Consider the following 71,912-nt stretch of genomic DNA (forward strand, 5'->3'; position numbering starts at 1 on the left):
CTGAGGCAGGAGAATCGCTTGAACCCTGGAGGCGGAGGTTGCAGTGAGCTGAGATCGCGCCACTGCACTCCAGCCTGGGTGACGGAGCGAGACTCCGTCTCAAAAAAAAAAAAAAAAAAAAAAAAAAAAAAAAAAAAAAAAAAATAAATAAATAAATAAAATAAAATAAAAATAAAAAATAAGGATAAGAATCTGTCCAAACTCATGTAACTATGAAATGGTTGAGCTGAGCTTTGACCCCAGCAGTCTATCTACAGAGCTCTTACTCTTAACTACTAAACTACGCTGCCTTCCTGTGAAGGAAAGTTTTAGAGTCTTGTCCCTTTTAAATCTAGGACAGGTTCTTGTCATTTGGGATGGTTTAGAGCGGTCACAAGAAGTAAGGGGCTAGTTGTAAAAGAATCTCCAGAGGGTAAGGACATGAAGTGTGAAAATGTTCCCCAGGTATCTTAATTATGGCCCCTCGAGTGACAACCTCTGGCTTAGGGGATGTCCTACGGAGAGCTGAGCATGATGCCTTCAGATAAGTAGGGACCCGCTAACTGAGGGTTAGATGGTTCCCTGCAATCCAAGGCAGGCTGATATTTCTAAAACAAGCATCCATAACGGCAAACAATTCTTTATCACCTATGTGTGGCTTATACATGCCATGAATTATCTGCGGTCAAGGTTTTATCACAGTTGGTTTTCCCTTCACACTTTTCATTTTGATTGCCTTCTACAAGGAATGTAATACCATTTATATATTTACCTGACTCAGATTTATAAAGGTTGCTTGGCTACAAAGTATGTATCTCAAAGTCAAACAGATAGGAATTTTGGATTATCTGCTCTTTCAGGTTTTCTCTTCTCTGTTTGTACATTTGTTCAACAAATATTTATTAGCTCCTAACTCAGAGTCTAGTGGAGGAGACAGGCAGCTGAACTGGAATCTTGATAATTTGTGCCAAATGGGGTAAGCATAGATGCTATGAGAGTATATAGGAAGGACACCTAATCCAGAGAAAAAGCCAGGAGAGGCTTCCTGGGGAAGCGATTTCTAAACTGGGAATTGAAAAATAAGTAGGAATCAGCTGAGTGAAGGGGCCGAGGGGGGATTAGAGGCAGGGGAGCAGGGTGAGTGGAACTGCATGGCAGGAGCATGACCTGGGAAGAGGATGGTGCTAGAGGAATAAGCAGAATGAAATTATGAAGAAATTGGGAAGGGCTAGGCTAAGGACTTTAGTCTTTATCCTGACGGCAGAAGGGAACCATGGAAGGGTTTTCAGTGGGGGAACAACTCAATCAGATTTATAGTTTAGAAAAAGTCCATGAGTTAAAAATTGACAGTGTATCTATCCCACTTACTTGCAAGGAAATCATAGTATTGGGACTGGTAATATTATGGCAAATAAAGGAGTCTGGATGGGTTTGTAGAGGGATGATTTGATCCGATAACCCAAGGGTCCCTTTGGATAATTTGTAGAGAAGAGTTTTCAATTTTGACTTGATCTTTCTGTTTTTAAAAACCTGGAAACGTCTCCTGAAATTCCTGAAGTTCTTTCAAAACCAAAGCCTGAGTAGGGAGGAAAGTGTGGGCCTTGTGTCTTGGTTTTCTCTGTTCCCCACTACTCATTTCCGGGGCATTGCTGTGAATAGTTCATCCAAGCCCTGTGCCCCGTGAGGAAGGGACCATTTGAATAGCAGCAGGAGAGGAGGGGAAGGAGAAACCACACGCCGGGCTCGTTCATTAAGAAAATATATTTGGCATATTCAGACAATGGTTTGAGCGAGTTAAAAATAACTCCTCGTGAAAAATTAATAGGGAGTTATAAGTGAGTGTTTTAATACAAGCTCCCAGAGCAGGGCAGATTCTCCAGGCGGCTGGCGACTGACATCACAGATGGTGCAGGGTGTTTATAGAGCACGGTGTGGCCAGTGAGCAGAGTCATCTGCAGAAGTGAGCTCACCTTCTCTCCCAGAACCCTGGGGAGAGAGGAGACAGAAGGAATTGTTTTTAGTTGTGAGTTACTGAGCCAGGTGACTTATTTTTTCTCTCCCTACCCGTAACACTCTCCTAACTATGGACATAAACATTGCAGTGAATTTTGCCTGGTTGTTTTGGGTAAAGTTTATTGAATGTAAGAATTCATAAAAGTCTTTTCTGGCCCTTCTCCTTTCTTAGTAATAGACCCTTAGTTGGCTACAGGATCCATTTCTCCAGTGTTTCCTTACCCAAGGACCAGCTCCTCTCTCTCTGTTGCAGATAGTTATAAAGTCTCTGCCCCATTCTCCCTCTTCCTCTCTTTTCACAGTGCCCCTCTGATTCTAGGGGAGTAAAATGAAGGATTGGACTGTACATTCTTTGCCATCAGAACAGCTAAGTGGGTAATGCAGAATGAGGAGAACGGAGGCTAGCTGTATTTTGGGGCTAAGAGTTTTAAGACTGGGGAGACCAATATTTGTATTTTAAACCCAGATGATATTTAAAAAATGGTTCTGTAATTGCAATGAGGCCCTCTAGGCCGTGAATTAATGTGTCATAACTCACGCCCAAGCACTGCGCAAACATCCCGCGTGTGAATTATTGCACAATAAATTCATGCCCTGTTGTGTCTTACAGCTTAATTAGTACATGAAGCTACATGAGTTAGACGAACCCAAATGGGATTATGTCATGTGGTGCGTAAAAAAGCAAAATGTTGGGAGGTATTTGGAGCTTTTTCTGGGGGAAGAGCAGGGTTGATTTTTCTATGATGTCCTTCAGTGTCAGTTTCTGTGATGTTTAGGCTGCAACAGGTGACATGTTCCCTGACAAATGACTTCTGAGCTTTGGTTGGTTGGTTAAATAATGGATTTAGTAAATATTTATTGTGTACCATGTTCTAGGCATTATGAAAGGATAGCACATGTAATGAAGTATGGCCCCTGCCCTTAAGGAGCTTATATTCTAATACAAAAAGTAAGGTTTAGCTGCAACACAAAGTAGAAAGTGATAAGTGCCATAAGTAACATATGAATAAATAAAAGGTCTTGGGAATTCAGAGTGGAGGATGATCATTTTGGGTTGGCACAGTGGTGAGGGTTGATTGATGAAATCAGGGACGTTTTTGTGGAGGAATGGCATTTGAGTTGGCTCTCTTAAAGGACAGATAGGATTTCACCACCTGGGCAGGGTTGGTGGGGGGTGCTGGGCTGGGCAGTGGATTCTAGGCAGAGGGAGTAACGCTAGGGAAAGCACAGGAAAGTGAAGCAGTGTTCTGAGCACACCGAGCAGGCTCTGTTGCTTGAGGCTTGGCTGTGTGAAGGGGCAACATGGACAGGCAGATTGAAGCCAGAGCTTTCCTGTGAGTACAAAGCACTTGGGCTTGAAGCCCACTAACCCCTGGGGTTGGTTCTTCTACTTGGTGATATCTGTATTCTTGCACTTGAATGTTTCTCTACTATTGTCTTCTTTGGTCTACCTGCTCAGAGAGTACACAGCTGACAGCCAGGTGTCCTGGGTTCTAGTCTTGTCTCTGCTGCTAAACAGTAACGTGACCTTCAACAAGCCACCCAAATCCTTCAGTGCTTTGCTTCTTTATCTTACATGAGAAGTAAGAATGGATAATTTCTAAGGTTCCATGTAGTTAAAACGTTCTAGGATTTCCTCTGGCTTTTCTGCTCTCTTACCCCCTCAACTAGGTCTCTCCGCTACAAATAGTCTGAACCTGCACCCTGCCAGCTCTTCACTTAAACCCACTTTTGGAGTTGGTGAGAGCCAACAGGCCGGCTTTGAAAACAAAATCAACAATGAAAACTCAATTTCCCCCCTCCTATGTTCGGTACCAATTGATAATCAAGACCTAGGAGACATACGGACATTTAAACCATTAGCTTTAAGTCTGCAGCTGTGTTGGCTTGCTAATACCACACCACCAAATTAGACAGACTTACTCTGCTGAATGCCCACCTTCCTCCTATTACAGGACTAGAGGCTGCTTTTGTTAGATTTTTGCTGTGTATGAACAGGTTGGAATGCATGTGTACTGTGGACAGGCTGGCTCTGAAAACAAAAGCAACAACAGCAACAAGAACAAAAACAAAACATCAAACTGCGCGTGGTGGCTTACACCTGTAATCCCAACACTTTGGGAGAATGAGGCAGGTGGATCACTTGAGGTCAGGGAGTTTGAGAAGAGCCTGGCCAGCATGGTGAAACCCCATCTTTACTAAAAATGCAAAAATTGGCCAGGCCTGGTGGCTCATGCCTGTAATCCCAGCACTTTAGGAGGCTGAGGCGGGCGGATCGCGAGGTCAGGAGATCAAGACCATCTTGGCTAACATGATGAAAACCCATCTCTACTAAAAATACACAAAAAATTAGCCGGGTGTGGTGGCAGTTGCCTGTAGTCCCAGCTTCTCGGGAGGCTGAGGCAGGAGAATGGCCTGAATCCGGGAAGCAGAGCTTGCAGTGAGCCGAGATCATGCCACAGCACTCCAGCCTGGGCGACAGAGCAAGACTGTCTCAAAAAAAAAGAAAAAAAAATTAACTGGGCATAGTGGTGGGCGCCTGTAATCCCAGAGACTTGGGAGGCTGAGGCGGGAGAATTGCTTGAACCCTGGACGCAGAGATTGCAGTGAGCCGAGATTGCACCACTGCACTCCAACCTGGGAGACAGAGACAGACCCCATCTCAAAAAAAAAAAAAAAAAAAAAAAAAAAAATTGGAAGGGGATTGGGCTGGGTACACTCAGTGCCATCTCTTCAACTCAATCAAAGAAGTCACAGAAAGTAAGACAGTAGAAACAGGCTAGGGGTATCACTCTGTTCAGTGGTTCTCAAACTTTAGCATGTATCAACATTACCTGGAGGGCTAGTTAAAATACAGATAGCTGAGCTCCACCACCAGTGTTTCAAATTCAGTAGGCCTGGGTGGTGGTGGCGGGGGGAGGGATGCGTCCAGAATTTGCATTTCTTTCTCCTTCTCCTTCTTCTTCTTCTTTCTTCATTTTTTGAGATGGAGTTTTGCTCTTTTTGCCCAGGCTGGAGTGCAATGGCGTGATCTTGGCTCACTGCAACCTCTGCCTCCTGGGTTCAAGCTATTCTCCTGCCTCAGCCTCCTGAGTCGCTGAGATTAAATGTACCTGCCACCATGTCAAGCTAATTTTTGTTATTTTTAGTAGAGATGGGATTTCGCCATGTTGGCCAGGCTGGTCTTGAACTCCTGACCTCAGGTGATCCACCTGCCTCGGCCTCCCAAAGTGCTGGGATTACAGACTTGAAACACTGTGCCTGGCCTAGAATTTGCATTTCTAACAAGTTCCCAAGTGATGCTAATGCTGTTGGTCCAGGGACCACACTTTGAAAACCAAAGCTCCAGCTGAAGCCTCTCCATATATAAAGATGAAGTGAGGGAAACGAAGGCTCCCTTCTAACAGTCGCCTTCATTTAATAGTACACCTAGATTAAAATAGCACAGTTTTCTGTGTGTCTTTATTTTCTTTCTTTTTGCCCTAGATTGTAGCTCATAGGTAAGGAGCATCTCTTGTTCACTCCTGCACAGCACCCACTAGATGCCAGGCATGTAATGTGCATTTAATAGATAACTGTTTAATTGAACTGAGCCTTATACATTTCCTTGCTACAAAAGATTCTCCTTTTCAGACTAGTACTATCTCCTTTAAAACTATCTTCTAGGAGACTTCTTTGTCAAACAGCCTTTCTCCCCATTCTTCTAGTATCTAGAACTGTACCCAGCTCCTGCTTCTAATTTTGCCTTTGTTTGGCTCTGCCCGAGTCCTGGTCGCTATCCTGTCTATTCCATCGTACTGGAATCTTATTCACGGCAAGCACTAGGTTCTCTGCTTCCTTTAGACCTCCTCCCCCAACAGTAAGAGCAGTGTTGTTCATTCAAAGAGCAACAAGGGATCACACAAACCTGGGGCAGGAGAATGCCTGTAACAACCTCCCTTGGTCCCTCTCCATCTATTCCCATGGAATTCAGGGAGGAGCAGGAAGTGGTGAAATTGATAGAAGGCCCAGCCCACTCTACCTGGAATTCCATGGAATCCCTGAAGACTAGACTGGCTCCAGCGTGGGCACAACAGGCATCTTTCCTGAAGCAGTCAGAGATTTATGCTTTGGCATGGAAGAAGGCTCAATGTTTTCCTTCTGTATTTATACACAGGGCCTGTCCTGGGAAGGAGGACTGGAAAGCTACTCTCTTACTTGTAGGATTTCTGAAATAGTCCTTACAGAGAGTGGGTGACACCAGGGAAATCTTCTAGAGGCAGGGTTCCCCATATACTTGCCAACTCATTTAGGTGCTTTCTTTTTTTTCTTTTCTTTTTTTTTTTTAGCTGGGTGCAAAACCTTTGTGAGAGCATCTAAGATTCTTTGAGGTAGGAATTCACACCCAAAATGGTGAGAAAAGCTGGGGCTAAAATAAGAGAATAGTAAGGAGACAGGGATTGAAACCTCATTACTTTGGAAAGGGAAGGTATGAGTAGAAACTGAGAAAGAGATATTTGTGAAGAGATGCTTCCTGAAAGAGGATGTCTATGGAGCAATTTTGGAAATAAAAGAGGGATAGGCAGATTTGAAAAGAAATGTGACAGTAATCCTAGGCTACATGGATCTTTGGAGTCATGAATGAGACTCTTGTGAAGATTGTATTTTTTTTTCACATTTGAATTGAAATTTATAAACCAGGTTTGTATTGTGTATTGTGCCATGGAGGGAGATTTCTGAATCAGAAAGGCCTGAGATATGGTTCTCATTATTATCTGGAGGATAAGTGGACAGATGGAATTGGATAGATGGACGCTTCTTGGGAGACACTTGTAGAAATTGCTATAGTCATTGAGATCTCTGCTTTTTGAAGTACGGTCCATGGCCAAGTACCATGGGCATCACTTGGGAGCTTGTTAGAAAAACAGAATTGTAGGCCCTAACCCAGACCTAATGAATTGGAATCTGCATTTTTAACACACTCCCCCAGTGATCTGCATGCTCTTGAAAGTTTGAGAAGCACAGTCTAGATGATTGGTGAGAAGCATCTGGCCTAGGGTGGGCACTATGGAAGGGAATAGATGGGGGCTGAGAAACTTTGGAATTGGGAGCATTAGCAGAGAGGCTCAGGCTGGAGAGACTGAATCTGGGGAGGAGGGAAGAGTGTGGGCCCTGGCTCACCTCCCTGTCTCCAGGCCTCCCACACCAGTTACCATGCCAGGCTTTGGCACTCGGCCCACTCTGGGAAAATGCCTGCTGTGCCCACGCTGGAGTCTGCCTGGTGCTCAGGGGCTCCCCTTGGGCAAGTGTTGCGTGGGTTAGGACTCCTGCCAATTTTGCTTCCCCTACTTCATATGGATGGACGGACTGAAAGGGACTGGGAGGTCAGATCAGTCATGCCCCTGCCTCAGGGTTGTACTGTCCCTTAATCAAATGAGTGACAATTTGATGATACTAATGATACTAATTGAGGAGACTATGGGGGTGGAGGGATTGAAGTAGCAGTTCTTAACTACCTGTAATGGAAATTAGGATATTTGGTTTTCTTCCAAAGGCTTAAAGGAGAGACCAGATGAATGGGTAAGGGGTTATACCCTTGGAGGGGCCAAATTAATGGTTTTTAAAGGATCTTGTGATGATATTTAATGGGCTAATGACAAAATATACAAGACATAGAGTTCCAGAGACCTGAAGTCATAGTCAATGCAAAAAAGTTATCAAGTGGCATCTCAGAACTTTTCTTAAGCTTTTGAAGAGTTTGTGTACTTTACCTCCAATAAGAATAAATAACAAGGAAAGATCAATATTGAAGGGCTATGGATTGAAACTGAACATAAAGAATTTTCTGGAGTTAAAGGGAGGATTGAAGGGGATGGCCAGATTTTTCTGGCCATGCATGTGGGTGCCTCAGTTTGGTTTGGAATGCCTAGGAGGGCTCCTGCTCTGAAACAGGGAAATGCACAAAATAAACTCTCAAAATCTTTTCTATCTCAAGGATTCTCCATTCGATTCTTTAAACGAAAGGCTACGTGGATGTGTGGTGAATTTAAGGTGATGGGCATGGGGATGATGAATGATAGAAGAAAACAATAATTTCATCAGAGCTTTAAAACCCTTGCTAAAAATTTCAAAATAGGGCTAAGATTTAGAAAAATAAGTTGCATTTTAGGGCTCAAATAACAGTTTTAAGTTTCTATGTCCTTTGTCTCTCCATGTATCTATCTTGTCTTACCAATGAGATTTCTTAAACTCTCAAGGAAAAAGAACATTTCTTTTACTTACCTATGTTCTTTTTTTTTTTTTTTTTTTTTTTGACAGGATCTTGCTTTGTCACTCAGGCTGGAGTGCAGTGGTGCAATCATGGCTCACTGCAGCCTCCATTTCCTGGGTGCAAGTGATCCTCCTGCCTCAGCCTCCCAAGTAGCTGGGACTACAGGTATGTGCCATCACCTGGCCAATTAACTTTTTTGTTTTTTTTTTTTTTAGAGACAGGGTTTTGCCATATTGCCTAGGCTGGTCTCAAACTCAAGGTGGGCTCAAGGTGGGCTGGTCTCAGACTTGAGGTGGGCTCAAGGAATCCGTCTGCTGGGCCTCCCAAAGTGTTGGGATTATAGGCATGAGTCACCATACCCAGCTTACTCATATATATATATATATTCTTTTCTTTTTTTTTTTTTGAGATGGAGTCTCGCTCTGTTGCCCAGGCTGGAGTGCAGTGGCACGACCTCGGCTCACTGCAACCTCCGCCTCCCAAGTTCCAGTGATTCTCCTGCCTCAGCTTCCTGAATAGCTGGGATTACAGGCTCCTGCCACCCATGCTCAGCTATTTTTTTTTTTTTTTTTTTTAACCACAGATGGGGTTTCACCATGTTGGTCTTGAACTCTTGACCTCAAGCAATCCACCCACCTCAGCCTCCCAAAGTGCTGGGATTACAGGCGTGAGCCACTGTGCCGGGCCCTATGTATATTCTTTATATGTCTTCAATGTTTAATACAATGATGGTGATAATAGCTACTATTTGTTGAGTATTGTGCCCTATACATTGTTCTAAGTGCTTTGCATAATTATCTAATGTAATACAACAGTTCTATGAAGTAAGTATTGTTATCCCCATTTTATAGAAGTTGAAACTAAGGCTCAGAGAGGTTAAGTCATTTGTGCAAGGTAAGTAGTGAAGCTAGCATTTGCATCAAGTTTGAGCAAAACTTGTGCTGCTAACCCCTGAGCTATATTCTGCACAGAGTAGTGGCTCAGTGAGGGATAGATGATCACTGAAACTTAATGGTGTATTTAGAGGTAATCAAAAACAGTAGATAATCCAAACAGTGAATAATAAAGGAACAATTTCTATTTGCTTTTTGGAATATAGTCAGAGACACACTTAGTGACACATGCAAGCTTATATTCAGACATTCCCTCATTCACCTTCACTGTGCCCCACCCTGCAGTCAGTAGCTTGGAAAGGGGGAGAGGCTGGGTATAAAACAACTCTTTGAAAGTCATGTGTGTATACATGCTATGTGGACACATGTTTGCATTGGGCTGGAAATAGGCATTAAAGAGTAAGGTACGCTTATCTCCGTAGGTCCATAAACATGAGTCTATGTGTTAGACTTTTTGTGTATGTTGTGTGTATGTATGTACAAATCCTGAATGAGTTAAACCAGCTATAGGGAACTGGCTGTCTTCCACCCGTGGTCTTGGCTGATGTGTTTGTACCAAACCCTGATATTTATTTTTCATCACCTCTCAAGGGAACCTCAATGAGTTTTCTTTCTGGGAAGTTTATGGCTAAGATGCTGGGCTGCTTTGGGGCCCCTATAAATCTGCTATAATCAGAGGAGGTTTGCAGAGAAAGAGAAACAGCAGCCACAAGGCAATCCTCTCCTGTCCTTTACTTTCTAGCCTAACACACAGTCACCCTTGTATGAGTACCACCCACATTTACTGTCCCTTTTCTAGAACCCCTTGATATAAGGTGCTCAGAGAACTCTATTTATTTCTTTGCTTCTAAGTGGGACTCTATACTTTTGTCAGAGAGAGGAGAATTAAAAAATATACTAATACATCTACAGTTGAGATTGTGAGAAACTGATTATTTAAACAGTGGTTCTGTTTTCTTTAAAAAAAAAAAAAAACAGAATGAGAATAAACTTTTGCAGAAGCAAGGGTGGTAAGAGGAGTTGAATGCCTCTGCCTGCTTTTGTAGAAAACTTTAAGAAAAGATTGTCTGTGATGCTCCTGGAAGCAAGAAGCTGGATGACCTGAACATTATTAGGAGGCAAACACAACATAGGAATTCCCCTCCTCCATCTTTCAATGTTGGTAGTTGGGAGATTTTTTTATGAGGGATTTTTATGACAAACTTTACTTTACATTTGACATTTAACAGCATCTCCTGTCCAGGGCATGAGGAAATATAGGTATTTATTGACATATGGTGTCAGAAGAGCAAGGAAAATTGACTCTGGAGAAGGAAGGGGGAGGGGTTTCTCCCTTTCCCTAGGTATGCAAATTACCCAACTTAATTTGTGTAGCATATGCTTTTCTGTGCTTTGTGCTTTTCTCAGTAATGAGATTAAGAAATCATTTCATTGTTAATAAAGAACTCAGTGGGGGGAGAGGGAAGATGAGAGACATATAGAAGGAAGCACAATGGGCACCCTGTCCTGTGTGAACCTTGTATGCATCCCTTAAATAACACTGGATACAATAGAAGTGGGCACAAATGGAACCTGAACTGGGACCCAGGTCCTGGTTCTTGTCATCCTTTTTTAAAACCTCAAGCTTCTGCAGTTTTATAATGAATTTCACCGTTCTTTGCATTTCTAATAATAAAGAGCAGTTCCATATCAAATGATCCCCAAAGTCAAGAATTCCTTCCCGTTAGCTATGTCTTTTCCCTGGAATTCCTTCCTCCCAATTTCTGACTACTGAAATCCTACACAATCATTGCTTAACTTAGATGTTACCCCCTGTCCGAACCTTCCTGGATAGCCCTACTTGAAAGCAATTTCTTTACTTTCAACTCCTATCCTCCTTTGACTGATCGTCAGCTATAGTTGTGCATCTTCTGTTTCTCCCTTACTCAACTATAAGCTTTTGGAGCAGAGGGACTGTGTCCTGTATATTTTTATATTCTCTACACAATGCTTAACATAGAGCAAACAATTGTTAAATAAATTTAATGATTACAGTTGTAAGGAAGAAGCCATGGGTAGACATGTGGAAGTAAGAGCATTATGGATATTTTAAAGATATTATTGTTGGCCAGGCATGATGGCTCATGCCTGTAATGCCAGCACTTTGGGAGGCCGAAGCGGGAGGATCACGAGGTCAGGAGATCGAGACCATCCTGGCCAACATGGTGAAACCCCGTCTCTAATAAAAATACAAAAATTAGCTGGGCGTGGTGGCACGTGCCTGTAATCCCAGCTACTTGGGAAGCTGAGGTAGGAGAATTGCTTGAACCAGAGAGTCGGAGGTTGCAGTGAGCCGAGATTGTGCCACTGCACTCCAGCCTGGAGGCAGAGCGAGACTCTGTCTCAAAAATAAATAAGTAAATAAATAAAATATTATTGTGAATACCTGATGATCTCACTCCAACTTGAACTCTAATATGTTGTCATAAAAAGGCTATTTATGTGAGTTTATAATAGCATAAAATGTATATGATGGTGTTTTCTTTTTAAGTGTATATTATTTTTATTTTTAAGTGTATATTATTTAAGCAACGTAAAAAATTGTTCATGGAAAAATCTGGAAATAAACATCAAAATGCTAAGAAAAAAGATACTATTGTTAATAAGATCTGGACATGATATATATCGTATTATAGGGAAGTTTTTATCCCTCTGGTAGGTTTATTCCCTTATAACTTATTTATTCATCATTAATTCTTTTTTTCATTCAAATATAGAGCTTTTTGTAGTGGGGAACAGTCAATAAGCAAGAAAACAAGCAATTAAATGATTACAGATGATGATAAATACCTGAAGGATGTAAACAGGTTCTTGCTATAGAGACTAACAGGGAATCTTCCTTCTTTAGATAAGGAGATTATGAAAGGCCTTTCTTGTCACTGTAATATATTTACCCTACTATAATTATGAGTTAATTCGATGTATAACTTGAGTAACAGTAATAATAAAATCAATAATTGACTAAGAATGATGGCCTTCCCACCAGGGGGCGTTGTTCCAACTCAGCCTTGGGTTTGGCTGCTACCTTGGGGCAGCCTCGCACCCTCCCCTCTGCCTTGGGAAGAGGCGAAGTCAGGGCCCTCCCCTTGCCTCAGGATGGACCCTGCCCCCTCTTCTCTAGCCTAGGAGTCAGCAAGCAAAACAGGTGTTAAGAGCTTTGATCTTGCAGGAGACTTGGAGACAGATCAAGGTAGAGGCCTCTGAAATAATGCCTGGGGATGTGAGAAGCTGGGGGAAGAGATGGAGATCAGAGGTAGACAAAAGGAGACACAAATTGCTGTCACAGAGACTCCCTTTTAGCCTCCCATCTCAGTCTCGGTAGGTTCTGGGCTCTGTACTTCTTGGGGGAGTGGGTCAGGGCCTTTAGGGTTTTGGGGAGGGGAAGGATGTCCCCTGTGTGACTTTAGAGACCCTCTTGGTCATTTCTGGGTCCTGATACAAGGCTGAAGGCAGCCAGGGCTCTGTGAAGCATGTGGTCTGCCAATTCCCCAGCAGCCTCGGTTAGTCCTTTCATTGCCAGGGCCTTGCTTTGACCACATTCCTGCCCTTCTCCTGGTACAAGTTGGTGGCGTGAGTCCATGTCCAGCCTTCTCCCACCCCACTGGGACCAGCCTCTCTGCAAGCAACATCCTGAACAAGGATAGAGATTGTACTTTTGCTTCAAGATAAACCCTACCTCTTTGCTCCACACATGCACTTAGGGGACTCATATTGCTGGCTTTGAAGAGGTACGTAGAAGAGAAAGAACTGCAATTCCTACTAGCTGCTAAGGTTGTGCATAAGAGACTTCTGATCATCAGAGATGGACAGGGACTTTAGAATAGTGGTACCTCCATAGCCTTTGAAGTCAAACAGCCAAATTCTTGTCTTAGCTGGACCACTTACATCACCTAAAGTAGGAGGCATGCAAGAGTAGTTGCACAGCTTCTTCCATCTGCACTTGGAACAGAACCTGAGATTATACACTGAAGTTGGCTTTAGGTCTGGTCAGGAATTTTATGCTGTGGGTGCAAGGTAAATGAGGTGGAAGAGAAAGTAACATTGCTTGAAAGAGGAAAGGAAGAGTGAAACAAGAACATATATGGAGGCAGTGGAATAGTTAGGCTGACTCCTGAACCCAGGGATCCTAGATTTAGATAGGGCACAGAGTTAATAATCTCTTAGATTATTATTGTCTTACTTAGTTCTCAGCTGGAAGTCCTGTGGAGTCTATCCCTCAGTGGGTGGCACTGTTATTGGTTCCCTTATTAGGCAGATGGAACAGGGCTCAGTGCAGGCCAGTGTGGATTCTGGTGCCAGGGTGACATTAGTGCAGACAAATATGACAGATTTTCCCAAGGAACTATGTTCAAAAGACAGTAGGAGAGGAGAAAAGATGGGAGTTAGAGGAAGAAAGAGGGTTCGATTATCCTCTCTGGGTTCCTTGAATGAGGGGATGAGATAGAGGATGAGACTTTAGTTAAAATCATGGTCTCTATCAACTACTTTGCTCTCACGCTTTGTCCTTTTTCAGCCACTTTCCAAAAAACCAAATTGCTAATAATTTCCCTGATCCTTTGCTCCACATCATGTGAGTTTATCTTGTCAAATTACCCCTGGGCAGACACTCCTATGGCCCACGTCAGTCAGGGGAACATCTTGAAGTCCTAAGTTTCTTCCACAACAGGCTCTGCAACACCAAGGCAGCATCTGTATTGGGAATTTCTCTGTTAGACCTAAACTCATTTCCCTTTCCTGTGAAAAGCTGTCTGCCTATCTCCCCATTAGTCTCTCCTCTTCTTTTTTCCCCCTTCTCACCAGGCCTATTTCTTTCTATAACCACTGAGCAGAGTCAGGGAGACTGTTCTGTACATTTCATTCACTCTCCTCCCTTCTTCCCCTGCAACCCCGCTCATCCCTGTCTCCAATCCTCTTAACTCCTTCCATCCACCACCTGACCAGTCCTTCTTGCTTACTTTCTTTCTCATTTTTATTCCCTTTCTTCTCTCCCAATTTTCTTCATCTATGATTCTAACCTTGAGGAGGTGGGAAGATAAGTTATAGGGGCAGCATACACGAGGGAGTGGGCTTTGGGCACAGCAGAAGTCACTGTGGTTAGGCATCAGGAAGGACTAGCAGCAAGAACCTGTTAGACATTGACATGGGTGGCCTAAGGGGCAGTTGCGTCCCCTCCCATCTTTCCTGATAGATGGAGCGGGGTGAAGGTGATAGGGACTTAAATAAAATGTGGTTAGAATAAAGGGTCAGAGAATGGGAACTCCTTAGTCCTATATAGCAGCATTTTCTTACCCATTCTTTCTTCTCAATTTCTTAATTCAGAATTTGCTTCATGGGCTTATCATGTAAATGGTGATCCTTAAGGAGGTGGTGGGGTCATGATTATATCCTGGACTTTTGCTCTATCCCAGCCTCAGTGTAGGTTACCTTCTCTGGCCACGTTATTGCTTAGACATAACTTCAGCCTTTGCCTTCATTTAGTCGATAATAGCTCAATTTTGGAAGTTGGGTGGCTACAGAAACATGGTGACTACAGGTTTTTTGGTGAATGGGAGTCCTATTTTTATTTGTTTGTTTACCCTATTATGAGTAAGCCAGAGGTAATAATGATGTTGATAATAACAGCAGCAACTATTTATCGAGCACTTATAATACATTAATACTGGGTACATACTCCATCTTGTTTAATTCTACAAGGAGTCTGTGAAATAGGCAGCATTATTCCTGTTTTACAGTTGAAGGTCTGATGTTCCTTGCTCATGAAATTATGCCCATTTGACTCTAAAATCTTGCTCCTCACTACCACTGTGCTATATTGTACAGCTACCTTTTGGAGATCTTTAGGTAAAAAGAATTCTTCTTATGTTTAGTGCCCCTGTTTGTTTGAAGCAGCATCTGGAACATCTAAGAGGTATTGACTGTCAGCCATGGAAAACTGGTAGATTTTGAAGGAGATGGTGGAACCATTTTTCTCAGTAATGGTAGGAAGATGGCTGTGAGACCCTTTGGACCACAGACAGAAATACCTAGAAAAATGTGTGGCATATGATAGGAACTGTGGGTTTAGTGAAGAGAATGCCCTTAGTCAATTTGGAAATAGGGAACCTTGTAAGAATCCAGAGTAATCCGTGATCATTACCTAATCTCTATACTCGCCTCAGAGGGATGGTGATTCCAGCGTTATCTGGGGTTGTTGGCAGAAGAATGATCATCTGTTTTCTGGATTATTTGTGGCAGAGTTTGAATCCTAGACTAGTTTAACTCAATGACAGTCTCCTCACCCAAACCAGTTCTCCCTGCTCTGTGCTAGCCCTACCATAGAACTGCTAATATTTATTTGAGTTAAATGGAATTAATAAGGCAAGTTTTAAATAAAATATGTAGCACTTTCTGGAGTCTCTGCATCAGTTGAGGGGACAGTATGGATAAACCTAATTAATAATCACATTTTTAAGTAATCAAAATGCCATTTTAGTTTAGAATTGATCCTGAAACAGAACATATATTGTGTTCTTAGAATTCACAAAATTTCAGATGGAATGGTGGGGCTTCCCTGAGGAGGTTCAAATTGTCTCAGGGAGACAGACACTTGCCCCCTGTGTCCACCCTCTGAACAGGCTACCACAAGTAACCTGCCTATGCAGATAGGATCTTCCTTTTTGTTAATCAAATTAAATATTGTCATCATTTATTTTTGATGGTGCCATCTGAAAGACAGAAGGGTGCCCATGATGACCAACTCAGGTCTAGGAATGTGAGATTCTCAGGCACTGGATTCTGCAGCCCTGCATCTCAAGGGCTGAGGAAAAAGCTTTGCAGCTGGTGAAGGTGACAGAATCAAGCTGCTTTATAGACCTGAGAGAACTTAAGTGAGGGAGAATGTGGAAGGGAGGTAGGTTGGAATAAGCAGGCAGCCTGGGATGCTCCTTGGTACTGGCTCCTTGGCAACGGTTACTTAGCAACCCTCATTCACCTCTCTTGGCTGCCTTCTCCCCCCACCGCCCCCCCGCCCCCATCTCCCTCCCTTAGCTGCTGCAAGGAGCTAGAGAGCTTGGAGTGAATGACAATTTGGAGAAACAGCCGCAGCCTGAAGATCTAAGAGGCTCTAAAGAAGATGGATAAGAAAATCGATGCATAATAAAAACTGCAGGCAAAGCCACCTTGACGGAGGGTGGGTGGCTCTCTCCTCCCACCCTCGTTAGTCTCTCCAGGCTCAAGGCCTCTACCTTATCACCATGTCCTCTCTTTCTTTGCATCTACCTTTTTGTGATTTAGGGAGGGCTATTTGCCTTTGGTGTGGAAAGGGAGGCAAGGAACATAGGGCAGAAGAAAACAGCATATATGTGGGATGTATGTAGGGGTGCTGGGGTAAGGCAGGAAAGCTTGCTAAGGCAGGGATTATAAGAGAGATGCTTTGAATGGAAAGGGGTTTAAACTGCACCATAAAGTAATGCCTTTATTCAAAAGGAAAGCCTTAGTAATGGAGGTGGGAAGGCACATGTGAAATGTGTGAAGTTACCCTCTTGCTTACCCTCTGTAAGATATTAAAGAAAAAGGTATAAGCAACCTTTCCGGAAGGGCTGGGCTGGAGTATGGCCTGGATAAATGAGTTACTGTATGTGTAAGTACCTACGACAGGCACCTAGTAGAGGTATTATAAGTATCACTTTCTTTTCTTTCTCAGAAGCTAAGGAAAGGACATTTTGGAGGTACCAACATGTTGGCCTGGGAAGTTGTGGACCAATTCTGTGACTGTCACTGGTTCTGGCTCTTCATAGATTTCCATTCACAAAGTCAGGAAGTCCTTTATGATGTTAAATTTCATCCCATTTTGTAGAAGTTAGACGTTTGATCTATTCATCAACCCTTTGTTCCTTGGTGTTTCATGAGCACCAGCTAGCTACCAGACACTGTGAAACAGGTGCTAGGAGCCCCGTGTCTATTTGTGATACAGAGTTTCAGTACTATGCATGGCGAGTGGAATAGAGCTTCAGTAGGGAGTGGGAGCCTCACATGAGATTGTACATATGAGTGTGCTTTGAGAATTGTAAAGGATGATATCGTTGTAAGTGGTATTGATGAGGGGATTTATTTCAGGGTTTGAAGTTCTGCCCTCTAGCAAGCAGTAGAAGGGATTTGGGGCTGGGGGTGGGGTAAAACTCATTCCAACCAGTCCAGTCCTGTTGGGAACATGCTCTGTTCCAGGGAACGCTAGGGCCTAGGATCACAATGCTGAGTGGTGAAGGACTGGGACTGAAGCAAAATCCTGCTGCTGCCTGGCTCAGGCATATCTGCCATGCTTTCCTTCTGCTTGTTCACTTTCCACTTTCTTTCAAAGAGGGTGAGGCTCTTAGTAAGTCATCTATTTCCTGTCATTCAAGGCATTCAGAAAGTTCCTTCTTTTCAAGGATGCTTTCCTGGACTAGAGGAGAGCTGGTGACTTCCTTGGTCTCACTGTGCCTGGACCTGGAACATCCCCCAATTCCCTACCCTTCTCCCACCCCAGTTTTAAAACTCTGTCCTCTTCTCTCATTTTGTACACATCTTGGTCCTTATTCTCAATTACCTTGACTTCTGTGGAGTATTATAATTTCATATTTCAGCCTATTATCTTTTGATTTTTTATTTTTTTGGGTTTATTTGTCCTTTATTATCTCATTGTGACTATTTTATGAGGCCTTAAAGTGCAAAAGACTATCTATGTAATTTCTGTGTATAACATCCAGCCCAGAAGTATGTGCAGATGAACAAGGAAGAAAAATTTAATGATGGTATCCTTGTGTCCTGGTGCCTCCTATATCAAATATACCTCCCACATTCCCACCTTTGTGATCTTCTGCCCATCACTGCCCACCTTGTCCCTCCCCAGGTTTCCCACTCCGTTTTTTATAACTCTGTAACTTGGACTCTTTTTACGCTTGATTCTGAACATAAAACACTTAAAATATTATTGAGGGGGAGGAGGAGCTCTTAGTCTAAGAAGGAGTCAGGCTATACAAGTCAGAGCCAGAGAAATGCAGACAAATAAAATTGTACATTGGATACCAGATACTAAGAGTACATAGTATAAAAGTGGGGTTGGAATTAGAAATTTGGATTACACAGGGAAGGCTTCCTGGAGGAGAATACTGAGCAGGCTTTGAAAGAAAGAAAGAGATAGACCTTTTGAAAGAAAGGAATGGATAGATAAAAAGACAAAAGAATGTGTCAGAGGTCTATGTCTTTGGAGGCATAAAGAAGAGAAGCAGATTTTCTTTGCTGAAAGCAAAGAGTGAGCATCGTGGAATCATAGCATAAAGTTAAGCTCTGAAACTTAAGCTGAGGAATAGCGATATGAAATTAGGGATAATTGTGAGCCATTGCTGGCCTCCCACAAGGGGATAAGTCAGGATGATGGTGAAAGTTAAGGTTGTTGAGTAGAGAATGGATAGATGGAAACCAGAAGCTCTTAGGAGGCTGCTTCTATTGTCTTAATTCTGACCAAAGACTTGGTCAATGATCTGACTGGAGTGTGGGGAGAACAGAGAGGTGAAGGCCTGATGGGTGGGGAGGGGGTGAAGAAACAAGGAACACATTGTTTCCCTAGAGCTTGCATCACAGACTTCTCTTTGAACAAAACCCTCTGTTTTCAGCCTGTGCTGACTCACCCCTCGCCTTTCCCCCTTCTCTACCAGAGGAGCTCTTGCAGCCCTAGTAGACACCTGTTGCCACTGCTGGTGGTCACAGTGATGGGACAGGATGACTCCACTGGTCAGAACTCCTGGATTTTAACCCTTTGTGTTTCTGTTTTGTCTGATTTTTTAGATCTTTACCTGGGTCCAAATAAAAATGGAAAGAAACTTTAACACTCACTCTCCTTCTGGGTTGGGTGACCCTTGAGTTACTTCAGACTTCATGTGGAGGTGCTAGACTTTCCTGGGCTTTCATTGGCCACTGTGTTGCTCAGGTCACTGTCCCCAAGCTTTTTCACAATATCTGTGAGGGGCTGGGAGAGGTGGTGGTTAAGGTTGAGGAAGAGAATGGGATCCTTGCTAGGGTGTTGAGATCCTTAGACCTAATACCCTAGAAAGTTTATTCAGAAAAGGTAAATAAGATGATGTCAGGCCTAGGAATGGAGGATGGAGAAAATAATTTCTCCAGACTTGGAGTTTAGGACTACTGGGAGAAACTAGAGTGGGAAGCTTCCTAGAGAAGGGGAGTTGTGATATAACAAAAGTGATAAAGTAGGCTAAATGCTGAGGGTTTCAAGAATAAAGATGGAGAGAAAGTCAGCAGTGATTGAGTAGGTTAGTGTTTCTCTCTCAGTTGTGTTCCTGTGGGCCTACACAAGCTGAAGTAGGAAGGCCCCTGTGTTAGTCCATTTATGTTGTTATAAAGGAACTTTAGAAAGAAAAGGAGTTTATTTGGCTCATGCCCTGCAGGCTGTATAAGTAGCTTGATGTCAACATCTGCTCCTGGTGAGGGCTTCAGCCTGCTACCACTCATGGTAGAAAGTGAAGTGGAGCCAGTTTGTGCAGAGATCACATGGCAAGAAAGGAAGCAAGAGAGAGGGGAGGGAAGTGCCAGGCTCTTTTTAACAACCAGCTCTTGTCAGAGCTAATAAGAATGAGAACTCACTTATCACCCCTACTCAGAAGGACATGAATCCATTCCTGAGGGATCCACCCCTATGACCCAAATACCTCCCATTAGGTGCCACCTCCAACATTGGGGATCAAATTTCAACGTGAGGTTTGGGGGGAATAAACATTCGAACTGTAGCAGGTTATCATACCCAACCTGCCTTACTAGAACCAAACTGAAAGGAAGGAGGTGAGTATTTATAGAGCAGTTACTAGGTTCTAGGCACTAGTCTACTCTTTCCACGTGTTTTCTCATTAAGTTAAATTCTCATAAAAAAACCCATACACGGCCAGGCATGGTGTTTCACACCTGTAATCCCAGCACTTTGGGAGGCTGAGGCAGGTGGATCACCTGAGGTCAGGAGTTCAAGACCAGCCTGGCCAACATGGTGAAACCCATCTCCACTAAAAATACAAAAATAGCTGGGCATAGTGGTGGGCACCTATAGTCCCAGCTACTTGGGAGGTTGAGGCAGGAGAATCGCTTGAACCCGGGAGGCAGAGGTTGCAGTGAGCTGAGATCATGCCACTGTACTCCAGCCTGGGTGACAGAGAGAGACTCTGTCCCAAAACAAACAAACAAACAAAAATAAAAAAACAAAACAAAAAAAAACCCTATACACTAGGCGCAGAATTTAAGGTCTCAGCTAACAACTGGTGGAGCAGGAAGGCAAACTCACTTTTTCTGACTTCCGAATCATTGCTTTTTCCATGACACTATACTGCATTTCTATTTCAGAAATTCCCTTCTTCAGTTGGCCACTATGGTGTCTTCAATCACATTACATGCATAATCATGTATGTAAGGCACTACATTAAATGCCATGAGTAACAGAGAAAGGCAGTCCCTACTCTCCAGATGCTTGAAATCATTTGGGTGCACACACACACACACACACACACACACACACACACACACAGAGTATATTTAAGTATGGCATTGGAAAACTGCAAGTCAGGCAGTAAGACAATGCCCTATGAGTGGTAACCACAATTAAGTGCTATTGGAATTCTGGGAAGGGAGGGAGAATTGTGATGGACTGGCTAGAGAAAGCTTCATAGAAGTGATAGGATTTTAAGGAAAATTTTGAGAATAGACAGAACATTCTACATTAACGAAATGGAACCAAGAGAGCAAAAGGTATTCTACACACACTAAACAGAGCTTTCTCTAAACTTTTTGAGGTCCAGGATGATATATTTTCACATTTGATTTCTTAGCATACCAAATATATAGTAGCTAGATGTTCAATGTGTATTTGTTCAATGAATGAAACAATGAATGACCCATTTATCTGGCACAGAGGGTTCATGTAAAGTTATTTTGAAAGAGATGAATAGAACTGCAGGCTCTAGAAGAGGGGATGAAAAGACATGTAAAAACTGCTTAAATGAGATCTTTCTTGAGTTAGTGGGCAGATAACTTAGAAAAGAGATGAGAGGCAGGGAGAACTATTAGGATGCTTATGTAGAAGCTTAGATAATGAATGCTAAAAGACTAAACTAGGACCATGGCATGCAAATAGAAATGCATGGATGGAAGTACCGACATTGTGAAAACGTGATGAACAAAACTTGGTTACTAATGGACTTTGGTGGAGTAGTGGTGGGGAGGGTGGGTAAGATGGGAGAAAAGGGAAAATAAAGAGGAGTCAAAGATGAGGGTAGAGGTTCTCAGCTTTGATTATTAGTAGAATAGTGGTACCGCTAACAGAAAAAGAGGATGCTAGAAGGAGAGCCTGGTTTCAAAGGGAGTGTAAATTACATTTTAAATTAAGTTGGTTTAAGGTGCTGTGGAGCCCCCATTCATCATACACTGGAAGTGGGAGACTATAGGGAATGTGCCCAGCTCTGGAAGAACAGATTCAGAACTCACCCACATAGAAGTAAAAATTGAAGCCATGAAATGGATGAGATAATTGAGAGAAAACAGTGTCGAGAGGGAAAACTGGAAGTTGAAGATAACTTTGGGAAGGAGATAGTATACAATAGGGCCACTTTAACATCTTCTGGTGTTGTTACCAGCTCTTTATTGTCTTGTTCTTGAGAGACAAGGTTAAATAACCCTCTAGAAACATAACAGATCTTACTCTTAGTCCTCTGTAAGTCTTCCTTTCTCTACGGAAGTCCAGATCTTGACCAGAACAGTAATAGGCTGGACTTACACGAACACATTTTAGATCATCTGGCTGAAATAGATGGAGGCTATCTTACGCGCATGTTTGTCTTCTCAATTTTCAGCTCCCTACAGAAGAAGCAAAGGCTTGGGCAGTTCTGTACAGGCTAGCTTAAAGTGCTCATGCTTCAGTGCAAATCTGTTTTACACACTTACGAAAGACTAAGAACCTCAGTCTGGGAAGTGGGTGGGTGGGGTGGACAGTGATTTGCTTCTGAGCCCCAGACGCTTCACCTGATTTTTTCACAACTCCCCACCCTTTTTACTTTTCATCCACAGATCTCAAAGCTGTAAACAAACCTTGATCCTCCCTGACCCCCTGAGTCATCCTCTATTTCCATTTTCCCAGATAGGGGAGGTGGGGCAGTGGAATACCATGTTTTGGGATGGGTGCTTGTTGGGTGGGTAGGGGAGATTGAAGGGGCAACCATAGGGATCCAGGGGCCCCTTTTCAATCACGGGGTGGGGTGAGGGGCAGGCATCAAGGTGGTTCTAGGTAGTTAGGTTTCAGTTTGTCCTTTTGAGGTTGTTTTATGACTGAAGAGACTTGGATAAAGAGTCCGAGCTGGAGAAATTGAAGAACAAACAAAGCCGTAAAAGACGCCGATAAAATTTCTCCCAGCACAGAATAGTCTTTGGAGCCTCCCTCAAGAAACTTAGAGTAATCTGGAAAGGCTAATTAAGTCTCACAGCCCCCACTGGGCACTGGAGCAGGACGAGGGAAAGGAGAAGAGAGCACTGAGAGAGATTTCCCTTCTCCCTCTCTTCTCTCAAGGGGGCACAGGTGTTCAAACATTCAATATGCAGATTGAATAAAGACTTGGTGGGGGGATGGGTGAGAATGGGGAATGAATGATGGGAAATATCAGTATTTTTAAAGACTCCTTTTAATAAGGAAGTGCTTGAGGATATGCAGAATGATAGGGGATGAGGACCCTGAATTGGAGAACATTAAGAATGGAGAGTACCTGGGTGGGAATGAGAGGCTCTGAGACTGTGAACATGGTAGGTCTGCATGCAAGTGGCATGAAGAATGGGTTTAGATGGGGATGAAGGCAGCTGTATTCAGAGCATGGCAGTCTGAGGCTGCGGGGGTTCTGAACTGAAGCCTTTTGAAGCTAAAGGACCCACATTTGGGGACCAATAGGACAAGAGTTCTGTCTGGGGGAACTATATGAGCATAGGAAGAAGGCACCAGAGGGATGATGAGATGGGGATGGGGCTCTGTGTGAGAGAAGAAGAGGACATGATGATCTGGGAGGGAACCTCAGCTCTAGGGGAGTGGTTAGAAAGCCAGGGGTCAGGCTGTTTTCTCCAAACTAGCTATTTTTCTGTTCTTTGTTCCAAATGAATTGGTGGGTTGGCCACAAAGAGAAATCTTATGAGCTTATGTGATGTAGAGGTGGGAGGGAAAGAGTTGATGGGGAGTGTGCATGAGGGGAAGCCATAGAGACTGCCAGTTTCCATGGTGATAGCTGAAATCTTTATTTCTATTTTCCTGATTTCTGCAGCATGTCAGAAGATGCTGTAAGGGAGAAATGCTACCTTTTCATCTCCTCTAATCCCAGCAGTTTGGGAAGCTGAGGTAGGTGGATCACCTGAGGTCAGGAGTTAGAGACCAGACTGGCTAACATGATGAAACCCCATCTCTACTAAAAAAACAAAAATTAGCTAGGTGTAGAGGCAGGCACCTGTAATCCCAGTTACTTGGGAGGGGAGGTAGGAGAATTGCTTGAACCCAGGAGGTGGAGGTTGTAGCGAGATTGTACCATTGCACTGCAGCCTGGGAACAAGAGCGAAACTCCGTCTCAAAAAAAAAAAAAAAACAAAAAACCAAAAAAACAAAAAAACAAGATCTGAGGTGGGATGAGGAGGTTGGTGAGGGTATGGGTCTTTAGCAGGGCAGTGTCTCTAGCTTCCAAGATTAATTGAGCGACCTCCTCTGGTATCTCTAGGTACATGCAAGAAGTTTGTGGATACAGAGCAGCAGCAGGAACCAGACACTTCTTATCAGTGGAGTGGGTTGGAACTTCGGGAAGCACCTTCACAGCAGTGCCATCCTAATTACAGTATAGACGGATGGGCCTCTCTGAAACCAGAGACTAAGTTTGGGTCTCTATGGTCCAGTAACCTTCCTTGAAATCCCCCCTGGAACACTAGGAACCTATTTCCTACATGCTAAATCTCTCCAACTCTTCAAGGAGCCTCAACATAGTGTGCTTGCTATTGGGCACTGGGGACTGAATCAGGAAGAAGAGGTTGATGATGGTGGGTGGGTAGGAAAGGCCAGTGAAAAACATGTTGTCAAATGTGCAGGTGTCAAACCTGTAAGACTTGGATATTGTAAAAATCTTAGCTGTCCAACTCTATCCACTTTCCCTGTGAGGGCCAGAAAGTTTGAGTGACTCACCAAAAAATACATAGCACATCCAGGATTCAAACTTGCTTCCTGTCCAAGAGTACCCTGACTTTTGCCCCAGTCATACCCGTTTTGGAATTGGCTCTTAGTTGAGGTGGGTACCCAGATGCCCAGCATAGTGAGATCATGTCTTAGGCACAGTAGCTCCTATGTGCTCCCTGAATTCCTTCCACCTGCCCAACTTGTCTAGTGACTTCAGAGTAAAGCAGCTGCCAAAGCTGGCTCCTCCATCCTTGGAGAATAGGCTCCAAGATGTTTGCTGAGTAAATACCCGTCTCCTGCTTGTTTGTCCTGTGCATAGTTCTTCTCGGCCATCATGTCCTTAGCTCCTGACATAGCCCCTGGCTTACAGGATCCTGGAGAAGGAACTACCACCAATAGGAGGCACCAACTGCTGGGGCCATAAGGGAATGTTTCTTGCCCAGACATTCCCCTACACCCTTCTTTTTTCTCTGTGACCTCCTTCCATTCTGTTTTCACTGGTGTCCTGGCAATCCCTAATTCTCTTGCTCCTGTGTCCCCCCAGTGCCTGCCTTTTTTATCCCTCATGTTTACTGTAGCTTCTGTGCCATTCCTGGGCCCCTTAGCTCTCTTCTCCTTCCTTTAGTTTCTTCTCAGCCTCTGCTCACACCCTCTTCAGCCTTTCCTGCCTTCCTTTTTTCCTTTCCCCCTTCCCCCTTCCTTCATCACATATTTATTGAGTAATTGTTTAACATCAGGCCCTCTAGTTAGCTCTGAGGCGGTAACAGTGAACTGCCACAGACTCTGAGCTCTCTGCGGAAGCTTAGGGTCTAGCAGGGGAGACACACAAGTACTAGAGCAATTTTGATATGATGTGACAAGTGAAGCCCCATGGCCTTGTTTTTCCAAAGCCCTCTTTCAGCTATGACGAGTTGGATTGACTCACATTCCCTGAGTAGTGAATTCCAGTGTTTCACAATTCCTGCAGAGGGCAAGTTCTTCTCGATGCCTAGCCTTAGTTACTCCTGAAGTTAAGATTATTCCCTGGGCTTTAATTTACTCCCCTATACTTTTTATTTTTAAAATGAGTATCATAATAATGCCCACTTTCCTCATATCCCAGGATGTTTTTGAAGATGGGTTGAAATGACAGGTGTCAAAGTCCTCTGAAAGCTTTGTGAATCTTAGACAGGATTCTCTCTAAACTTCTTGTTAGGAGTAGAGGAGAGCTTTTTTTCTCCTACAACTAGAACAGCTCAAAAGATAATTTTAAATAACTCTGAATTGCCTCAACCTTTAGTCTCTTTTCTATTTACTTATTATTTATAGAAAACAATTCTTTGATCTTTATAGCCAACGAGATCCATGTCCCTTTTAAACAATTTTCTTGAAGAAAACAAATGCCTCTTATTGCAGTAATTGAGATTGAGGGAGGACTTCAGAAAGGAGGCCTTAAGCACGTAGGTATGAAAACATAAGTCAGAGGACAAATCCCCCCATCACAATGCGGCTCCTTTGCATTATTATTGGAGTCAAGGGATTTGGCATGATGATCCGGGAGGAGCCTGAGGATTACATGGGAGAGCGATAGTGATGCTTGATCCTAGATGATGGATTTCCAAGAGGGATGAAGAGTCTGACTAGGTTGCCTGAGTCAGAAAATATCATCAAGCTCTGCTCCTGTTAATGACTTAAAAGCAGCTGACTCGATTCACTCCATTACCTTCTGAGGGAGGAGGCAGAAAGCAGGAACAGAAGCTGCTCAGGGGCAGAGAACTCTCTGGATCCCAGGATAGGAAGTTCAGTCTCTTCCCAGTCTCTGGAGTCCTTGTTCTGGGCTAACTTTGATGGATGGGTGGCAATGGGGTATCAGTCTGTTCCTTCTCCATTCGGTGGATCCACATAACAGGTTTCCAGACAACAGCCTGATTTTCCAGGGTTTCCTTTCTCTTCTACCTGCCTCCAGACTGACCCAAGCAAATGTGTTTGGTTTCCTGATCTCCCTTCTCAGCGCCCCGTAATACTGTCAGGGATTTCTTCTAGTTGTCTAGCTTGAGATTCCCTCCTTTACTTTAGGGCAATCCTGTGTCTTCACAGCCTGGGCCTGGTAGAAACTTTTATATATTGTGCTGGTATCCTATTGTTTTTAGCTCCTTCTCTTTAAAGAGAAAGCATACACTTTCTCTTTTTTTCCTGCTCTTTCTTTTTTCCTTCTTTTTCTGTGTCTCCCATGCCTGCCTCTTTAGGCAGAGCTGTTGCGTTGCTGCCTTGGCCTCTAGGGCAGCCACTCTTTTCTTCTTGGGAATGTTTCCAACTTTGATGGCTGGTAGGTTGTTTTTACAGTTTGTTGTCATTTTCTACCAGTTCAGCTCATCCCTCTTCTCCCTAATGTCCTTGTGGAGCCAGAAAACAGCAACATGTTCCCAAGGACTCTGAGCCTGGGCCTTTTAAGAGCCTACCTTCCCCCATCATTTCAGTTCTTTCATCTGCAGGCTGCAGAGTGAGCAGACGCATGTATGGCACCGGCAGAGCGGCTCTTAATGACTCAAGATGAACAGGTCGAGCTCAAAGGCACAACAGAAACCCATTTGTAATGGGGTTGTTTTTTTTTCAAACCCTTAAGAACATAAGCAACCTGTCTTATGATAGAAGAGTTAAGGGGGAAGGGAGGGATTGAGTCAGAGTTTGTTTTCATTTCAGGAGGCCCGTCTTTTGGCATGTTCTCAGCCTAGGGTGGGCTTGGATTTTAGTCACGTTTAGATAGCAGTGCTTATGCCTTCACTACGATTTTAAATTGTAAAATATACATAACATAAGATATACCATTTTAACTATTTTTAGGTATGCAGTTTGGTGACATTAAATATGTTCACACTGTTATGCAACCATCAACACCATCCATCTCCAGAGTTTTCTTTTCTTCCCAAACAGAAACTCCATAGCCATTAAACATGAGCTTCCCATACCCCCTTCCTCCTAGCCCATGACATCCTTCCACTATGATTTGACTTGGCTTCTTAAGCACCATTCTGACCACAGAACCTCTATTTCTTCTTCTTTTAAATCTCAGCTCCTCTGACTGAATTTCAAGATCTTCTCCATTGGCACCTGCAGACTCACTCCAGTGAGCTTCTGTCACTTCCTGGCTCAGAGTCCCTCTCTGAGAGGCAATTCTGGGTCCTAGCCCTCATGCAAGTGACCTCTTCCCCTCCTGATCCTGCATGGATCGCCCCTCCCCATTCTTCCCTTCAGCCCAGTTTGGCCCTTACTTTAGACTCCTGCTTTAGGACATCCTGATGTTCTAATATGCCCCATCCTCTGTTATATGACCCACCCACTTCCCAACCTCTATCTAGTATTCTGCCTGGTTGCTCTTATCCTGTTCTTGCTTCTTTATCTGTGTCTTACTTCCCTCTCAGACTGGAGGCAACCTCAGTTCATGAGCTTCTCGCTGAAATCTATGCTAGGATTAGTGTACTCAATTCTATGTCCTCGCTACTCAGAATGCGGTCTGGGGTCTAGTGGCATTGGTGTCACTCAGGAACTTGTTAGAAATGCATCTCAGGCTCCACCCCTGACCTACTGAATAGGAATCTGCATTATAACAAGATCTCTAGATTATTGGCATGCACATTAAAGTTTGAGAAGCACTGCTGAAGGATGGGTGATAAATAATTTATATTGCAGGTGTGCATAACTAAAAATTATCTAAGTAACAACTCTAGAATACATTCAAACTGTATGGATATTTTTGAGGAGGGGAAGAAAGATATTTTGTGTCCTTCAAACTTATGAGTCTCTAACAGAATTGCCTAGAAAGCTGGGAACTGATGCTCTGAAGCTGAGAGGGTACTGGAGTCAGTGTTCTCAATGGGGAGGCATGAGGCTTAGCTTACATAATGAGAAACTCCCTGGCTGGCTGTTTCATAGTTAGGCAGACAGGGGCAAAGTTCCCTGAAGTTCACTTTGAGGTTGGCTGATAGTGTTTCCCCAGAATTAAACACTTGTCACCAAGCAGACATTTGTCACCCAAGTCCTAGGGGGAAGCAGGGCACCAGGTCTCAAAATAACCTTCTGGTTTCTGTCCCCATGGCTGGAGCTGATTCATATTTTGTAGGAGGTTTGACTGTAGCTGGGAATGGCTGAGGAGCTGGTGTAATTCTCTCCTCCTTCCTCATCCCAATAAGAGGCAGTGAGGAGGGGCATGAAGAACAGAGACAGGGTGTGGGAGTCAAACCTGTTCTTCACATAGCAATCATCTCATCTCACTCTTTGCTCTCACTCTGAGAAGTTGAGTCCACAGCTGGGAAAACTTGGAGCCAGTCTCTGAGTCTGCTTGGCTCATATCCAGCCTCCCTCTTTTTTTGTTCCTTTTCCCCTTGGGAACATCTTTCCCTATTATCCCACTTTCAGGTACAAGAGAGCCGTGATGTACTGGAGCAAAGGCTGTGAGGTGGGAGGGGCTTGGAATTCTTTAGGTTAGAGCCTCCTTCTTCCTGGTCATCTCCAGAAGAACGTGCCAGGCTCCACTGCTTCATTACTTTTTAGGGCTTGAAGGGATTAGAAAGCAACTGGAGGGCAAAATAGTTTGGGGTAAGCTAGGGAGGAGGTAGCCTGTCGAGTGGAAAAATAATGTAAATAAGAGATGTTTCCCAGAATCATGGGAAAAAAGTACTTTGAGTCTTTCTCACATTTTTCTGAGCCCCTGGGTTCTGGGTTTTGCTCTGTTGGTGGAGTGATGTGTTTCTTGTTCTTCTTGTAGTGTTGGTTTCTAGAGCAGAGGCCTTCAGATATTACAGCTTGAGCAGAAGACCTCGTGTGTGTCTTTTGTCATCTCCAAAAGTGTTTACCTTTCGAAGCCATACCCTTTGAATTTTACCACATGCTATTATCTAATCTTTGAGTGTCATTGCATGACCAGAAGTGGCAGGGTGAGGCACTGTGGCCTGGTAGTGAGGACGAGGAGAGGGGGCGCAGCCCAGGCCTTTCAGAATGCAGTGTCCAGCATGTCAGTCGTTCTGAGTAAACACTAATACCCTTCACTGCTCTTTTTTCTTGGGGTGTCATTTGAACACTTCATCTATCACCATGTTATTTCACTCTTCTATTTTATACCAGCTCTGAGACTTGACTCTTAGAACCATTGCTGTAGCATTTGGCTCGGTATTTCCATGTTCTAAACAGTCCATTTTCCCCATGAGGCTGAGGGCTCCCTGAGGGCAAGGACAGCACTCCCTTTCTCCATATCTCACTTCGTACTGATGTCAGTACAGACTGGCTGATGAGGAGAGAATGTAAGGAAATCCCACCTTTCTGGTTCAAAAAGTATCTAAGATATAGACTCATTTGCACATAGTTCCTCTATGAGGGAAGGAATTGGCATTTTAAAAACCTGCTCAATTTCTAGGTCAGTTTGTGTTGGTTCAGCTGAGCAAAACTTCTGACAAGGCTGTAGCTTTGATCTGTAGTCTCTCTCGGGATTCTTCTAAGGAAGACTCAATGTTTTGGTCACTTGGAGGTAGAAGGATATTGGTAATGACTGGGATATGGAGAAAACATGAAATCTTAGCCAGGAGAAGCTATCTCAGGAATCTGTAATGAGTGAGTGTTATTTCTTTTCCAACAGGCTGCATAATTTTTATGACCAATTATTCCATTTGTAATGACACTGAGATAACAGAGATCTCATCTCATGCTCCATGGCACATGCCAGGCACTCATGGGAACTAGATGAAACCATTCCTTATACAAGAATTGGATAGGCAGAGTGTTCCCAAAAAGATTTAGTTCTAGCAGGAGAGATAGACATAAGTACTAAGAAAAAACTTTGTGAACAGCAAAGGTTATAAGGAACTGGAAGAGGGGAATGGAGAGGACTGAAGCTTTAAAATGAAGGAGGGATTTATTGGGGTTACATAAAAGAGTTGTCCTCTAGCCTTAGAATTTTGTGGTCCAGTGTTGCTTTTGATGATGTTATTTACATGTAACAAATGAACAGTGTCTTTGGCTGTGAGATAGTATCATCCCAAGCCACAAGGAACCAGCCTTTTCCCACAAAGATTTTAAGAGCTCAGTTGGAAAGGGTTGGCTTTGGGAGGTTAGGAAAAGACTGGGTCCAGATTGTGGGGCATGATCCTCTTTCTGGGGCTAGTGGTCCTCTTTTCCCTTATACCCAACTTTTGAGTCAAGAGGGTGCTGATGATCTCCTAAACAGATCTGGTAGTTAGTTCATCAAGTCTGAATAGAAGCAACCTAAGGGTTCACATCTAGTTGCTCCCACTGATTGGTTTCAAACATTTACCTGCTCCTGCCTCCGCAGTTTTCTCCAGGATCTTCCCCATCTATTGCCCTTTTACCATTTTTCTCTCTGGTATTTCTTATCCATTAATTGATAAGGGTGGGGTATTTGAAGCCAGGCAGAATCCTAGTTCTGTCACTACTGTGTCACTTAGGCTCTTTGATCTTGGGTTCCCATCTGTAAAATGGGAATAAGACCCACTGCTCAGATTAGTTGTAAAGGTTAAAAAAGAGAGTGTTTAAGTCAGGGCTTGGGACTTAGCATGTGCTTATAATAAAAGGTAGTTGACCATTTTCTTCAGAATTCCCTCTCTCTGCTGCTTGGCTAATTTTCATTAGAGACAATTAGGGGAGAGAAAGAGTGATGCCCAAATAGATGGACATAATAGAGTGATTGTAAGCAAAATGGAAGGATAACAAGAGGGATGGATATTATGGAGACAGATACACAAACATAGTTATAGTTAGAGGAACAGGTAGTGAAAACCAGGCAGAAGCAAGATTAAGTGAGATACAAAGATGGACAAAGGAGAGAGGAGCAGTGAAAGGTAAGTGAAAGAATGAAGAGGTAGAAAGTCAGATGGAAAGGCAGAGACATGAGTTGAGAGCCAAACAAAGACTGCCAGAGGACAGACGTGGAGAGTTAATTTGTAGAAGTTGGTGTAAAACCCTTGGAATAAGAGCTCTCCTGGCTTCTTGCCCCTTGTTATTGTGTGACTTGAATTCTAAGTCTCTGGTCCCCTCAACCCTGTTCCTCCCTGTTTATCACACTCCCAACCCACTTATACAGATCTGCCTCTACCCTGAAACTTGAGCCCCCTGCCCCCTTCTCTTCTACACTCTTCATTCCATACTATCTTAGTTACCTAAGTCCATAGGGATTTTTCATTTCACAAAAACTGTTTGGAGTACAAAAGCATCATGGTGTCAGCCAGTCAGTGCAATAACCAGGTGTAGTTTTACAGTCGCTCCCCCCGACTGTAACTGCAATTTCATATATCTCTGGCTGCGACAGGCAATTTTCTTTCAAAGATTGTTTTTTCTGGAGCCTGTGATTTCTACTCTCGCCTCCAACCTCTGGGATATTAAAACGGGGTCAGTGGCTCTTGGCAGGCTGACCGATTTGTGGTCACTCCCCGGCTCCTCTGTTCACCCTCCCTGTTGCCATCTCCAATCTTGTCATCCCTCTGCCTCTGCACCCCATCTAGTCACACTGGAGGAAAATGGCTCTGGTGGTTAAAGCTCTTCAGAGAGATACCTCAGCTTTCTGGGAGGTTACTGTCCTTCACACTGAGACGTTTTGTCATGTGTCTAACCTTAAGAGTTGAGGTTAAGTGGGGTGGGGAAGGGGATCCAGGAGCAGATTCACCTTCTAAACCTTTCCCCTATCCTTCTCCTCAACCCTGCCCTGCCCCATTGTGTTCTGGTATGGAGCTGTCAGCTCCTTTCCATGAGAATATTGTAGCTTTTCTTTCTTTTCTTTCTTTTCCTCTTTCTTTCTTTCTTTCTTTCTTTCTTTCTTTCTTTCTTTCTTTCTTTCTTGCTTGCTTGCTTGCTTGCTTGCTTGCTTGCTTGCTTGCTTGCTTGCTTTGTTCAGAGTCTGGCTGTGTCACCCAGCCTGGAGTGCATGGCAGGATCACAGCTCAGTGCAGCCTCAAACTCCTGGGCTCATGCCATCCTCCTGCCTCAACCTCCCAAGTAGCTGGGACTGCAAGCAGGTACCATTGTGCTGGGCTTATTATTATTATTATTGTTATTATTATTATTGTTGTTATTGTTTTTAGGGATGGGGTCTTGCTATGTTGCTGCAGCTGGTCTTGAATTCGTAGCCTCCAGCAATCCTCCTGCCTCAGAGTCCCAAAGTGTTGGGATTACAGGCATGAGACACTGAACCTGCCTCAGTAGCTTATTTTCTAAGGGGAACATTTTGAAGAACTGGGGGAATAGAATTAGGGTTTAACATTAGGGAGCTTTTCTTTGCTAGAAACTGAGAATTGGGTAAGGTGGGAAAGCTAGTACAATCTCTTTTTCGGGAAATTTGGAGAATAGGAGGAATTCCCTTATAGGTGAAGGGCTGGGTTAGTGGACATCTAGCACATGGGGAAGGGGTACGGCAATGTTTGGATCCCCACCTCCCTGACGAGAGATTGATTCTGCTCTTGCTGATAAAAGCAATCTCTTCCTACCAAAAGCAGTCTCTTCCATTGTTTGCTGGTATGGTATTTGCTGGCCAGCAAAATGCCTTCTTTCTTTCACCCAGATAAGGTTTTTTTTTTTTTTTTTTTTTTTCTTGGAAGAAAGACCTGTATCTGCCTTTGGGGTTGTTCATTTGGGGATTTTTCTATTTCCTTCCTTGGCCCATGGCCTGATGCAAAATACTTCCTGTGGTCTAACCCTTGTTCCTCTTGCTTTACTAACAGATTGAATCCTCTTGAAAAACAACATGATACAGCACACTCCCCCTCCTCACTCATATCATCCCTTGTTTTTATTAAATAAAAGTAAGTGGAGCTATAAGATGTGACTGGCCTGGATCCCAGCTTCATAAAACAAAACTAACACCCTCTTTATCAAGGGGCTGAGGCATCCAGAGAAGATTTCTTAGGCCATTCTGCTGTCACGTAAATGGGAATCAATATTCAATAAGCCCTTGATGCACTACGCTAGCAGTTCACTTAATACTGGCTTCCAGTACAGTAAGTGGCGTTGATATAGGGAGGGCTTGTTTGTAAAATAACACTGCAGCCCTTGCCTCCTGGATATTGGATCTGGCTTCTCCTAAGCAAGAAGATTCAAAACTCTGAGGAAGCAGGAGAGTCATTTTGCCAACCCCATTGCCTCAGGACAGACTCACCTAAAATCTAGCTTGCGAAAGAGAGCAGATTCTGTGCTTGTATTAAAACCAATCAGTCTAAGAGATCCTGGAGGTTAATAGGCCCCATTCCTATCAGGAAGATTCCACTGTGCCTGCCCTGATTGCCTCCTTCTTCAATAAATTAGTCAAATTGAAAACAGATTTAAGGATAGAATTGATTCTATTGCTACTAATGTTATGAGGATAGACCCTCCTATGTCCTGAAAGCCTGCAGTACTGGAAATAATACCTCATTTCTCCCAGCCCCTATGTTTGCTATCGGGAAGGACTGCTGGCTGCCTGGCCCCCTGGTGGATGGTGGCAGGTCCAGGTTTCTCCGTGCATAGTCACTGTGAGAATCTGGTAGAAAATGGGCTGTTTGAACATAGGTCAATTATTTCTTTTCCATTCTGTGACATCTTTGCTGGGGATTTGTAACCTTAGGCTTGCTTCTCCTCCACAGCTCTAAGCAAGCATATGTTAAGGAAAAGCAATCTGATGTCTGCCTAAATATAACAGGTGAATATTGTACCAAAGCTTCATATAATAAGTGTCAGAACCAAGTAGATTTTAGTCATTCTTTTTCAGTGCCAGTGTTCACAGGGTTTAGGAATTAACAATTTGGGGTGGAAGTGGGAACATGTAGAGAGATTTCTCCTGCATTATGGTTGTGATGATTTCTTATCCCATTTTAGGGGGTTCGACGGTTGGGAGGAAGCTGAGGGTAGAGGACTTTTCAGCACTACTGTTTGGGGATATGCTGGAGGAGGTCAGTCCCGCTCTTTCTAGAGACCCTGTAACTGTCCCTCCAGGAGAAGTGTCCTTACTTAAGTCTCCTAGAGCCATTTTATTTTTATTTTATTTAATGAATTAATTAATTTTTGAGACGGAGTCTTGCTCTGTCACCCAGGCTGGAGTGCAGTGGCATGATCTTGGCTCACTGCAACCTTCACTTCCAGGGTTCAAGTGATCCTCCTGCCTCAGCCTCATGAGTAGGTGGGATTACAGGTGCATGCCACCACGGCTGGCTAAGTTTTTATATTTTTAGTAGAGTTGGGGTTTCACCATGTTGGCCAGACTGGTCTTCAACTCCTGACCTCCGGCCATCCACCTGCTTTGGCCTCCCAAAGTGCTGGGATTACAGGTGTGAGCCACCACGCCTGGCCTCCGAGAGCCACTTTAGATCAAAGCTTTCAGTCCATCCCATCGCAGATAGGTTTAGTGAACCTGAAGCAAGAGGCTGGTATTTGGCCTCTCTGCTTGGGCATGGATTACAGGGAGATCAGCCTGCAGTATTTGCCCATGTTAAGTTGTTTTTGTAGGATGAACTTTCCAAAGATATTGAGTAATGGGTACATGTTTTTTGTTCTGTTTTGTTAGAGACAGGATCTTGCTCTGTTGCCCAGGCTTGGGTTCAGTGGCATGATCTCTGCTCACTGTAGCCTCTGCTTCCTGGGCTCAAGTGACCATCCCACTTCAGCCTCCTGAATAGCTGGGGACTACAGGCATGCGCGACCATGCCCAACTAATTTTTGTATGTTTTGTAGAGAGTGTTTCACCATGTTGGCCAGGCTTGCTAATTTTTTTGTATTTTTAGTAGAGATGGGGGTTTTGTCATGTTGCTGAAGCTGGTCTCAAACTCCTGGCCTCGAGCAAGCCTCCTGCTTAGCCTTCTGAAGTGCTGGGATTACAGGCATGAGCCATCACACCCAGCCTTAAGACGTTTCTTGCCTTCAAAATTCCTCATGTGGCCCAGCCTGGTAGCTTTGAGAAGAGTGCAGCAAGGATACTGGAGAGGGCTGAGTTCAGAGGGGGCTGAGGGGCTTGATAAGCTAGCTTAGAATTCCTGGGTTCCCAAATGAAGGAGAATATTAGTTGCTAGTTTCATCTTCCAAATAAGAGAAAAAGAGATAAGTTAAAGCTGGAGGTACTGAAGTTAAGCTTAGCAAAGGACTTTTTCTTCTTCTATTTATTTATTTATTTGAGACAGGGTCTTGCTCTGTCACCCAGGCTGGGGTGCAGTGGTATGATCATGGCTTACTGCAGCCTCTACCTCCCAGGCTCAAGCAGTTCTCCTACCTTAGCCTCTCAAGTAGCTGGGACTACAGGTGCATGCCACCACACTTGGCTAAATTTTTAATTTTTTTGTAGAGACAGGGTCTCACTATATTGCCCAGGCTGGTCTCAAACTCCTGGGCTCAAGCAATCCTCCTGCCTTGGCCTCCCAAAGTGCTTGGATTACAGATATGAGTCATTGCGCATGCCTAGCAAAGGACTTCTTGACAGTTGGCACACAACTGACTCATTTAGTTTGGAGTCTACTCTGTCTTCCTCCTGGGCCTTGTTTTCTGCTGTTCCATGTTGGATCGAGGTCTAAGTGTGGTTCTGATATGTCTTACTTCATCCATTTCCAGGTTGACCTGACTGACTAGATGGGAGTCCCTACCTCCCTCTCCCTTTCATGTATGTCCTTCTTGAAGCTATGTATTAAAAAAAACAAAACAAACAAAAACAACAACAACAACAACAACAAAAACGAGAAGCACTTTTCTTTGGTTAGATACAAGGATCTGTCCTTCTTGCTAAACTGTCAAACAAGCTCCCTGTGTTAGTGAGGCCTGCACATAGGTTGAGGCCAGACTAAGAAGTTGGATGACAGAGCAGATTCCAGGGGCTAGAACTCGTAGGGTATAGTGAGCCCTCAAATTACTTTCCTAGGGAAAGAGGTCATGAGTGAGACTTAAAGTTCTCACCACTCTCTCAGATGGTTGGGCTTCTCCCATACATGGCCAAATGTTGTCTTGAAGAGTCCCGCCATGCCGTACTCTAACCTTTTTCTTTTGTAGTCTGCTTTACACTGGGAATGAACCAGTTATAATGGAGCAGTAGCATCTCAACATAGGGTATTACTGATGACCAAGCCCCTCTCCCCCTCTGGCTAAACTCCCATTCAATCATTCGCTACCTCTGGCAGTTCATTTCTTGCCACAGCTTGCGTTCTGGCATCATTGTTCCCCCCACGCAACAGCTGATGACATCTCTTGGCCTCCCCCATCCATTCAGCAATACCTCTCCCCCCAACCCGCCTCCTCTGCCTGCTGTCCCAGCCTGTAACCCTGATCTCATTTCCTCCTACCTCTCACACCATTTTGAGACCTCTTGCCTCAGCCTGTGCCTGGGCTCCTTTCTTTGGTGCTCTTCTCATTCCTTTGCAGAGACCACTATGCTCTGATCTAGGATTGCACCTGTACATTTGTACCTTCCCCAAGACTCCAGGAACCAGAGGATTCCCCAGAGAAAAGGGTGGCTCCTATCCCCAGGTTGCCCCCAGCTCCTCAGTGGGATTGATTTCAGGCCTGGGTTGTGTGTTGTTTGTCTGTCTCAGACTTTGCAGCCCCTGAGGCAATGGCTCTGTCTTTGCAGGCTCAGAAAAGCCTTGGCAGCCAACAAATAATAAATAACACCCTGGTAACACCACCTGCAACTTGCTAATGAATGTCTTTTCTCCTGCCTTCCCCACCTCTTGGAGGTTGGAGGTGGGGACCCCCAATTTCTTGGCAAATGGATGCCTTCCTCTTGTTCATGTCTAGAAGAGTTGATGTTGGAGGTTGGTGGGTGAAGAGAGGCAGAGGGATACAGAGGTGACTTTTAGGAGTACACTAGTCATTCTTCCGGTTTTAGAGTTTTGGAGAGACAGTAATCTTCAAGAGTAGGGTTGTCCTGCTGGGGGGTCTTTGGATTTCTTGAGGGCTCCTGGGCTTTGGTTTCCAAAGGCAAGCCAGGGAGCTATCACCCAATCCCATCTCTTCCCACAAAGAATGTTTCCCTACATTGTTGGTTGGTTTTCTAAATTTGACACTCAGGGTATCATCTTCTTCTAAATCCACAGGTTAGGTCATTAAGGGACTCTACTGTCTTCTTCTTGGTTTGAGGTATTAGTTAAAGTTAGTGTCTAAGATTAAGAAGAGAGATGGGTGCTTGGTGCAGTTTTCCTGAAGGTACCTGTGCTTGAAATTCCCGCAATTGCCAACAGGTGAATCTGTGTCTTGTCTTTGGATCATCCAAAGAGAGCAGAAGAAGTATGCAATCTTGTTCACTTATACATTTTCATATTGTTACCAAAATGCCATTATTTTAAAGTATATCTTCTGATGTAGGCTTGACTCTATTCTAAAACACATATGCCGTCTGGCAAAAGCCTTTTAGACCTTCATTTCATTGTAGCAGCAAAAGGGAGTGAGTGGAGTATATGCTTGTCTGAGACAGTCTCTCTAGTGCCCCACCTGAATGGTCCATGGAGTTAGCCTGTGGTCCATTTTTTCAGAGGCAGGAAAATGAAGCCCAACTCCTCCATGCCTTGCCAAGAAGCGTCACTCTTAAGGATTGAATTTCCCAGAATCATCATTCTCCGATCCCCCTCTTGATTCAGGAAGTGTTTCCTCAGCTACTGTCCATCTCCTTTAAGAGGAGATGCTTCCCTAATTTCTGCTTCTGTCTTCCAAAATTACCCCCCTAAAATTGCCCATTCCCTCACACTTCATGCCAGTTCTTGGGGTGTAAACAGTCCTGTCTGGTATTTGGGGTAAATGAGCTCTGTGTTTGATTAATTCTACATGATCCTGCTTGTAGACGCTGGGGGAGGAGCTAGCCTCCTTTCCATCCCGCTGGAGTTGGAACCCAGACATGGGCCAAGGAAGTTCATTTTCCCACGTGTAGGAAGCTGATGGGCCCCCATTCCCTGCAACATTTGGCTCCTTAAGTTCTCTGAGTCACCCCCTGACCCTAATCGTCTGCAGCAAGGGCTCAGATCCGTCGGGCCAACCTTACCCAAGAGGGCTTAATGAGCACCTGGCAGCTAAGTGCTTTGAGATCTTTCAGATGAAAAGGGCTGTCAGTTGTTCTGGGGTTATTATTGCCAGGGTAGTGGCGGCAGCAATTACTCTAGATGATCAGGACATCCAGCTTCCTTTGTCCTTGAAGTGAGTGCCTGATTCTTGGGGGAATGGCTGACTGCCTTGCTTTTTCTGCCTTGGATGCTGATGGGATGCTAGCAAAGTTCTTTTTACTATTTGCCATCCTCCCTTCGCAGTTGGACAGGCAGCACTGCAGAAGCTCAGTAAATTCTGAAATACTCACTCTCTAGGGGGTGAAGTGGCTCTGAAAAGTGTAGAATGACAGAAGCGATAAGCCAGGGCTAGAGGATAGCCACCTCATTTATGTCTTCTGTGTCTAGAATTGAAAGGAGAGAGGAGTGCTTGGTGCAGGCGACGTTGAGAAAACCAATTTTATAGGTAGACATGAGAAGAAAAGGAAAGGAGTTCTAACCACAGCAGCTCAGAAACAATATTAACTTTGTAGAAGAGATAGGAAGCATGACAAACCAAGGAAGTGGTAGAGGCACCTTCTCTGCAGAGTTTTAAATGAAGAGAGAGGAGAAGCGTTGTAGGGGCAAAAGAATCACCCAGGATAACCTTAAGGACTATGAGGTCCGCGTGAACGAATCCACAGCGCACAACCACATTCTACTTTTCTACCTGAAAGGGGTGAGGTTTATGTTCTGGGCTTTAGTTCCTAATAACTGTGGATGGTAGCAGTGTATTTTGAGGGATAACAATGGACTTACTGCTCCATTGCTCCTGCAAGCACTGGGGTGGGGCTGGTGGGCAGGAGGATCACAGGCAGAAAGAATGGGGCCTCGAGTGCCTATTCCCCATCTTGTCCTTGTCCTAAGCACTTTTACTCTGGAAACAAACACCATTTCTTTACTATCTCCACAAATACAATCATCTTCCTTGGGAAGGAAAAAAAGTCACAGATTTTTGTTGAAGAGTCATTTTGTCTTGTTCTCCTGGGAAGTTATGTTTACTTCCTGAAAAATCTTCTAACCCAGACAGGAGAGATGCTCTTTTGTGTTTAAAAGCCTGAAATGAAGATGTTACATACTCTAGCATTAACATTCTTACCTTAAACACAGAGATTGTCCTCTTTTCCCTTGCTTTTAAAACCACAAATTTGGACAGTGCCATCTTCACTCACATGTGTACTGAATCAGTTATTACTGTCCCAGTCTACAGGTCCCTGGGGTTTGGTCTATATCTCTGCATTGTTTGCTGCCAAAAGTGCCTGTTATGGCACAACCCTGTCTTTACTAAAATACAAAAAATTAGCCGGGCATGGTGGCATGTACCTGTAGTCCCAGCTACTCAGGAGGCTGAGGCAGGGGAATCACATGAACCAGGGAGGTGGAGGTTGCAGTGAGCCGAGATGGCGCCATTGCACTCCAGCCTGTCAACAGAGCAAGACTCCATCTCAAAAAAAAAAAAAAAAAGAAAGAAAGAAAAAAAAAAAGTGCCTGTTGTGTAGATAATATATTTTACACACTCTGAATTCTGTGCTATTTACTACAATTACTAGAGGTCTAGAAAAGTGTTTTTTAAAAGTCACATGGCTTTGAAAAAAGGGTATCAGTAAGAAAGTTGTGATTTATATGGAGAAGAGAGAGAAAGGTCAGGAATGGAGGAGGGAGAGAGAGGAAACAGGGAGAAAAGATACTGCTGATCAATGAATTGAAAGTATTGCAAGCTCAAGAACAGAATAGTGACCTTTCCTGAGGTCAGAACAGAAACAACTGGGATTGTAAACATGAAGGGTTAGAATTAGACTAAAGGAAGCAATGCCTTACTGGGGAGTCAAATGAGGCTACTCTTGAGAAAGATTGGAATCTACTGTTCTTGAAAATTCTATGCAAAGGAACCATGAAAGTGTAGGGGGAGCCAGGGTAGAGAGGACTGACTGCAATAATCCCTTGCCACTCTCCTCCCTGGCTGTTTCCTGCCCTCCCTTATCGGGCAAGACTGTCCAATCCTGCTCTCTGAATCAGATTTGATGACTCAACACTGACCAATTAGGCGTTAACACATCTATCTCTTGGGCTATCTAGCCATCTTTATGGAGAACAGGATCTTAAATCTCTGCTCATCGGGACAGCCAGAGGCTTTGCCTAAATGGTGGAAAGAGCTGTAGACATTTTTTATAATTATAATGACTTTTTACAGGGAGAGCCATAACTCCTGCTCCGTAACTCCAGGGTGAGAGAAGAGCCCATTGCAGATTCTGTGATGCGGAGAATGGAGCCATCTGATGGCTGTCTTCTCCAGGCAGTCTGTGCTTTCCTAATATGAACGACTTCTGGGAGCAAAATTCACAAAGCGGGATAAGACAGTTTCTATTCTAGGAGCCCTTCCACTGAGATGAGACAGGCTGTAGTCTCCAGAGGCATACAGTGAGTGACAAAAGGTCAAGAAATCAGTAAGTAGTACATACCTGGCTAAGCTCTAAATATCTGTGTGTGGGAAGGGCATTTTAGTTATGGAAGGTTTCCTGGAGGAGGCAAATAAGGAGCTGAAAAGGAGAAAGTCATTCTTAGATAGAGGAAATGACTTTTTTTTTTTTTTTTTTTTTTCCTTTTTAGAGACAGGGTCTCACTCTGCCACTCAGGCTGAAATGCAGTGACGTGATCATAGCTTACTGCAGCCTCGAGCTCCTGGGCTCAAGCAATGGAAATGGCCTTTGGGTAGAGGTAGGTGATTTTGAGATGTTGACCACCTTAGGAGCATAGATCTCATTATGGGTCATCTAGAGTCTTGCCATTTTAGTTTTCCAGTTGATTAATTAGCTCATATTCCTGTCACTCTCTCCTAATGACCCCCTACAGTACACCTCCAGCTTTATAAGAACTTTATGACACCCTACAAATCAGGCCTGAGATCTCCTATTTTACTACTACTCTGCTTGGTCCACCATTGGACCACCATTGTTCAATAACTTTTTGGTCTATTTCCTCTTCCCCTATAATGCTGAACATTGTTCCAAATTGCACTTCAGGCCATGATTTCAATCACTAGATCCTCAAATTACTAGATCCTCAAACTACTAGATTGTCTTTTTCTCATCCTTCCAGCAATGTGCTGTTTCTTTATTATACCTAAGCAACTCTCATGGGCCAATAAGTGTATCAAAATGTGAATGATCAGCAAACTCTGTTCTTTCCCAAGCCAAGTACCTCTGAGCCTTACCTTGTCTGATGCCTTTCTTTGGCTAATGGTATAGCATTAATGGTCTTCAACTTTCTTATGTTAATCTTACTGATGTGTGTTTCAGTCCAGGAGTTCCTGGCAGCAGGGCCTGTGTTTGCACTTTTTCCTTCCTTCCACACCTGTCATAGCACACTTTAGATCCTGAATTCATATTTTCCAAGGTGCTAGAGATTAACAATTAGCTAATTTGACCTGTGTAGATAACTTTTGTTTTTCTGAAGCATGTTTGAAGAGTTAAAATATACATATTATTGCTTCTATAACCTCCTCCTCCTCCTCCTTCTTCTTCTTCTTCCTCCTCCTCCTCCTCCTCTTCTTCTCTTCTTCTCTTTCTCCTTCTCCTCCTTGTCCTTTTTTGAGACAGATCTCATTCTGTCACCCAGACTGGAGCACAGTGGTGTGATCATAGCTCACTGCAGCCTCGACTCCTGGGTTCAAGTGATCCTCCTACCTCAGCCTCCCAAGTAGCTGGGACTATAGGTGCACACCAAAATGCCTGGATAAGTCTTTTTTTTTTTTTTTTTTGGTACTGAGCCTCACTCTGTTGCCCAGGCTGGAGTGCAATGGCGGGATCTCAGCTCACTGCAACCTCCGCCTCCCAGGTTCAAGCGATTCTCTTGCCTTAGCCTCCCAAGTAGCTGGGATTACAGGTGCACACCACCATGCCCGGCTAATTTTTGTATTTTTAGTGGAGATGGGGTTTTGCTGTGTTGGCCAGGCTGGTCTCGAACTCCTGACCTCAGGTGAGCCGCCTGAGGATGGGATGACATATGCGAGCCACCGTACCTAGCCTCCTGGCTAATTAAAAAAAAAATTATTTTAGTAGAGACAAGGTCTTACTGTATTACCCAGGCTGGTCTCAAACTCCTTGGCTCAAGTGATCTTCCAGCTTTGGCCTCCCAAAGTTTTGGGATTATAGGCATGAGCCACCGCACCCAGCCTGTAATCCTCTGTGGCTAAGTAAACACAATGTTATGAGGATAGGTATATCATAGAAATTGACCTTTGATATTCTTCTAAAAGTCTTTCTTTGTTCAAAACACAGAAAGGATGACTTATTGTGCTTCATTGATTTATTCAACAAGTTGCCTTATTTTTCATTGCTACGATTCTGGACAAAGGATGCAAAAATGAAGAAGATAAGGTCTTTACCTTTTAGGTGCTTTCAGGTTGGTGGGAAGATAAACAAGTAAACCAGAATTTACAATAGAGCATGAGAAGAGCTGTGACAGAAGAGTGCCTAGGATACTGGGATGAGGCAGTTGACACCTAACTCTGGTGCAGGGAGATGTCATTTATGGGCCCAGCCAGCAGCAGGGGAGAGTGGTTGTAAAAGCATCAGACTAAGGGTAGCCACTGGGAAGAACTTCTCAATTAGATTATGATTTCTCAGTCTATGCATTCATGCACAGAACCGTCACACGCTACGTACCAACTATGTACCAGTCACTATGCTCGCTCCTATTTAGAGTGGTTTACAGAAAAATAAACATTAAGATACAATATGCTAAAGGCTGGGGTAGAAGTTGACACTATCTCAATTAAAGCCAGTTGAAATGTTATGCTGCTCAGAATGTGGAAGAGGAAAAAGCAGGGTAGTTTCAATGACTTACCCTCTTACTCCTTTCAAGTCTGTGAATAGGTTGGTTCAAATTCCGTTGCACAGTTTATTTATCATCTGGAATCCCAGTAGTTGAAGGATCCGGAATATATCAAACTTCCTAGGTCTCTGTCTGGACACCCTTCCTAGTTCAGGAAGCAATTAGTCTGAGAGAGACAGAAGTGAGAGTGTAGGAGCAGAATATATATCCTTTTAAAATAATTTAGTAACAACCCTAGGTAAGTGACCAATAATTTATAGAGTCTATTCTTTTTATAGAGATATTTCCTTGCTGCTCAACCAGCGAGCTTGCCGGGTTTAGAGGATTAATCTTTGACGTAGTAAATATGCTCAAGTTGTAATTCAGTCGCAGGGATAAAGGGAACTTAGACTTGTCTTGTATAAGGGAAAAAATATTAAATGGATTTGTTGAGGACCTGCCATGGTAGTCCTTATTGTCTCTTGTACCTCAACATTGCAGCTTTGGAACTGCAAGGGACCTTATTAATCTTCTCATACAATGTCCTTATTTTACAGATGAGGAGACTGAGATTTATGGTACATGAGGTGGTGGCAGATCCAGGGCTGGAACCCGCGTCTCTTGACTCACACTTTTGAGACTGCACTGTGCTGCTGCGCATCACAAACTCTAGCCTCACTTGCAAGGCTCCCCTTAACCGCCATCCCCTCGGTTCTTTTCTGTCCCTTCCTGTTGTCTATTTTTGGCAAACTGAGCTCTTCCCTGCCCTTCTGTCCATGCCACACGTCCTCTGCCTCTGAAACCTCCTGTAAGCACTCCCCCTTCTCAGGCTGGTTTGCCTTTACTTTTCTCTCCCTTCTGCTCCTTGCTTCCTCTCCAACCCAGTTCCACACTCCCTCTTGCAGGAAGCCTTCCCAAAATAACCCCTTCTTACTTGGAATATTGCTTGACTGTGCATCTTTTCAGCCCCATTGTTGGTTTATACTTGCTGCTTTATTGCTCAATAAGCATTCTGAAGTCATTTTTTTTTTTTTTTTTTTTTTTTGAGGACAGAGTTTCGCTCTTGTTGCCCAGGCTGGAGTGCAATGGCGCGATCTCGGCTCACCACAACCTCTGCCTCCCAGGTTCAGGCAGTTCTCTTGCCTCAGCCTCCTGAGTAGCCAGGATTACAGGCTCATGCACCACCATGCCCAGCTAATTTTGTATTTTTAGTAGAGACGGGGTTTCTCCGTGTTGGTCAGGTTGTTCTAGAATTCCCGACCTCAGGTGATCTGCCTGTCTTGGCCTCCCAAAGTGCTGGGATTACAGGCATGAGCCACTGCACCCGGCCTCTGAAGTCATTTTTCAGATATTTGTGTTCTTTCAATTTACTTAATGAGGAGCTTCTTAAGGGGAAGGCCCCTCAGAACACACACGGGGAGCTTATACTGCTGCCTGACTAGAGCTAGACCTGGGATAGTCTGAGAAAGTTCAAATGACCTCTGTATTTGGGGAAAGAAAAGAAGACCGTCGTCGACTTAGGGGTAGTGGGAATGCTGATCCCATTTAGAGGAAGTTAGCACCTATTTGAAATTCCTTCTTATGGTTATTTCTAGTCTGGGATTCTGTAACCCTATGAACCAACTTGGATATGCCCTTGCCTTATCTTGATGCTATTACCAATTTTGTGACCTGTATTAAATAATAAGACATCCCATAACTAGTAGGTGGCAGATTGGTGTGTCCACTGCAGGTTATAAAATAAAAAACGAGCTTGGTGGAGGGACCTTCCTATGTGTAATGCATTGTTAGGTGGAGCACCTGGCTGCCCAATGGATAACCTCAGTTGCTGCCTGGAGGCCTCTACCTCGGGGAAGGGAGGCCTTGAGAGCCATTTTGACCCAAGTTCAAATTCTCTAGAACAAACAAGCCGATCTCTTGCTCCAAGCTCCAGTCAAGAGGCTCCAGTGTGTTTATTGACTCTTGCATGACCCTGCCCTGGAGAACAAATAAGCAACTCAACCTGACTCATTCCCTCCACCAACTATACTGTGGTCCATTGCTGGTGTTTGCCAGAAAAATCCCTCAGGCCCTGTGGAAAATTAGAGAGCCAAAGGTTAGGGCTCTCTGGTCATATATTCCTACTCTTTCTTCCCATAGAACGTTAATCCTCCCTGGAGGTGCAGAAGACTAGCAGTGACTTCCAATTCATTTGGCTTGGGCCCTCTCCATTGCTTGAGGCAAATCAGCTTGCTTCACTGATTCATTCATTTGACAAATATTTATTGAACACCTGCTATATGTGAGGCTTTCCTCTCTTAGGATGGGAGCTTACTGATTTTTGCTATGGAGAATGCTGATGCTTCCTTTTTTTTTTTTTTTTTTTTTTTTTTTTTGAGACAGAACCTTGCTCTGTCAACCAGTCTGGAGTGCAGTGGCGCGATCTCGGCTCACTGTAACCTCCACCTCCTGGGTTCAAGTGATTCTCCTGCCTCAGCTTCCCAAATAGGTGGGACTACAGGTGTGCACCACCATGCCTGGTTAATTTTTGTGTTTTTAGTGGAGACAGGGTTTTGCCATGTTGGCCAAGCTGGTCTTGAACTCCTGACCTTAGGTGATTGCCCCCCTTGGCCTCCCAAAGTGCTGGGAATACAGGTGTGAGCCCCTGCACCTGGCCCAGTGCTTCCATCTTTTAACGAAAAGGTTTGAAGTGCCCTTTTCCTGACATCTTGTAAGAATAACAATACCTTTTCTCTCCCTTACCACCACTGGAAGAACTTAGTTCTGAACCCAAACCATCTCCTTTCATTAAGTCTTTGGTGGATCATTTTTACCTCTTGGGATTTCATCATGCCCTGCTCCCCATTTTCCTCCACAGAAGAGGAGGCAGCCTCGTGCTCGTCTATATGTGCTCAGCTTATTCCTTCTCACTGTTTTTAAAAAGAAGGAACCCAACTCAGCCCCTCCTCCTTGTGTTTAAGGGAGTGCTGTTTCCCAAACTGTGTAATCCTCAAAGCACTGAGGTTTCACCTGATGTTAATAAGGATTTCTTGAAAAAGCTTGAATCAGGTCATTTTAGGAGACAATGGATGAGACAAAATTAAAATCTTAAGCAGCAGGGCTTCTCAGAACCTTTAACATATTAATATTCATTTCAAATCTCAAGAGGGAGACATAATTTGCAATATTTTCTAAATTATTAGACACGGAAGCCCCTTTTAAAGAAAAACCTCTTATTCGTTCTTGGGACATTAGCGTTCCATTAAATTCAATTTGAGAAATGCTGATGTAGTAGCAGGAATATTAAGAGACAGGAACCTGAACTTGCATCCCTCTTCGACACTCAGTTTTGTGACTCTGGAAAAATCACTTCTTCTCTATGGACCTCCATTTCTTTACCTGGAAAATGAGGAGGCTGAATTAAATTATCCTTCAGTCCTCTTCTAGTTCTGTACAAAGGCATCCACAGGAAGGCCCAATCTCCTAAGAACCAGAAACAAAATCTTAGGTGGATATCTTGACATACCAATAAAGGATATACAAATAATACAATAAAACATTAAACCAATCTGTGACTAAAGAGAGTTGGAGTAAATGCATTTTACAAGAAAGGAAAGATATCTGTGGGAAGAAAACATGGTTGTTTCACATGCAGCTGAATGTCTTAAGGGACAGATCTGAGAAGGCTGCTTGGAAGAAGAGCATTGGTATCAAGAGAAGAAAGAGAGGATACTCTCTGCTGAGAGGAGTGGGTGTGGAAGGTGGGGTGTCCCTGGTTTATGGGGCAAACTACTTGGTTGATAATTCAAAGAGAGTTGAAGAAAGTTCATGTGGGAATTATGATGGAATGACCCAGATCCTGGGAGTCAATAAAGGTAAAGGAGCTTGACCTGGAGCACCTGGGAAGGTGGGTCAGTGCATATTTCATTCCCAGTCATTTGTGGTGAGGTCAAGGCTCCAGGGTGCTTGGACAAGACATGTGCATATGTGGATGGCATTGGAGACAGACAGGTTCCCTAGTGGATGGCCCAAACCTCTTGCCTCTTCTTGCATTGGGTGTGATGGGCTAGAGCTCTAGATTAAATCCATGCCTGTGAGCACTGTCACTAAGAGAAGATAAGAACTATGAGCAGAGACGCTTATCTTCATAGCTGTTCTGGTTTGATTTATATTATGTGTGTGTGTGTGTGTGTGTGTGTGTGTGTGTGTGTGTGTGTGTGTGTGTTGGGTCTATATACACCTATGTGTATGAATGTGTTTTTATGTAAGTGTGCTCTTGGACATGTATGTGGAAATGTGACCATGTTTTATATGTATATATGGGTCTGCAAAGTGCTTATATGTCTACCTATGCTGTGCCTATTGTAAAAAAAAGTGAGGTTTAATTTTATGTATGTATGTAAAATGGTGTGTACACTACATATGCCTATGGATAGTGGTCTAGTTTATATACGTGAGGCATGTATTAATATTATATTCACATTCGTATTTATGTGTAAATGTTTATATGTATTTATATGTCTGTATCTTAGGTTGTATCTTTTTGAACTACTTATTTTTATATTTCTTTGTATTTAGGGGTGGGATTATTTCCTGAATTAAAAAAGTGTTTATTGAGAGCCTACTATGTGCAGGGCATATTCCTATGTATGTATATAGGGTGTACCTAAGTCTATAAACATGCTTGGAAGGTACACATGCCCTTATGTATATGCCATCAAGTTCATGAAATGCTTAAGTGTATACTGATATCCTCACCTATCTAATTTTTTTTTTTTTTTGAGATGGAGCCTTGTACTGTCGCCTGGGCTGGAGTGCAATGGCACGATCTTGGCTCACTGGAACCTCCGCCTCCCGGGTTCAAGAGATTCTCCTCTCTCAGCCTCCCGAGTAGCTGGGATTACAGGCGCCCGCCACCACACCCGGCTAAGTTTTTGTATTTTCAGTAGAGACGGGGCTTCACTATGTTGGCCAGGCTGGTCTCAAACTCCTGACCTCGTGATCCGCCTGCCTTGGCCTCCCAAAGTGCTGGGATTATAGGCGTGAGCAACCGTGCCTGGCCACCTATCTAATTTTTAAATCCTCCATTAAATGTCATCACTGTAATCTCTTCCTAATTATTTTTTGGAAGAAGCAGGAGATAACTAAAAAGATTGAGTATGAGCACGTGTGTGCATCTAATGCAGGTATGTCTGTGTGATGTAAGATTGTGCCCTCTTTATTTTTTCATTTATTTTTCATTTTCGATCTCCTCCTAGATCTTTGTGCCATCTCACTCTAAGCACTTCTTGCTCCCATACAGCTTGGAAAAATACCTAAGACACTCCTTCACCACTATCAATGAATACCTTGTTTTCTCTTCCTGGTCTGTCCAACCCAGGAAGAAAGGATGAGAGACAGTTAACAACTGATATTAAGCTCTAACTGTCTAAGAAAATGTTTCTTTTTGCCTCTCTCTGGCCCTATCTTGTCTATCCTTCAACTAGTTCTCCTAATCCCTCGAAAGAGAGACACAGGTTTTCTTTTCCTCAGAGAAACCAGAGGGAGAGGAAGAGAGATTTTACTCTAAGGGAATCTGCTCCCATTTTATGGGGTTTGTCAATAATGTTCCTTCATCAAGATAGCATCTCAGAATGAAAGAGGCCTCTGCTCTTCATGAAAAGAGTTGTTTTTTCTTAAGGGGGGAGTGTAGGGGGCATTAAATAAACCTGTTTGTTAAAAAAGTACCTTTGCAGCAAGGAAATGTGTTATTATTGTAATTGTCTAATGCTAATTATACTTATTACTATAATAACCATTTTGTTGTAACAAATGATGTAATCCTCTTCATTTCTGTCACCGCCAGAGGCAGAGGTGAGTGGAGTGTCTATAGCAAGAGGGGGGACTGGAGGTTGTTCTTGGCGGGGAGGTGCAGTCAGGCCTAGTGAAGGTGGGGAGCTTGTGCTGGTGGCTGGCTTTGCTGCTGAGGAGGTGAGCGGTGCAGGGCAGAAGATACCTGGACTGTTTCACTCCCCAGCCCTGCTTCTCTCTGGAACTCTATTCTAGGGCCTTTCCTGAAAGCATTTAATCATTCAGTCAGACCTCCATTTATTAACTCAACAAACACTCATTTGGTACCTGCTGTGTTCCATATGTTAGAGTCAGCCCTGGTGATATAGAGTAAATCAGATAGGATGTTTACTGCTGAGATGTTCACAGTCTAGTGGTGGAAAGCATTTGTAAGCATGCAAACATGATTTTCAGTGCACTAGAATAAGGGTGGTATAGAGTATTTAGAGTGCTATGACTATATGCATAGAAGAGGCAACTTATTCTGGGTACAGAAGCCTGAAAAGCTGGACCTTTTGGAGGAACACTAGGAGTTTGCAGCACAGAGAAGGGAGTTAGCATGTCCAGGAAGAAGGAACTATATTACTAAGGGTATGGAGGCATGATAAAGACTGTTTGTTTTTGTTAATATTAATAATAATTTAAAAATAATAAACATAGCTCATATTCATATCATACACTGTTCTAGGAACTTGCATGTGTTGATTCGCTTAATCTTCACAACAATGCTATGTAGTCGCTCTGTAGTGAAAATTAAGTGATCAATAGATGCAAAGTGCTTAGAACAGTGCCTAATATGAATAAGCTATTTTTATTATTGGTTTGTTATTACCATTTAACATATGTAAAAACAGAGACTTAGGTTGAGTAACTTGCCCTGTTTCACATATACAGTAAGCAACAAGCTTGGGTTTGAATCCCAGTTCTGAATAGAGCTGCAGTTTTCAGCCACTCTTGTAGTTAGGGTATGGAGTGCATGCTAGGGAGGGGTCGTAATTTGTAATAAGACTGCCAAATAGTTTGGGGCTAGAGTGTAAAAGACCTTGTATACCATTAGAAGTTTTTAAATAGAGGAGTAACAAGATAAGACCTACATTTTAGAAAGGCAGTTCCCAAAAACTAGGACTATGTGGACAACTGGCCTACTGGATCTTCCCATCTCAAAGTGAAGCTGAAGGTTCAGCTTCTAAGAGAGACAGCTCTTAGTCATACCGCATTCAGCTCCACAGTTGATCCAGCAGCCTGCAGAGCTGCTCTAGCTGGCTGCCTATGAGATGTGGAAGGAAAGAGAATTGGAGCAACTGTCGGGTTAATAAACTCTGTGGAGAGGGCCAAACCACGTTTCCCAGGCCCCATGATCAGTGTGTCTAAATGAAGCACAACAACATCTTGCTGGTAGGCTGACTTCCTTTAGTGTTAATGGACATCACAGATCTTCTCTAACTTCTGGGCTGCGGCCTTGTCTGTCTTGTTTTTTTTTTTTTTGCCACATTTTCTTCTTTTTTTTTTTTTTTTAAAATTTATTTATTATTATTATACTTTAAGTTGTAGGGTACATGTGCATAACGTGCAGGTTTGTTACATATGTATACTTGTGCCATGTTGGTGTGCTGCACCCATCAACTTGTCATTTACATCAGGTATAACTCCCAATGCAATCCCTCCCCCCTCCCCTCTCCCCCCTTCCCATGATAGGCCCCGGTGTGTGATGTTCCCCTTCCTGAGTCCAAGTGATCTCATTGTTCAGTTCCCACCTATGAGTGAGAACATGCGGTGTTTGGTTTTCTGTTCTTGTGATAGTTTGCTAAGAATGATGGTTTCCAGCTGCATCCATGTCCCTACAAAGGACACAAACTCATCCTTTTTGATGGCTGCATAGTATTCCATGGTGTATATGTGCCACATTTTCTTAATCCAATCTGTCACTGATGGACATTTGGGTTGATTCCAAGTCTTTGCTATTGTGAATAGTGCTGCAATAAACATACGTGTGCATGTGTCTTTATAGCAGCCTAATTTATAATCCTTTGGGTATATACCCAGTAATGGGATGGCTGGGTCATATGGTACATCTAGTTCTAGATCCTTGAGGAATCGCCATACTGTTTTCCATAATGGTTGAACTAGTTTACAATCCAACCAACAGTGTAAAAGTGTTCCTATTTCTCCACATCCTCTCCAGCACCTGTTGTTTCCTGACTTTTTAATGATCGCCATTCTAACTGGTGTGAGATGGTATCTCATTGTGGTTTTGATTTGCATTTCTGTGATGGCCAGTGATGATGAGCATTTTTTCATGTGTCTGTTGGCTGTATGAATGTCTTCTTTTGAGAAATGTCTGTTCATATCCTTTGCCCACTTTTTGATGGGGTTGTTTGTTTTTTTCTTGTAAATTTGTTTGAGTTCTTTGTAGGTTCTGGATATTAGCCCTTTGTCAGATGAGTAGACTGCAAAAATTTTCTCCCATTCTGTAGGTTGCCTGTTCACTCTGATGGTAGTTTCTTTTGCTGTGCAGAAGCTCTTTAGTTTAATGAGATCCCATTTGTCAATTTTGGCTTTTGCTGCCGTTGCTTTTGGTGTTTTAGACATGAAGTCTTTGCCCATGCCTATGTCCTGAATGGTACTACCTAGGTTTTCCTCTAGGATTTTTATGGTATTAGGTCTAACATTTAAGTCTCTAATCCATCTTGAATTAATTTTCGTATAAGGAGTAAGGAAAGGATCCAGTTTCAGCTTTCTACTTATGGCTAGCCAATTTTCCCAGCACCATTTATTAAATAGGGAATCCTTTCCCCATTTCTTGTTTCTCTCAGGTTTGTCAAAGATCAGATGGCTGTAGATGTGTGGTATTATTTCTGAGGACTCTGTTCTGTTCCATTTGTCTGTCTTGTTTACCACAATATCTCTAGTACCAGCAGAGGGCCTGCCAATGGCACATGTTAATAAATCTATGATATGAACAACCAGTCATTTGTCCTGGAGCTCTGGGTACCCCAAGCTTGGCTGAATGCTCCCACAATTAAGTCTTTCATTATTAATTAAACAAGTAGGCCAGGCACGGTGGCCCACACCTGTAATCCCAGCACTTTGGGAGGCTGAGGTGGGTGGATCACGAGGTCAAGAGATTGAGACTATCCTGGCCAACATGGTGAAATCTCATCTCTACTAAAAATACAAAAATTAGTTGGGTGTGGTGACATGTGCCTGTAGTCCCAGCAACTTGGGAGACTGAGGCAGGAGAATCGCTTGAACCTGGGAGGCAGAAGTTGCAGTGAGCTGAGATCACACCACTGCACTCCAGCTTGGTGATAGAGCAAGACTCTGTCTCAAAAAAAAAAAAAAAATTCCTCCTGTTATTAGTGCTCTTCTCTCCACTCCACCACACACACAAACATATATTCCCCTACTTCTCCCCACTTATCACTTTGAGGTCTGTCTTTTCACCATAGAGGAGGGCATCAAAGATAATAGTAATAATGGCTAGTAGTCACTGAATGCCTACCAGTGCAAGGCATTGTTCTAAGCCTTTCATGTGTTAACTAAGGTGTTACAACAATTGGATGAGGAGATACTATTATCGTTCCCACTTTATCGATCAGGAAACTGAGCTATGAAGAAGTCAAATAACTTGCTCAAGGTCACATAGCTGTTAAGTAGTAAACCCTTATCTTCTTCATTAGTGCATTGAAACATTAATAAACATGCAAATCAGCTGAAGCTTTGTTAAAGTGCACATTCTGATTCAGTGACTTTATGGTGGGGTCTGAAATTCTGCATGATTGGTAAGCTTCCAAGTGATGCCAGTGCTGTCCATCCATGAGTACATCTTGTGCAGTGAGGCTCCGTAGTGTGTTTGCAACCTCTCTATACCAACCATTTTCTGACTCCCGATGTCATGAGCTATCAGAGTTATTTCCTGACTTGTTTAAAAGAAGAAACTGGCACCTATTATGACATTTGTTTAAAAGAAGAAACTGACACCTATGGTCAGTTTCTTCCTGGGAGACAAAAGGGAGTTCCAACTGGCCAGTTATTTTGAATGTCTTTGGTGAAAAGAACTGATCCTAAGCAAAGGGAGGATGGCTCTAGACTTAATGGCTTTGAGCCCAGCTCATACTGCAGGCCCTGATCATGTCTACTGGTTGATGGCCACTGGAGGAGTCTCCTCTACTTTTATTCCATTGAGACCACTAATTGAATTAGCCCTAGGTACTTAGGGTGAAGGTGTCCCCACTTCAAGGCTTCCACAGTAGACCATTGATTAGCCGTGCCTCTGGAATTCCCAAGCTCAATGTCTGGAATTCTTTGCTCCTTCCAAATGCAGAGTTAGTAAGAGAAGGTAGGAAGACATATGAGGGCAAAGTTCCATGAAAAGAGCAGATTGATACATTTACTAACAAGTACATTTGAGGCCCTGATATTAAAATGAAATTATTTTATCTTAACCCCCAGGTCTCAGGTGAGCTGCAGGAATAATGGAGTCAACTCTCATTCAATGTCTTTTCCTAATCAAGACTGCCTTCTCCTGTGTTCTCCAGCAAGATGTACTTATGAGACATAATTTCTAAGACAATTCTGAAGGCAGACACACATTTTTGGAACATTAAAAAAAAGGTTACATTAAAAAGTCCCAAATAAATAATTTTTCACTTTTTTAAAACTGACTTGGCAAGAACTGTGTCACAGCCCTCCCACGTTAGCCCAGAAAACTGGGAGTTGACCACAGCCATTCTGATGGGAAGCTGCATCTCTAAGGTCCTTTCTCACTTTAAGATTCTCTGATTCCATTCCATTCAGGTCTAGGGCTGTGGTACTCAAGTGAAGCTGCTAAGACCCCTGGGGGCAGTCGTAGCTCCCAGACAGCTTGGGTTTTCTCTTGGAAAAACTTTAGGCAGTTCAACTCTTAGAGAGAAGGAACTCCGTGGGGGAAGCACAGAGCTTGGTGTTGTGGGGTTTCTCTCCTCCTTTCCATTTCTTCTTGTCCCACGGCTATCCTTAGAGTCAAAAGCAGCGTCGTTACCTGCCCAGCTAGCACTAGCCACCTGAGTGAGTGTTTCATCTTCAGACCCTTCCTCATTTCTCCTGTTGAAGTTAAAAGCAAAACAAAACAACTAGGTTTTTAATTTTAAAGTACCTATTATGAATAACACATTGTGCTAGTTGCTGTGGAATATACAAAAATAAATAAGATGTAACATTTTTTAAGACAGGGAAAATGGCATGTGAAGATGAAGGGAAGGGCCCAGGTAATGTGTCTACAAGCCAAGGAACACCAAAGATCGCCAGCAGAGCACCAGAAGCTAGGGCAGAAGCGTGGGGCGGGTTTTCCCTCACAGCCCTCAGAAGGAATCAACCCTCCTGACACTGTGATCTTGGACTTCCAGCCTCCAGAATGGAGAGACAATAAATTTCTGTCGCTTAAGCTACTTAATTTGTGATACTTTGTTACAGCAGTTCTAGCAGATTAGGAAAGATGCTAACTGTATAAAGGCAAAAAGAAAAAAAAAGAATAGCCTAGTAGAGTAAAAGTTTATGAACTGGAATATTTTCTATGAGATAGGTACAGATAAAGTCCTATGGGGATTCAAAGAAGCAAGAACAAGTAAAATAATGTATATGAAAGAAAATTTTTAAAGCTGTAAATACTCTATGAATATAAATTTTTGACTTCCTCAAGCAAGGAAAAGAGAACAAGATTGGGAATCAGGAGGCCTGACCCTAGACCAGGGGTTGGCAAACTAAAGCCCAAGCTTGTTTTTATACAACCCTCAAGCTAAGAATGGTTGTAACATTTTTAAAAGTATTGTATTAAACAATAACAGCAACAAGAAAGAGAACTGTGCAACAGAGACTGAATGTTGCTTGCAAAGCCTAAAATACTTACTGTCTGGTCCTTTATAGAGAAAGTTTGCCAACCTCCTGATCTAGACAAGATTTTGCCATAACTGTGTGACTATTGACAAATCTGGCTAAGGAATTGGGCCTTATCCAGTAAGTAATGGTGTTCATCAAGTGGATAAGATGGCTAGGTCTGTTGGTAGTAGAAGGATGAATTGGAATAGGAATCATGCATAGAAATGTCTAGGAGGCAATTTAAAATTCTAATCTAGAAAGCCAGGAGAGATGTCAATTTGGGAATCATTAGCACATATTCAGGGCTTGAAAAGAGAATGGATGAAAGCACTCAAGGACAAGACCAAAGATGGGAACTTGGGCATGCCCACTTTAAGGGAAGGAGAATAGAGCAAGAGAAGAGTGAAAGAGACTGAGAAAAAGTGATCCGGGAAGTAGAAGAACAAGAGATGAACAGCATCACAGACAGAGTAGGTTGTCAACAATGTTAAATGCCAAAGAGAGGGAAAGTGGAATGAAGAATGAAAAGAAGCCTTGGATATGTCACTGGTGACATTGTGACAACAGTTTCAGGAGAGTGGTAGAGTTGGGAGTAGGGGCAGGATAGTGCCTTTCAGGATGTTGGTAGTCAAGGGAAGGATGGAGACCAGCTCATAGGCTGAGTGGAAGCAGAGTCAACCGAGGCAGAAAGTATCCATTTTGCCTACCATGCAAGGTACTTGAGTCTCCAATTAAATAATGCATGTGAAAGTGCTTTGCAAACTATAAAGTACTATACTAATAAAAGGCATGATGTTGTTGTAAACTAAAGTAATTCTAAATTCTACGGTCATATGAAACCATGATTGTTCTCTTCCCTAAGTTTACAACTTTGAATCAAAGCATTTCTATTGCCCATCAGGTCTAAACTGTCCATTCTGGAAGACCTTTCTAGCAGCTGACTATGGCCAACCTCATCTTCCAAGGTTTTTTTTTTTTTTTTTTGAGACAGAATCTCTCTCTGTTGCCCAGGCTGGAGTGCAGAGATGCAATCTCACTGCACCTCCGCCTCCCGAGTTTAAGTGATTCTCCTGCCTCAGCCTCCTGAGTAACTGGGATTACAGGCATGTGCCACTGTGCCCAGCCCCTCTTCCTATTTTTTTACTTCCCACTCTGGAACTGTCTGCACCAACCAGGTAAACATACTTTTCATCCTCCCCACAAGCCTTGTTTTCCTATTCTTTTGAGCTTTTACCCAGGCCATTTGCCTTGCTTTTATTTTTTTTTTTAATTTATTTATTTTTTTTTTTGCAGAAATAAATTTTATTTTTAATTTTCAGAAGTAAAAAAAGTAGTTATAATACTTTAACTGTTAACAAGGCTTAGTTGATATCTGGTTAACCTAATACAGCATTAATGTTTTTATTCTTCTCTTGAAAATACTCAAATACACCTGCATTGTTCTCTTTTAAAAACATACCAAGGATACTTGCATTTAACAAGTTTTTTGAGGAAGAAAATTGTACAACATTCATGTTTTTCATGACACTGAAAATACTGAATTATATGTCAACTTATCTCTAAGAAAAAGTAGCATAATTAAAATCACTGGTTCTCTAATCTTTAATTCTCTCTCCACAAATAAAACCTATCACTTTTCACAATAAAAAAGCAAAAAATAATATACAATTAAAAGGAGGTAAACTGAAACTCTTTATCCCCTTTGTCAAAAGATAAATTAATTGTGGGAGATCAACACAACAATCATCACTGATTTTTTTTCTTTTACCATTTAACTCTGGTTCAAAAGATAAATAATAATCTATAATCCGGCAGTGTATACAAACTTCTTATCACATTTTCCCTTATTTTGTAAAAAAGGAAAATAGGTTTAATGTTTAAAAGAAGCATTAGTGTGATATTATTACTGAAAGGCAATTTTGCTATTATCACAACTCAAAAAGTACCCACAGGAATCTTTTAGGAAACAGGTTACTGTCTATTTCACAAAACATAAAAGTAGGTGGTCATAAATACACAAGAAAAACAAAACATTTTTTGTCCTTAGTTATATTGCTCCCTCCCGGCCCGAAATTCAGATGAAAAAGATTAAACAACTTCTGCAGATCACATCTATCTATTTTAACAACTTAATGTAAATGAAAAGCAGTCTTCATTTTAAAATAAATATCGTAACACCATTTTTGAAACTGCAAATGAAACTCTCATTATATAAGAGAATGTCAGTATCAAAATCTTGTATCTTGACAATTAGGTACCATAATCAATGAATATAATTTGAAGCTCTCAAATTATTTATTTTCAATTCAAGTGAAGACAATTAGGCCACTGCAGTCATTTCCTCATCTGAATCACTTGATTCATCGTTTAGTTCCAATTCCCCTAAATCTTGGTCTACAGTTATAATAGTTTTCCTCTTGCACTTCTTGGGAATTGCATCATTAGCGCCAATTTTTCTCATTTTAATGTTCGGTAATTTCTTCAGATCAAAGTCCCATTCCCTGAACATTTTCAGATTACTTGCATTTAGGATGTCAGGAATCTCAAGGCCATATCCTTCATACTGTTGTCGCTCCCGCTCCATGGTCTGCTTGATGACGGTCTCCCGGGAACAGTGCCGCCTCCCCTGCCTGTCCCTGATACTGTTATGTAACTCAATCTGCTCCAGCTCACTGCTGAATCGATTCAAGTACCTTTCAATTAGTTGACAAGCATCTTTCTTTGAATATCTGTTCTTCTGGGGATCAAGATGGTTTTGAAACCATTGCAGTTTTTCACCAATAAGGTTGAGACGCAAGGCCTTTTCATTCTTCAATTTTTCCTTTTTTTCTTGTTTGTGGGCCTCTCTCGTAATTTGAGCTGCTTTTCTACTATATGGATGGATGACTTTTTTTTCCCGTCCTGCACTTTTTCCCTTTGGTGCTTTAGGCATGGTGACGTCCTCGTGGCCACGGAGCAGCTCCGTACTCTAGACCCAGGTAATCTCACCGACCGCAGGAGCAGCAGCTCACAAGAGCACCCGGGTTGAATCCCCTGCCTTGCTTTTAAAGCTAAAGAGTTGCTTGCTTTAAATGCTGACAGATTTAGGAAATAAGAATACAGGGTGCCAGTTAAATTTGAATTTCAGATAAACAAGTAATTTTTAGTGTATGTCCCATGAAATATTTGGGCATGGGTATCCTGTATTTTATTTGGCAAACCACACTTCCCCTCCTCTCTTAGTTTATCCATGTGTGTCTCTTTCTTTAGAACTCAGCTTAAAGCTCATCTCTGCTCCTTGACATGATAATTTAATAAAATAATATAGCTTTTTATCAACAAAAAGACCTAGAGTCAAACCCTGGCCCTCTACTTGCATGTGTGCGGTCTTCATTCAATCTTTTTGTTTCTCTGAATCTGTAAATTACCTTTCAAGGCTCCTATTAGGATTGAATTAAACAACAGTTGGTTTATTTGCTTAAGACTTACATTGTTTTTGGTTTTGGTTTTGTTTTTGAGATAGGGTCTGGCTCTGTTGCCCAGGCTGGAGTGCAGTGGTGTGATCTCCACTCACTGCAGCCTTGACCTGAGGATCAAGCGATCCTCTCACCTCAGCCTCCTGAGGAGCTGAGAACACACGTGTGTGCCACCACATCCAGCTAATTCGGAAACTTTTTGTAGAGACAGGGTCTCTCTATGTTGCCTAGGCTGGTCTCAAATTCCTAGGCTCAAGTGATCCCAAAGTTCTGGGATTCCAGGCATGAGCCTCCAAACCCAGCCCAAGGCTTACATATTTATCTAAGTCTACAGATAATGTATTTGCTCTGTGTGCCCTTTCTGCTTAGACACTCAGTTTGTACTTCTTCATTTGTATTGCTGCTTAGAGTCCTGAGGAGTGGGTTTTGCCTTTCCCATCAACCAGAATGCCATCTATTTGGGTCATTCCTTCTAGCATCTAAGGCTGGCATCTACCCACAGGGAGCCTCAGGATAGGGATGGACTGATGGGCTCCCGTTCCCTTCTATCACAATCACTGGAGAGTTATATTCTGTAGGGACCTCAAAAGCAGGTCTTCCATCCCACTTGCTCTCAACACTGCTGTGCTAGCTTTGCATGGGTATTCTGAGTGGGTTGATGGTGAAAAAAGGTGTGGTAAGCCCTTTGGGGTGAGGGGTGGGGAATGGAGGGAAGCCGGAGTAATCATCATTACTAATGTTCTTCTCTGTGACTCAGATTAATTATAAATATTGAAATTCATAAGAGAGAATTATAGTGATGGAATACAGGTAGGAAGGTGAAGGCCTCTAGTGTATTTTCTTTTGAACTCCCGAACGCCCAGCCAGAGGACATAACTTTATTTGCCCAGTTGGGCTTCTGTGTCTGCCCCAGATACTCCTAAGTGGCAGGAGCGGGATAGAATCTGATGCCCCTGTTTCCTCTTGCCTGAAGCTGACTTGGAACCATCCTTAGTATAATACCAATTCGCCTCCTCTCCCCTAGCTGCTGGGGATATGGGTAAGCAGCCAGGTTATCTACATCTCCCAGCTCTGATTTTTATCTCAAGCCCAGGAAAAAAAAAAAAAAATAACAACCCTACACCTGACCAAACTCAGTAATAGAAAGTGGTTTTCTTTTTCCCCTTTCCCTTCCCTGGTCCCCTGGAGCTTATTTCACTGGAAGGGAACGCAGGTTGATGTATTTTTAAATGGCTTTGATTTTATCACCTTGCTTAATGATTTGGCACATTATTTATTAGATGGGGAGCTTCCCAGAGGGGCCTGGCCCATTAACGTATAAATAATGTGGCAAATAGTTCAATAGAGCCATAAAAAAAGTGATTTAGAAATAAATTGACCTCTGTTTGTTACATGTAAACGAAGGCCCAGGGTCATAATGTATTTCATGCCCTTAAGCTGGGATGGTGGGATTGGGGTGGAGAGGGATGAGCGGGGGCTAGTGCAGACACTGGGGGGATTTTTCTTCACTCTCCTTTTTTCTCTACCGTGGTTGAGGGTGTGGCAGGTGTGATTTGGGCTGCATGGGGTGTGTGTGCAGCTGGGTGAATAGTACTTATGGTCTGGGGCGGCCATGTGGTTGGTAAAAATGGAGCAGGGTTTGAGTTGGGAGTTTTCTCCTGGATGCAAATCCTGGTTTGTGACTTTGTCATTTTTGAGAAGTTAACATTTAACCCAGGTATATGGAAAGAGATGTGGATAGTTTGGATGGCTCCTCGTGTCTGAGGAGAAGCAGGAGCTGTCTTGGTACATTCAGGTCACTGTAATGAGCTCCTTTGATGGGAATGCTGTCCAGTTCATCTCCTTCTAGCACAGTGTGTAGCACAGAGTGGGGCATCAATAAATGTCTGTTAGAAATAAGAAACACACGTCCACATGCATACCATGATTGGCGGAGGGAGGAAATGGTGCAGATACTTTCCGAACTAGTGGTAGATGAATGATGGATATAATAGATAACATTTACTGAGATCTTAGTATGTAGTAGGCATTTCGTTATGCACTTTACATAGATAACTTAATTAAATGCTTTATGTGTTTAGATTGTGAAATATGACACATATTCATAAGAGTGCATAAAGAATATATATGCATTTTAATGAATAATGTGGCAAATAGAAACAATCATGTAATCGCCACTCAGATTAAATTTTTTTTTTTTTTTTTTTGGCCAGCACCTTAGAAGCTCCCTGTATGTCTCTTTCTGATCACAGTCCTTTCTCTTTCCCAGAAGTAACTATTCTGTATTTTGTGATAGTAATTCTCTGGCTTTTCATCATGGTTTTATTACCTCGAACAATGTAGTTTGGCTATTTTTGAATTTTATATGAATGAACTCACACTGTATATATTCTTTTGTGCCTTGCACTTCTTACTCCACATTTTATTTGTGATGTTCATCCATGTTGTTGCATGTAGTTGCGATTTATTTTCATTGCTTTTGTATTTTATTCTGTGAATATATCATAAGGTATCCTTTCTACTGGTGATGGACATCTGCATCCTTTCCAGTTTTTATCAGTTGAAAACAACACTGCTCTGAACATTGTTGAATATATATCTTAGTGCACATGTGCCCACATTTTGTAGGGTATATACCTGTTAGTGGGATTTCAGGTTATGGGGTATGTGAACATTCACGTTTACTCGGTAAGACCAAATTGTTTTCCAAAGTAGTTGTACTGCTTCTCACTCTGACCACAGTATCTGAACATTTCTGTTGTTCTACCATTTTTGCCAACTCTTGGTAGTATCAGAGTTTTTCAATTTAATTTTTACAGTATCATATGATGTTTGAATTATTATTACTCCTATTTTTTAGATGATTAAACCGAGGCCCAGGGTGTTTAAATTTAAGCAACTTACTGGAAGTTATATAACTGGTAAATGGCAGAGCCAGTATTTGAACTTCAGCTTGACTTCATAAGCCCAGTTTTAATCTTGATATTTACACTTTGCCTTGATAATGAATACTTGATAGATTTTAGATAAATTGTATAACAAAATTTAAAGTGCATTTAACTTTGTTAAATAATTTTTTAAAAATTGTGTTAAATATTTGATAGACTGTCCTTCTTTATGCTTCCTACCAGTTCGTGCATGGGGGAGGTGGCTTGATTCATGCTGGCAGTTGGGGGAAACCGTTTCAGGAAGAAATATTTGTGGGAAGGTATCTAAGATGCAGTTGATTGTAAGATTTCCAAAAAGAGCTTCTGAGATGATCCAGAGCCCCCTCTCCATAGGCAGGTGAAAGGTCTGTAAACAACTCCAGAGGAAGAGACTACACTCAGGAGCTAGAAAGCCCTTTTTTCAGGCTACCTTAATTCCTGCTGCTGTTTTAACTCATTCCCTCCAGTTCATTCTTCCAAAGACAACCCTTAATGTATGATCAAAGGCCCCCTTTCTGGTTTCGGGGTATCTTGTTGGCTGGGCAGAATTTCCAATAGAGTCAGGGCTTTAGAGTGTCTTTCATCCCAAGAGCTCAAAGCCTCCCACGGACATTAACCCATTAATCACCAAGCTGCTCTTGAAGTTGAGAACCAATCAGTGGGAGCCTCCCCCGCTTCCCAGGTAGAGAAACTGAGTCTATGACTTGTCCAGAACTGCCCAAGGAGTCAGGGTGGAGCCAGGCAAGGAACCTAGGTGTCCAGAGAGATTACCTCCTCTGTTGCCAATGATTCAGGGCTCCAATTTTCTGCACATTCAGCAGAAAAAAGAACTCACTGGAGAATGATGAAAGTTGAGGCTGGTGGTAAAGGAGATCAGGTTTCTTCTAGGATTGCTGGGGAAAATGGCCTTGCCCAAGGAGATCTGTGTTCCTCAAGACCAGGGCTGGGGTCATTCATTTTCGTATCTTTGGTTCCTAGATCTGTGTTTGGTACATAGAAGGCCCTTAAGAACTGTTTGCTGAATTAATGTGTGAATGAATGAATGAATCCATGAGCAAATGGCAGGCTGGCTAAATTTGCCTTATTTATCTGGGACTCTTCCGTAGTCCCAACTTTTCCTTCTAACACTAACATCTTTGGGAAGGGGAATGGGCATGAGAGATTGAACTGTCGGTTGAACTTCTCTGGATGGGATGTGAGCCTGGGTGGAGGAGTGAGAAGAGATGCCATGGGTGGATGGGCTGGGGATGGAAGAGGGTGAAGTCTTAGGACTTCCTGAGACTCACCCTCAGTTTGCCTGTGAAAATCTGCAAATAAAACTAAAATGTAAGCTTGTCTCAGGAATTCTGTGAATTCCTATTCCTCACTTGCTGGAGTATTCATGTGGGACAGGCAACTTCACCAGTTGTAGCCTTCATCCATTCCACTGCAAGCAGCAGAACTCTGGGTCATGTGGCCAGATAAGAATAGGAACTTTATTTTCTCCGTGTCCATCATCTTGGTGACATTCTCAATGTGCCCCTGTTTTGGGGGAGCACTTATCATATATCACTTTAAAATGCTCTCAGTGTGTGCAGAGATCACAAAACCAGAGTTGTTTTTAGAGCTACAGGAAATCCCTAAGGTCATGGTTTACAAATTCCTGTGTTTGAGTAGAAGACACCTAACTCAGTTATGAGATGAGTTGGAGGAGAATTACCTTGTTTAGAATGTTTGTGTATAGGAGACTGAGGTGTGTATATCTCCACATAGGACTATAAATGCACATCGGTTTAAAGAATCTATGAGGGAATGAACCAGGATTCACTTCTATGGGGAGTGGCTGTGGGGAGGTCCACATTTGTGAGGGTCCCCTTGCTTCCTTTGGGCCTGGTGGAGCTTTTGTCCATCTTCAGACCCTCTTTCCCCCCACTCCTCACTTGTTGCTGGGACCAGCCTGGCCAGTAAGGTGAAACCCTGTCTCTACTGCTGGGGAAACTCCTAAGGAATCTTGAGGCCGAGGATACTCACTCCCACCTTTTCTCCTGGCATGTCTTCATTTCTGCCACCCATCTGATCCCATCCCCATCCCTAGGCGGGCTCCCTGCCGCCTGCGTTTATCTCCCTGTTTTATGATGTCATTTAATTAGCTCGCACATGGTGGTTTTATGGGACAAACATGGCCTTGTTTGCCTTATAACTGGATTTCATGGCTCTGTGGGGACAGGTCAGGAAATCTCAGCCTAGCAGTGCTTGAAGTTTGGGAATGCTGGATCTTTAGGAACCTAGGCACTTTGGGGATGGCGTTAAAGCTCTGTCTTCCACAAACTGGAAACGAGTCACCTCTCACTTCTCTAGCTCCCCATCCCACAGCATGTGAATAACCCCTCTGGGAAAGTGGGGAAGTTTTGCCAAACATTAGGGGTCAGAGATACCTGTCTTGAATCTCTTTTGCTCATGTGACTCTCATACATACTACTTTTAGCCCCTAGGTAGAGTGGCTGTTATTATAGGATGGTTATAAGCTTCCTAAACATCAACTCTAGGAGAATAAAATACTGATATTGTAGGGCATACATTAAAATAGGGCTTGTGAGAAAAACAGAGAGAATTTCATTCTGTTCACAGAGGGATTTGTGGGTCAAGAGAGACAATGGGGGTGTTGAACCAAACAGGATTCAGCTAGATGCTAACTAGGGAAATGGGCGTTACTATGTATTATTTAGGACTACTTGGTTTATATTAGGAATGCAATGTATTTTGGAGTTTTGTTTGTTTGTTTGTTTGTTTTTTGGTTTTGTTTGTTGTTGTTTCATTAGTTGGTTAGGTCAGGAAATTCTGGGAAAATGTAAGAATGAATTATTGGGTGAGGCATGGTGGCTCATGCTCATAATCCCAGCACTTTGGGAGGTCAAGGCAGAAGAATTGCTTGAGGCTAGGAGTTTGAGACTAGCTGGGCAACATAGCAAGACCTCATCTCTACCAAAAAAATAAAAAATTAGCCAAGTGTGATGGTACATGCCTGTGGTCCCAGCTACGTGGGAGGCTGAGGCAGGAGGATCGCTTGCACTCAGGAGTTTGAGGTTACAGTTGAACTATGATCACACCACTGTGCTCCAGCCGGAGCAATAGAGCGAGACCTTGTCTCAATAATAATAATAATAATAAATTATCCAGAAGCATCCTGGACAGATGAGTTCCATCTGGTTTTCTAACATCTCTAGTGAATGAGACTCTGCCCCAGCTGCCATGTGTGGCAACCTTTTGCCATGGCAGCTTTCCTTCTCCCCTTGCCCCCAAGGTAACTAGTATACCTACACAGGCACACATTAGAAATGTCTGCAAGCAGTTCCTTGATAAATACATGATTATTTTCTCAGCTTTAGACAACACATTTCTTTGGCTTCGTACTGTGAGTAACCAAGCCTGTGAAATCAGCACTGAGCCAACAGATGGGCTAAAGGAGCCATGAGAAATCTCTGCTTCTTCTGCTCTCCCCCAACCCTCCTTCAGAGTTGAGATCCTAAACCTTAGGCCCTGGCTCCTGTCTTCTATCCGTTCTTCTCCCCCTCCTCACTCTTACTTCCCATCCTTCACATCTCCGTCCTTGGGCTGTCCCTCTGTTCCACATATTTTTTGGGGTTCTGAAACTCATCACTCTGATTTCTCTAAAACCTTAGTAGAAAGATATGGATGCAAAGTGGCCTGGAAAGGGGGGAGCAGTAGTTCTAGGAAAAGGGACATTGTTGAGGCAAATTAAGTCTGGGATTGGGAAAAATGTTAGAGATAGTAGAAATCAGGGGAGGAGCACCCTAAATTATAACTAGAACTAATAAAAACATAGTAACCCAAATCTCAGACACAGGGTCTTATTTCAATAAATTAATATATTAAACATTAAAAATGGGACCTTTAGGCTGGGTGCAGGGGCTCACGCCTGTAATCCCAGCACTTTGGGAGGCTGAGGCGGGTAGATCACCTGAGGTTAGGAGTTCGAGATCAGCCTGGCTAACATGGTGAAACCCTGTCTCTACCAAAAATACAAAAAAAAACTAGCCAGGTGTGGGTGGCACACACCTATAATTCCAGCTACTGGGGAAGCTGAGGCAGGAGAATCATTTGAATCCGGGAGGTGGAGGTTGCAGTGAGCCAAGATCACGCCACTGCACTCCAGCCTGGGCGACAGAGTGAGACTCTGTCTGAAGAGGAAAAAAAAAAGGATCTTTAAAACATCATTCTTCCCACCTTCTGGAATAGTCTAGATCTAGTTCTATCTGGGGACACAAGGTTAGACTGAACCTCTCAAAGAAGAGGACTCAATCTCTCTGGGGCCCCTGTCTCTAGAACCTACCTGGTCAGGATGTCCTCGGAAAATTTAGCCTAAATCCCTCCTGCTGCTCTTTGCAACATCTTTCAAGACCGGTGATGCATACAATTCATCTTGAATGTCCCCTCCTCCCTGGGAGCTTGTGACAGCACATCTCACCTGAAAAACCATTAGACTCCGAAAGTGTTGGGACTGGCCCTGGCACGCCTTTGCCCTTCCGTGCTGTCCTCTCTCCGGATGACTTCAGAGGAGGTGAGGGTGGTGTTCGATGGATGCTGCAGCCTCCCCCTCCTCTTTCACTGAATTGCCAATATATTTTCTCTGACAGTTTGCACAGATAGTTAAGATACCGTGTAATTACTGTTGCGTTTGAAAGCCAAACATGATTTATTTTTGACAAGCTCAGTCATCTTTGGGATGACTTGGTGTGTGTGTGTGTGTCTGTGTACACGTGTGTGTACATTGGTTATGTCTTTTTGTAGAAGGAAAGTAGGTATTAGCCCCTATGTCTTTCTCCCACTCAGTTACCTTCCTTTACTGAATCAAGAATCAGTGGAGTATACAGAGTGCTGGAGGGGGAGTCCCTACCCTCAGGAGACTCCTGGTGTGATGGGGATGATGTGACACGCAGCAGACGCAGACATGAAGACAAAGGCAGAGATCCGGGCAGTGATAGGGAATGGAGAGGGACTACTGAACGGAATGCGGTGGCTTGTCCACAGAAGCCATCCTTCAGGAGGTTTGTCAGGGAGTGTTTGTTAGAGAAGGTTTAGGGCCAAGGAGGGTGTCTTTGATGAGAGAGAATAGTGAGCTTTAAGGTAGAAAGAGGGAAATTTGCATGGAAGGAAGCCATTTTTCCTAGCTGAGGCAGAATGTCTGAATGATGGAGTCAAAGGAAAGTGGAAGCATGGGAAGAGGAGTGTCCCAGTGGGAAGAGGGGTCAAAGGGTTTGTTGGTGGTGTTTTGTCAAACAGCTGCTGCGAGGCATTTAGGTAGTGCCTTTGAAATGCCAGGTCCACAGAGAGAAGGCTCCCACCTGTTGCAAGGGATGGGGCATGATAAGGGCAAGGAAGAGATGAGGGCAGCTAGGAGGGAAGAGGATACAAAGACTGGAGAAGGCACTGCAGGGCCTTTCTGACTCCTGCTTCTGAGCTTGTGAAGAGGAAAGAGCAGTTGGTTCTTTTCCAGTTCCCTTCTAATTCCAGTAGGAGAGTTTAGGGTTGGATGAAAGAAAGGATTATAGAATTGCCCAAAGCAAATGCACCATTACGTTGTCTTCTGTGCCTTAAAATACGTGTGGCCTGTGAGGAGGGCATCTGCTCTCAGGCAGAAAGGTGCACAGGGATGGAGCTCATCTTCAGCCCCTGCGGTGGATGGGAAGCGGGGGGAGTTGGTGCTCTTAAGTGTTGCTCTCGGCGTCTCTGGCTCAGGCTTCTGTCAGTACAGACCTGCATCCGAACCCCGCCCCAACTGTTGATTATACCCCTTGGGATGCATCATTGCTAAGAAAGCAGATGTGCCAGATGTGACGTGTTTAAAAAAAAAACAACCCTCATTTCTGAGTCTTGAGGGGGGCAGCTCATCACTATCTTGCTGCCACTTATGGGGAGGGCAGCTGAGGTTGGGCTTATGCCAGCTTCGTACCCTCCTAGTCCCTCCACAGAAGGGTCTCCAAGCACTAAAGGAGCCAGATGTGGGGAAGGAGAGTGAGGAAAGAAGGAAGAGACACTGAGGCCCCATTTCAAATGGAAGAGATTTGGGTGGCCCAGTAGTGGGTGGGCTGCCAGCTAGTTCACCTTACTAGGTTGGGCTCCTCATGTAAGGAGATGTTGATATGTGTGCATGTGCGTGTGCATATGCATGTGTATGTATGTGTGTGTGTGTGTGTGTGTGAACAGTCTCTAAGTATGAGTTTCTAGGAATTCAACCCCATAGTACCACTCTGGTTTATCTTCCACCTTCTCCTGAATGCCTCCCATGACTTCCTGGGAAGCCTCCTGCTCCGTACCTCCCCGCTGCCCTTGCAGTTTTCCTAGTTTTATTTTCTTCCTGCCCTCAGAAATTGAGCTCAGAACTTGCTATGTGTCTTGTCCTTTGCCTGAGGGAGAACCTCTTGAGCCGTGCTGACAGATGTCTCAGTCTGGGAAGCCCCAGCATGCTTTGCTGAGTACCTCTCCGCCAAGGTGGCGCCCAAGGTACCCAAATATCAGGGCCTTGGTTCTTCAGTTACTCCCCCAGTCATTTCTCAATGCTGATGGGATAAAGGAACAATTCATTCAATAAGACAAGGAAAGGACTAGGGAAAAAAATCCAAGAAAGACTCTTGAGTATACTAGAAAGTTCTAAGATTGAGGTCAAGGTAAAGTCACAAAATACTGCACAATGCCTGGGGAATGGATTTAATGGTTCTATAGTATCAACAACCCTTAGAAATGTCATTGATTCCAGAAAGCCTCTGCTTAGATTCCTAGAGGTGATTCTTGATTACATCTTTAAGTGTTGATATTTCCTATTTTCTAAATTAGATTCTAACCCTTCTAATCTGAGCCCAAGAAAAGTGGACCTGTCACCCAGACATCTTGGAGGCTAACCCTAGGACTTGAATACTTGTAAGTTAGTAGAGTTCTACTGTTTCTACCAGCTAAAAGTCCCCTGACTAAACCAAATCCTACAAAGTAGCTCTATCCCTAACCTTATCTTTCATCCTGATCCTGAAATTAACCCTAACCCAAATCCCAATTCTAACCCTGCTTACCTCTCCCCTCCCCGATGCCTACTACCTAGAATGATTTGAGGGTGGGAGGGGCGGGGGAGGAGAGGGCAAGATGAGGAATGCCTCTGGGGAAACGGAGGAGGAGATCCAGCCAGAGCGACCTGGAGGAGCCAGTGTGGTATCTGGAAGCCTGGGGCATAATCCTGGTACTTGCCAAGCCATGAGTCACAACATCATTCTCCATGGCATTTTGTTGGAGGGTGTCTGGGCTGGCAGCTGGTAAACAGTCTTGCTTAGAATAAGGTGTGCCCCCTCCACCCCTCTCCATAATTTGGGGGAGAAGGGAGAAAGTCTTCTGTCCTGAGGGTCCTTCTTTCCTCTATTCTTTTAGATTTCACAAGACTCAATCAAAGCAAGAGGAAATACTTGGTCCTTAGAAATTCTTTGTCGCCAGTTGCAAGGAAATTATGGAGAGACGAAATCATTGAGAATGCAGAGTCTTTAAGCTTCCAAATGTGAGAGGTGCCCTAGTCCAGCCCCCTAAGCATCATCCCCCCAAGTGTCATCCCCCTGAGGGACGCTGGGTTGCCCCGTTCTGCCCTGTGCCCTCTCATGGCAATGCCCATGCTACTCCACCTCCCTCCCACGGCAGTCGCTGCCAAAATTCAGATAGGCATCCGCTGCAGCTGGATAGAGATCTTTATGGGGGTAAACCTGTGCTTGTGGATAAAATAGCAACTGGAAACACCTGGACCTTTTTCCTGACCTTAGTACCTATCCCATCTAACATCAGTCATGATGCATCAGTTTTCTATCTACAAAATGGGACCAACTCTGAGCCTTACTCTTGGGGAAGGTTTAGAAGGAGCAGGACACTAATGACTATTTTCTGACATTGAGGGATGATGATTAGGGTTATTATTGTTTATTCCTTGAGGATGCAAGACAGCCATCATCCTGACTGTAAACATATGTAGTTCATTGCAATTGCTGTCTTTGGGGCTCAGAGAAGCTCTGCTCCTTGTTTTCCTATCCTTAGCCCATATCTGCCAATCCTATTACTGTTTATACTATAAACAGGACTTTGGGGAAGGAGGGTGCCTGGTTGCTTGATGTCTTCCCTCTAGGCCTCATTTTCACACCCTGGAGCAGAATTTATACACCGCTCCCATTACAGATTTAGCTCCTGTCCCAGCATCCTTTGCTGGGTTTGGAGGTTAGAAGTTCTTTAAAGCCAGCTAGGAACTGACAGTTGCAGGACCTAACCTGCAGTATGTTATAAGAGACGTCCCCAATGCTTCATCCTTTGAATGCCACACGGTAGTCCCTTAAACGAAGTCTTCTCAACTCCCAGATGCTACCCACTTGGCAAACACCAGTGTTTCAGTTTGTTGAGGATTTCAAACATACTGTTCGATTTAGAAAAAAAGCCAAATGTATAAATCAAACTATGTAAATCAAAAGAGGTTTGGTGTCAGAATTCCTGCCAACTGCCTCCTTTTCTCTCTCTCTCCATAACACTGAAACATGGGAGTAACAATAATAACTAACATTTAAAGAGCATTTTACAGTTCCAAAGTGTTTTCGTTTATCATCATTCGATAATAACCCTGTGTGCTTGGAATTCTTGCCCACATTTTACAGATGAGAAAACTGAGGAACAGAGTGTTTAGTGAGTTCCTCAAGGTTACAAAACTAGTAAGTGACCCAGTTGGCACTTGATCAAAATGTAGTAACTGTTGCAAGGAGGCTGAAGATCTTTTTATTGTGCAGCTATGGAAGAAGGAGTTAGGGAGCCCTTTCTGAAGAACGTTTCAGGATGGGGATACAGAGTTTCTAATTCACAGAAATGTTCCTAACTCATAGAATCAGGATAAGATGACCTCAGCCTGGGGCCCAAAAGATATTAGGTGTAAAATATAAAGTAAATCTAACTGTAAGGTCAGGTAAATATTAAGAAAACTGAGAAAAAAATGCCGTCATTTACGTGCAGATAGTATTTTATTGCTGAAGTTTTGAACATTCTAAGCAGTCTTACTTAGAAGGAATCCCCAGAGGCTAATCTGTCCAGGGTCCCATCTCTAGGCCATACTGTTAACATGTGGTTGGATGCCCTGTTCTTTTATTTATTTATTTATTTAATTTTTAAATTTTCCACTTTTATTTTAGGTTCAGGGAGTACATGTGAAAGTTTGTTGCATGGGGAATTGTGTGATGCTGAGGTTTGGGATAGGAATGATTCCATCACCCAGGTAGTAAGCATAGTACCCAACAGATAGTTTTTCAACCCTCACCCCCACCTTCCTTTCCCATTTAGTATTCCCCTGTGTCTATTGTTTCCATCTTTATGTCCATATGTACTCAGTGTTTAGCTCCCACTTATACGTGAGAACATGTGGTATTTGGTTTTCTTCCCCTGTGTTAATTTGGTTAGGATAATGGCCTCCAGCTGCATCCATGTTGCTGCAAAAGACATAATTTCATTCTTTTTTTTTTAAATGGGATGCCCAGTTCTTAAAGATGTCAGGGGAACAAGAGCTCATGTACTATTTGACTCACCTATTATTAACTTTATCTTAGACCCAATCTAAATATCTTTTGCTGTTATCCCACTAGTTCTGTGTTAGTGGGAGTAGAGTAAAGCTTTCCAAACTCCACCTCTCTCTCTCTCTCTCTCTCTCTCTGCCACTTTTCTGCTTAGATACTTTTGCTGGCTTCCCACAGCCAGCTTGTTGAGTGCTTACTATATGTCACGCACTGGTGCTTTATACGCACGATCTAATTCGATTGCTACATCAACCCTGTGAGGTAGGGGCTTTTTCTTTCTCCATTTTAACATAAGGAACACAGAATAGTTAAATAATTTGTCTGACATCTCATGACCAGAAAGTGGTGGAGCTGAGAAACTCTGTATATATTAAAATGTATATTTCATGTCTCCTGATGGCAGGACCTGACATCTGTTGTACCAAACACCGAGCCTAGCCCTCTATTTAGTAATGGTCAATAAATGCTTGCTGATGACTATGTTGATGAAGAAAAGAACAGTTCTACGGCCAAAATAAAATCAGGAGGAAGGGGAATCTTAATTTCGACTATCCAATTTGCCTAGGAGAACAAACTTCTTGATTCTTATGGACTTTGGTGACCCCATTTCAAGAGCCCCTACTATGTGCAGAGCTCTCCATTCAGTGGAGGAACCCTCTAGGGCTAAGACCTGATTTCTGTCCTTGGGGAGCTCACAGGCCAATGGAGGCAACTGCACTCAGATCTAAGACACAGACGTTTTTACTAAGTTAATGTGACCGTTGCAGGTTCTGACAGTACCCGAGAGTTTGTAGGCTCTGGTTTGCTCTGATGGTAGGAGGAGATGGTACAGGGAGGTCACAAAGACTGATGCTCTTTGGTTCTCCAGTTGTCTTTCAGGAGGTGTAGCCTGATTGTGGCCCAGGGAGTTTGGCTGTTCTGTGTGGTACGCCTCCACTATGTGGTCTCCAGTGAGCTGCTCAGCAGGTAAGGTGGGCCAGTGATGATTTACCCCCAGAACAAGGTGAAGAGATGAGAGGACAGGAAGAAGCTCCTTAAGGCCACAGAGCAGCAGAACTGAAACGAGAACCAAATGAATCCACCTAAATGTCTCAGCCTCACAGGGTGCGGGTGGAGAGGAGGCGCCA

The 71,912-nt window shown here is 43.3% G+C and overlaps 1 protein-coding gene and 1 long non-coding RNA gene across 2 annotated transcripts; both read right to left on the reverse strand.

Annotated features, from left to right (window-relative positions):
- Window positions 1-1,743: 1,743 nt before the first annotated feature.
- Window positions 1,744-46,631, reverse strand: LOC135966242 (uncharacterized). The gene is made up of 3 exons (XR_010579414.1): window positions 46,555-46,631; window positions 43,210-43,363; window positions 1,744-1,965 (listed from the first exon to the last, which is right to left on the reverse strand). It is a non-coding gene; the product is annotated as an uncharacterized lncRNA (long non-coding RNA).
- A 9,458-nt stretch (window positions 46,632-56,089) lies between these two features.
- On the reverse strand, window positions 56,090-57,871 carry LOC102128925 (translation machinery-associated protein 16). Its single transcript, XM_045365389.3, has one exon. It carries the CDS (start codon window positions 57,767-57,769, stop codon window positions 57,158-57,160), a length of 612 nt encoding a protein of 203 aa, XP_045221324.2. The 5' UTR covers window positions 57,770-57,871; the 3' UTR covers window positions 56,090-57,157.
- Window positions 57,872-71,912: the final 14,041 nt, after the last annotated feature.

This window comes from Macaca fascicularis, chromosome 11, assembly GCF_037993035.2.
Source record: "Macaca fascicularis isolate 582-1 chromosome 11, T2T-MFA8v1.1".
Classification (NCBI taxonomy): Eukaryota; Metazoa; Chordata; class Mammalia; order Primates; family Cercopithecidae; genus Macaca; species Macaca fascicularis.

What these genes read in the sequence shown, in the direction of transcription:
- LOC102128925 (XM_045365389.3), bottom strand. Translation starts at nt 57,769, where the DNA reads ATGCCTAAAGCACCAAAGGGAAAAAGTGCAGGACGGGAAAAAAAAGTC.